Source organism: Ipomoea nil, unplaced genomic scaffold (assembly GCF_001879475.1).
Source record: "Ipomoea nil cultivar Tokyo-kokei standard unplaced genomic scaffold, Asagao_1.1 scaffold3195, whole genome shotgun sequence".
NCBI lineage: Eukaryota > Viridiplantae > Streptophyta > Magnoliopsida > Solanales > Convolvulaceae > Ipomoea > Ipomoea nil.
The window spans coordinates 244,758-310,530 of NW_017619623.1; the positions used below are offsets into that span (position 1 = coordinate 244,758).

Sequence of the window (65,773 nt, forward strand, 5' to 3'; positions counted from 1 at the left end):
CTGCCATTCCTGCACGTTTTAGAATGTCATGCATGTATCTCTGTTGCGAAAGCAAAATTTTATCCCTGCATTTAATTGCCTCAATTCCAAGAAAAAATTCTGGTTCACAAAGATCTCAAATTTTAAACACAGCAGAGAGTTTTGCAATTAGCTGAGTGATTAGGTTCTGATTATTTCCCATCAAAAGTATATCATCCACACAAACCAACAGATATACACAATCAGATCCTTGTCTTACATACTACTTTTTTCGTGTCTTATTCATTAAAAAACCTCAAAAAAAAAAAATTCCATTGCATTCTCGACAATATTCTTGAATCTTGATACATGTTCCTTAGTTTCTTGAAAACCAATCCTGAAAGAGTTTTCACTTTTTCCCGTCCTATATCAACGAGACCTCACACCCCCTAAGCACCATATTACCACAAATTCTTTAAAGAAAACAACCCCGTCTCACCCTTACGTATATCCAAAGCGCATTTATGCGAAATCACGACGCAATCATACCCTGTCCAGATTTCCCCGTTCTGTGACCAGTTTCAAAGAATGAACTATATCTCGAGATCCACTAGTCCGATTTATGTGAAATTTTGATATGTTGTAGATATCCTCTGGGGATTTCTTTTAATATATTATGCACTACCTAATTCCTTCTGGTCATTGAGATATTGATCTTCAAAGTCAGGGCATTGTTTCTGTTTTTCTGGGTGATTCTTGAAATTCTTGATTCTGTTTTGAAGTGCTTGTGTGGAACCACTTGGTCCGAATTTTTGGTGATATTTACAGTAATTATTTGGAGGTTATTTATCAAAAAAATCAAAAACAAATCAAGAAAGTTGAAAAAAAAAAAGAAAAGAAAAGAGAAAGCAATAAAGAAGAAGAATAAGGTTGGGGAAAGAATTTGGCTGATAGGAGAATTTTGGAGGGACAAGGAAGGGAAAAAGTATAAGGTTGGAAGAAGTTCTTGATAGATTCCTAATTGGTTGTGGTACACGTGAACCTCTTTTATATTCTATTTGTCTCTATCTTTTAATATTGGTCTTGCATATCTTTCTACCATACTTCATTCTTTGCCTCCCTTTTTCTTTCAAATCTTGGTTAGTTTCTTTGCTCGTATTGTCCTTTTTCTTTGCTTCTTGCTCTCAATTTTATTACCTATCTCGCGGTACACCCTTACTCTCAAAGGCTTGTGAAGTTTTCCAAGGTACGTTTTCTTGAACTTTGAGGTTGAATCCATATCAACTTGAGTACTGGACTAGAATTTTCCTTTTTGGAAAAAGGCTTGTGAGAGTATCTGCCACCTTGAGCGATACACGAGTGGAGTGTGTGTTTGTAAGAGTGTGTAGTACACCACCAAAGCCATATAATCCACCTCTTACCAGCGAGCTGAGAATAGTGATGGAGCGAGCCAACTTTTTGGTTTCACTAACGTGATTACGCACACATATTTTTGTTTTTTTTTAGATATTTTTTTTCCTATACAGATGGCTGATCAAGTTCTAAACCTTCCCCAGACATTAGAACAAAAGATAGACAGGTTACTCAAACGAATGAATATTTTGGAGCAACGCTCACAGCAAGTGCAACCACCACACAATGATGAGCGACACCTGCCACCAGCAGGAAGAGTGGATCCTAGATATCAAAGGATCCCCACAGCGTAATGCGGAGTTAGGAAACATTAAACATGAAATTCCTAACTTCACCAGTGAGAAAGGACCTACCGAATACATAGAATGGGAGAATGCTATTGAAACTCCTTTTTATTTAAAGCACTATTCCGATCTTACAAAAATTAGGCAAGTGGCTACATCTTTTAAGGGGTATGCATTATCTTGGTGGCGAAAAAGAAATAGAGAGAGAGTTGCTAATTTTATTCCCTATGAATCTTGGGTTCAAGTGATGGAAGATATGCGTCTAACCTTTCGTCCTAAATCTTTTTTCTATGATCTTGAAAGAAAATTGCAGGGAACCGTGCAAGGAACAATGTCAGTTGATGAGTACCACCAAACTATAAATATTTTGCTTGAACAGGGAAACGTACATGAGGAAGAGGCAAAATCTATTGCTCGTTTCGTACATGGATTGAACTTAGAAATTCGATATGGAATGAGTATTCAGAGATATGACACCCTTTATGATGCCTTGTATGTTGCACGTGAATCTGAGGCAAAAATCAAAGAGATGAAAATGTACAAGGCCAACAATGGTGCATCAAAATGGAACAACACTTGTTCCACCTCTCAAAGGCGTGATGAACGTCCTCTTCCAAGGGATTATTCATGAGACAAAGGTAAAGAAAAGGTAAGTGAGGCAGTGAAGCCTCAACGTGATAGAGAATTGATTTGTTATAGATGTAATGGGAGAGGCCACATAGCTCGTGATTGCCATAACAAGAGGGTAGTTAAGATAACAACACAATCTGAAAATTTTACTTCTTGTCTTGAATATAAATCTGAGATGAGGTTTGTGACCATTTTGAAACCCCCAATGAACATGTTGAGAGATAACCATTCATACCTTTAGATTCTCATTCTAAATATGTTGATAGTGAGTCTAGTCATACTGTTGTTATTAAGGAGGTTTTGAATGTTCACCCTTTAAAAGAAGATCAGTCTCAAAGAGAAAATATATTTTGTGCTAAAGTGTCAATTAGAGAGAATGTGTGTGTTATGGTAATAGATTCTAGAAGTTGCACAAATGTGACTAGTGCAACTATGGTTAATTTTCTTCAGTTACCTTTGCTTAATCATCCAAATCCTTATTGTTTGCAATGGTTAACTGATGCAGGAGAAGCTAGAGTAACCAAACAGGCTCTTATTCCTTTATCTATTAACAGTTACTCTGATGAAATCTTGTGTGATAATATCCCAATGCAGGCTGCTCATATCTTGTTAGGTAGACCATGGCAATTTGACAGAAAATAAGTTATGATGGAATGAAGAACACTTATGTGTTTCACATGAATGGAGTTACATATGTCTTGCCTCGTTTGTATCCTAAACAAGTAGAAGAAATTCAATTGACATTGATGCAAGCTCTCAAACCAGCATCAAAGGAAGAAATCAAAGAGAGAAAAGTGGAACCTCCATGTTTGAAATTGCAATCACCACTCCAATCTTCTAACTCAGTTTGTAGCCAAACAAAGGGACCACAATCAGTAATACAGTGGAAAGGACCAGCCCAAGGTGTCAAAGTGCAACTTCTCTTGGTAACTACAAAGGATATTAAGCAAGAGAAAAGAAGGAGAGTAACTATTTACTCACTTTTATTTCAAAAGCATGCATTAAAATTCTCTATATTTGTTTGCCATGTTTTTATTAATGACCTACTTGCCAGATGTATTAGAAATTTGTTTGCCTCCATACATCCAAGATTTCTTAATTTTGATTTTACTAAAACTTTATTTGATAGAGATAAGGAATCACTTGGAAGTTATAAGGCACATTTGAAAACTTCTTATGGCAAATACCACTTGCACAAGGGATTTTGGTTCAAAGTCAATGGGATTGACACTTTTTGCTTTGTTTTGGGCAATGATTTAATTGTTGATTCACTTATGGGACATTTTGATTTTCTAAAGAGTAATGATCTTTTGCATGAATATTTTCATTGGCCAAAGAAGAAAAAAGATGTAGAATCTTATGTTCAAAATTGTGCTACTTACCACCATAATACATCTAAATCATTACTTGATATTTCCATGAATTTTCTGTTTGTTTTTACCTTAAGCTCTAGGAGGAAAGATTTTGTGCTTTTTGACAATTCAAACAAGATGCATAAATTTAATGTCTCATTTTGTTGAATTATTACCATCCAGAATGTTTAAATTCCCTGATGTGTCATTAGACTTAATTGCCTTACTTGTTGATTGTAGGATGATGATTGGAGCGACTCGTGTCAAGAATCCCAAGAAAAAGTTCCATGAGCGTGATAAAACAGAAAGTGAGCTTGCTACTTTGTCTTTCACTGAAGATTTGGATTTGATGACGAATCCTTTTCAAGAATGGGAGAATAATAGGAACCAGTACACATGGAACCCAGTAAGGGTAAATAGTGGGCTCATCACAAAGCCCATAACTACGACCTTAAAACATCATTGGTGGAAGAAACAACAAAGACCAATAATAAGTCCATTCGATAGAGGAAAATATTATAGTAGCCAATTTCAAGTGATATCATGGATCGAAGACAATGCTTACAAGATTCGAGGTCGAATCATTTTCAAGAAGGGGAGGATGATGCGGCCCAACATATGAAGATCCATTAAGAGTACTAATTGGACCAATCACAAGACCCAAGTCCAAACAATTAAGGCAACCCTTCATTGGTGATGTTCACAGATTGTGGAAATCCAAGTCAAGCCCATTTGCAAAATATGAAGAACTCAAAGCTTTTTTTTTTTATAATTGTTTAAGTGCTGATTTTGGTGATTAAATTAGGCCCAAATCAGCCCTATTATTTTTTGTCATCATTAATTTAAATTTTTTGGCAAAAAAAGAGAAAACACTAATTTATATTTAGAAAGGATTCCTTAAATCCCTTTCTAAATAAAACTCTATTTACTTGTTTTCTAGATTAGGTTTAGGACTCTTTTCCCCATTATATTTAGAATTATATTACTGCCCCTATACCTATAAATAGGGCACATCCATATCAGTTTCGATGAGGCTTTAATTCAATAAAATTCTTAAGTTTTTCTTTACACTTGTGTAAGAAACCTTATGGCTAATTGTGGACTCAATTAGTGGCTAGTCGTGGACTCGACTAGCAAATTGATTCGTGGATTCGAATCAATCTTACTTTCTCCAACCTTAGATTTAGGTTCGTGGACTTGTTCTTGAATCGAAGGAAACTAGATCCGACTCTAGTTGATTGAAGATTGCAACATCAAGGTACTTGAAGCTACATGGGACTCTTCCAAGTCTTTGAGGATTCGAGACAAAGGGTTTCTCGTGAGGTTTAAGGTATTTTGATCCATCTCTATCTTTACTTTGAGAGCATTCTTGGGACAATATTCCATCTTTATGTGAACCTTGGAGTTCATATCAAGTGATAAAATAGAGACACATCCATTTTCGATGCTTGAAAACCAATAGATAATAGAAAAGTGTGCACATGATTTAACCAAGCCCTAGGGGCTTGTTTTAGGCCATAAAGAGATCTTTTCAGTAAGCAAACATAATTTGGATGATGATCATCAATATAACCAGGTGGTTGCTTCATGTACACAGTCTCAGATAAATTTCCATTTAAGAAGGCTTTTGAACATCAAGTTGTTTAATAAACCATCTAGACGATAGAGCTAGAGAAAAGAATAACCTGATTGTGGTTGGTTTAACCATTGCACTAAAAGTATCAAAGAAATCCTGACCTGGTACCTGGTTAAACCCCTTTGCTACAAGTCTTGCCTTATGCCTCTCAATAGAGCCATCTGCCTTTCGTTTTGTACGAAAGACACATTTGCACCCAATAATGTTCAAACCTGGCTGAGATGGCACAAGTTGCCATGTCTGATTTTGTAGAAGGGCATTAAATTCTTTGTCTATAACCTCACGCCATTCTTGAAACTTAACTGCATGTGCATAACAAGTAAGATCTGAAGGACACACCTGAACCGTTAGTCGTTGGAGGAGCTTGAGAGCGACTACGAGTGTTTATCTCGTGAGTTTGAATTGTGGATTTAACAGATTTGCCTCGACGACGACCGTGAGGCCGCTTGGCAGGTTGATTTGTTGGCTCAAGTGGTTCGGGCTCGGGCACGTCTAGCGGGTTAGAATTTGTGTGAGGCGGTGAGGGCGGTGTGTCGTCGCTGCTGTGCGGATCAAAAGGTGCCGCGGGTGGAATCGGGAAATTCCCGCGGGGAGGAGCAGCTGGTGGCATGTGATGAAGAACAGATTCAACATAGGGAATATTTTGCACGGGTTGAGAAGACTGCACAATAGTGTTAGTAGCAAAAGGATAAACTGTCTCATCAAACCTTACATGCCTACACACATAAATCTTGTTAGTCTGTAAGTCCATGCACCTATACCCCCGAAACGACTCAGGATAACGTAGGAAGACACATGGAGATGACCGGTATGAGAGTTTGTGACGATTATATGGCTTGAGATATGGATAACATAGACACTCAAAGACACGAAGAGAATATGAGGGATTGGAAGCATGAACTTTAAAGTGAGGACTCAGATTATTTAATATGACAGATGTCATTTTATTGAGTAAATAAACTGCAGTTTCAAAGTCATAATCCCAGAATTTATATGGAACAGAGGCACGGGCTAAAAGAGCCAGATTAGACCTGTTTCAACTGTGTCTACGTTTTCTTTCGACACGACCGGTTTGTTCATGGATGTAGGCACATGATTGTCTATGAACGATACCTAATTGAGTAAAGGAGTGATGCAATTTTTTGTATTCAGCTCATAAATCAAATTGAATGGCTTTAATCTTTCTATTAAAAAACTGTTCAACCATTGTACAAAATTTATCAAAGATGACATACAGATCAGATTCTAATTTCATGGGAAAATACCAAGTATAACGAGTATAACTATAACACCCCTAATTTTTAAAACATTTAAAGCTTATGAAATCAAGGCAAATCTATTATTAATCATCCAAACAGAGCGTAAACTAATCATAAGAGTCGGGGTGTTATGCCACACCTAGATTTGAGAACCTAGATGCACAGGCTACAACTAACTAATCTAAGCATAATCCACAAATAATATTCAAATACAATTCAAGGCACACATGCCATAACTATGACTAAAACTAACTAATGCTAAATATGCGGGTCCGTCTAGCGCACTCTGAAGCTACTGGTCAGTACCTGAAAAATATGCGGTATAACAACCGTCAGCTGTTAACCCACTCCCACGCGTCGAGTACCATATAGGTAGATATAAGCATATCATTTTGAAACCGGAATACATATATAACCTAAGCAACTCTAGCTTTTAAACCGAGATCATGACTCAAGACACAACAACAGACTTGACACTATAGAACAATAATAAAGACTAGCGTGCATCCTAAGAACACAAGGCAAGGCATAACAAACAAGTGAGCTCATAAAGAACAAATAGAGACAACAATGGAATTCAAAGACAATCAATTAGCAAGTAATCATCAAAGCACACAATCCATCTTCCAACCTTATACCAAGTTCCAACCTTTTTACTCCACTCCATCCTATATCAGTTCCAACATGTACCTCCAGGCCAACCTTATACCTCCTCCCTTATTCCTTCGGAGCAACTACATGCCCCACTCCGTAACCACCAACAAGTCCACCAACATGGTAGCACCGAAGTGTCATTCGCATGGTCCATGTGTAACACCCCCCAAAACATGCTAAATAAAAAGCCTTAACACATGCAGATAACACAACTAAACACTAGCACAGCGGAAGATTAAAAGATAACTGGATAAACGTAAATCTCAGTCATGGGGTGTTACGCCACGTTTACCAACAACGATAAACGCTACAGCAAAATCTGCATGGTTCACAACTATCCCAAAACTCACATGTCTATAACTAAATTGGCTCACAGGTCTAAGACAAACGAAAGGAGCTAAACTATCGGCACTAGACATCGCGCTCGTCTAGACATCACCTGAAAGAACACAACAAAAACATAGAACAACGCCCGATCAGCGAATAATGCTGGTAACACACCAATACCTGTTAAGTATCATACATAGATAGGATATATATACAAAATCATTTCAAAACGGAATACATATATATAAGTGTAAAACCAAGAGTAAAAATACCAACTCAAGACTCATCACTCTCAAAGATAACACGGGAACACATCCCAAGATCACAAAGGACAACAACAACTCAAGGATAAAGACACGACAAATGGCAATACATGCCTAGGCAACACATGCCTTTGTGACTACACATGTCACAAGAAGAGAACACACAACCACGGCTACACAAGCCCTCGTGACATCACACATCACGAGTTGATATGCCTTCCTTATGCCCTGTTCTAACTTTATGGCTACCCCCAACCTTATATCTAGTTCCAACCTTTACCTCCAGGACCACTGTATACCAAGTCCAACCTTATTCCCCCGGGAACCGTCGTTCCCCCTCCAACAGTCCTCCAACAAAACCACCGATTTCATAGTACACGAGGTACCGTACACACACATGGAAACACATGCCCTTGATAACACATGTTATCCCAGTAACAATCACGTGAACCTTACACAAAGGCCACAGCTCCATAATCACGTCACGGCCACCACGAGGACCGCTGCAATACCTTGGTTAATAGTGTCCCATACCACTAGGACCACTGCAATACCTTGGTTAATAGTGTCCCATACCACTAATCGTGCAATCCAGGTAAAGCCACACACGCGTCACCCCTCAACAAAAATCAATCAACAGATCACAACGAAGGTATGAAACATACTTACTCAAGGAATGGGTCACAGCCCAACAACAACAACGATGAATAACACGATCACTCGCCGGCGGCAAGCCTCCAAGCAGCCGGTGCCCGGAGGGTATTCGTCTGCCGCTGCCGGCGATGCCGATTTGGGCAGCGGGTAGGTGGCGAGTCCTCCTACCCCCACTGACTCTCTTTCAATATTTTGGTCCCGGGATCTCTTGTGGAGCCCGAAACCATGTTTAGATACTTTTAAACACAAATGACGACACCATGTAGTCAAATAATGGATCAAAACCAAGAATCATATTGAACATATGCTAACATGACTTCTAAACATAAATAACACCCGAACATGCGAAATTCCACCCAAATATACCAAGGATATCATAATACGAAATTCACAATCCATCCTAGGGCTCTAACCATATTCAAATCATGATTTTTATATTTAAAATCAAGAACATCAAGATTTATCAAGAACATCACACAATCATCAAGATTCTCTTATAATCATCAAGATTATCAAGATCAACACATAAAATCATCTCATCAATCATCAAGATCATATCATCATCATCATAAACGATTTATCAAGACACAAGCATAGAGAATGAGCCAAAAAAGGAGATTATAGCAAAGAAAATAGGTTTTGTTGAGACATGAGTTACCTCTTAGCCTTAATTAAATTCTTTGGCTATTAAGGGTCTTTCTCTAAGATCTCCTCTTCTTGATTTCTCCTATGTTGGTGATAAGAGAATTCTTGGGGATTCTTGTGTGGTGATATCTATTGTGATGTCAATTCTAGGTGCTTCCTATGTCCTTATTTATAAGCGTAAGTGTCCTAATTAGGGTCTGAATGATATGGGCCTACTAATTCTATTTTTTATAGGAGTATGGGTTTAGTTTAGGGATAAGGGTCCATGGTCTATGGTGGACCCTTCCAAGTTAATTGATGGAAATTAATTCTCTTTTTTGGGTACATAATTAAATAATTAGTTTGGATTAGAGGTCATAACACGGGGTGTTACACTCTCTTCGGTTTTTCGGGTCGGAGTGTGAGAGACCCTTAGGATTGGAGATTCAATCTTTTGGGAGAATTAAATCCTTCATTGTTTTAAGGAAAAGTATAAAGTAGGGAGTTTCTGAACTACTGTAAAAATATTGTTTCACTTCTTTTCTCTTTTACTCTTTTACTTTCATTGTCGATTCAACCAATTCTCACACACAATCTTCATACATTTTGCAAAACAATTAAACAAGCTACAAACAAACTTTTTCATCAAAAATTTTAAAAAATCTATTCGAACCCCCCTCCCCCTCATCACCCTTCTAAACTTTTACTTGTCAAGACCAACACAAGTGTTATTAAAGTGGTTGTTCAAACGACTAACTAACTGATCGACTAAATAGATCTGATCTCTGATCTCTTTTTCAAAAACAAATTATTTGGTTTGTAGCTTAGTTAAAATATTTCTCAAAATGTCAAACTTGATATTGATCCCTAAATATTTTCAAACTAAATTTAAATATTTAATCAATGACATACTCATGCAAACAAAGTGCAATTAATCCATTGAACACTTCAAATTTATGCAATTTCACCTGATAGCAGGTTACCATCAATTTTGTTAGGAACAAGTGTAATTAGATTTTGATGATACCAAACTTGCTAGGATTGTAGACCCCTATTTTCCTTTTGGTTTGGAACTTTCGCTTTAGACGAAAGATGTTGTAACTCAACGTATGATTCGCACTATGTAGTACACGAATCTTGTTTGAGGATAGCATGATAGGTCTACTTGAAGACATGAAGACAAAGAGAAAGACGAGAGATCAACTCAGACCGAAAGATGGAAGGGTCTAACTTCGGACAATCATCAAATGACAATCAGCCTAGACGAAAGGTGTCATAGGAATGATATTAACAAAAACCAAGGAGCATTAAATGAATGGTACCATCTTGTCAGTGAAAAGGACAAAAAACCATGGTGCTTTTTATCATTATCGACTAAATAGTACAGCCAAATTAAATGCCCCATGCCCACTGGTCATTACCCGCTGATTATTGATTCGAAATTTCATCTCCCTCCAACGGATGAATTTCTCTTCACCTATAAATACCTCTCTTCACAAATAAGACTATATTTATTAATTTGTGTAACTCCTGATGTTTATATGCCATCTCATCAACTATATTAGTATATTACTTTATTTCTTTCCTACCTCTTTAAGCACACATTCATTTCAAGTTTAGTATTGCCTACAAAGATATCAGCTTTTCAAGACTAAAGATGTAGTCACAAACTATAAAGGCACAAGTGTCAAATAGGCCCATTTACTACTGCAAAATGTTCAATTCCCACCCTGAACTAAATTAAGTGTCAAATAGATCTATTTACCAGCTAAATTTGTTCAATTGACCTTTTTTACAGGTTGCCTATTAATTATTAAAATAAATAATTAAAAAAAAATTAAACAAAAAAAAAAAAAAAAAGAACAGTCACTCGCCGGACAGCCGGTGGCTGCCATTTCAAAGACAACCGGACAGCCATGGCTGTCTAATATGAGGTCCAGATCTGGACCTCAAAGGCCGGGAACGAGGCCGCCCTCGTTCCATATGGCCATGGACGGCCATGGCCATCCCCGGACAGCCATGGCCGTATGGAACGAGGGCGGCCATGGTCGCCACCCTCGTTCCCGGCCTTTGAGGTCCAGATCTGGACCTCATATTAGACAGCCATGGCTGTCCGGCGAGGACAGCCGGTGGCTGTTCTCTTTTTTTTTTTTTTTTTTTTTAATTTTTTAATTTTTTTAATTTTTTTAATTATTTTTTGAAAAATTTTAATTATTTATTTTAATAATTAAATAGGCAACCTGTTGGTAACCTGTAAAAAAGGCCAATTGAATGAATTTAACTGGTAGATAGACTTATTTGACACTTAATTTAGTTCATGGTGAGAATTGAGCACTTCGTAGTAGTTGATGGGCCTATTTGACACTTGTGCCAACTATAAATCATTATGTCATGGTGCATGAATACAAATAAAAGTTCCTTTATTCTTGTTTGCTGTTAAGGATCCGGCAGAGGTTATATGCATGTGCACATGCAATATTCTATGCATGTCAGTTAGCCAAAGGTAGAGGCCAAATATGAGAGAAAGGACAGAAGTGAAGAATGCAACCTAATGGGAAGATGAGCATGAAGATGTTAAGTATTGTGACAAACCAGTGCACCAATCCATATTAATTTTATTACCTAACCGTGTACATCACCACATATAGTGAAATGCTTCCCCTCAGGAACATTGATGTCAATAAGTGAGGGCAATGCTCTTATCTGCAACACAAGTTGGTATGCATATCTACCAAATAAAATCCAAGATTTTAGATGGGAAAATATAGAATGATTTTAAATTTAAAGAACAGAGAACTATATAAAATAATAATAATAATAATAATAATAATAATAATAATAATAACAACACGATTAACACCTTCTATGTAAGTTCTTTTGGCTTTTGAATTCCTCCATCATTTTCTTCACAAAATCTAAAGTTACAACATCTCCCTCGATCCTGGCACCAGTGTACTGTGACTCCACTTCTACAAGTAAATAAGAAGCAAGAATCAGAAGAATGACTCTAGAAGCTGAGAAGTAATGTGAAAAAATGAAAAAATTTGGCCCTGAAGTAGAAATTCAAACTATCCCCCATATATAGAATGGTGACATAGGATCCATATACTATCCCCCAGCTAGATCAGGATTAAGGCTCAGTTCAAGTTGTAAAAACTATTTCCATTTCTATAAGCTGTTGGAATAGCACAATGAGTAAATGCATATAATTTCAAGCATATATCTAGGTTTGTGATCGCCCAGCCTCTTTTTCTGTATGCTTCACAAACTTCTTCACACAAATTACAACAATCATCATCAAACTGCAAAAAGAATACAAGTTGATAAAGAGTGATACCTTAAGAAAAATCATTTGTAGAATACACGAATTACCCTCCTTCATGCGCTACTTCATGCACAACATGAATAATCTAAAATCAAAACAAAATAAGTAATGATGAGAAACAGTAGATGCCATATTAAAGAGGCCTTCGCATCTATTTCCACCGGATAGAGAATTTATGACAAAATTTTCAATTGTCAACCATTTTGAAATCAACCTTTAAATATTAGTCCCTGACTCCCTGTAGATAAACTAAGAGCAATTTCTTTGCCAAAACAATGAAACAAGAATATACAAGAGCATGTGCTATGAAAAAAGCAGAGTGTAAGAATCCAAAAGAAATGTGCCCATCAAGCTTTATATAAAACATTCTAGAAGCACCATAACTGAAAGCAATACATAATATCCAATAATCCAGAATGGCAGAGCCATGTCCAAATTCAACACTGGATTCAAGTCTCAAAAATCAGCCACAAACTAGAACTTCTAAAGAAACAACTAGCAATAGGAATATTATCCCAAAATTCGAAAGGAGCTTAACGTAATGAGTTACGCAAGAATGTACAGTACTAACCAGAATGGCTAAAAGAACAAATCGGTTGATCTTTGAAGGAACCATGGGAAATTGCTGCACAAATATCTAATTTTACTCATTACAACCCACAACATCATCTCAGGTACGGACCTACGTACTTAGATCAGATCTGAGATTTATTTTAAGAAAAAAAAAAAAAACAAAACAAAAGCAAGGACAGATCTGAGATTTACCTTTGGTGCGGTGGTGCGGAAGGGGTGCGGCGGTGGGAAGGGGTGCGGTGGTGGCTGCGGTGTGCTGTGCAGTGGCTGTGCTGTGGTGAGAAGAAAAGGACGACGTTGGTGGGAGTGTGAATAGCTTTTGGCCGTGAGGAGATTAAATTAAAATTTATTTTTTTTTGAACAACCTACAACGTCGGCTAATAGAATAGCCGACGTTGTAGGCTTTTAAAAAATGAAAAATCGCACTTTTGGTCCTTCAATTGTTCTCAGATATGCAATGTAGTCTCTTATTGTCAATTTTGCAAAATTAGTCCCTCAAATATTTCAATTGTAGCCAATATAGTCCTGCGGTTAGATTTATCACTAACTAGTGTTAAAATCATGGACAATTTGGTAATTTCACAACACTAAGTTTTATCCCCAATTTCTTCCTTCATCCGGCATTGACTTTTCAAATTTGTCCTCACACCGGAATCCATGGTCACGGCAACGCCGACGATCGGCGGCGGTCCGGTAGCCAGAATCTGCAAATTCTAGAAATGTTCAAGAAATGAATACGGTGCAAAGGCAATAGAGGAGGACTGGAGACACTATGTTTTTGCTAACCCATAGAAAGATAACCTTTTTAGAATCGCCGGCGATTCTCAAGTCCATGGATAATTACACAGATTCTCTTTTTTAAAATCAACGGAATACACAGATTTGAGAATCGCCGGAAATGGACTTGAGAATCCCCTATTATCTTGTTCCCTAAATTTATCTCCCAACACAGATTGTTGTTTAGGAAGGACGGGGAGATGATGATTTCCCAAAATATGATACATAACGCACAAGGGGATTCCCAAAATATGATACATAATGGACAAGAGAATCGCACAGGAAATGTGAAATTGAGGCAATGAACTTTGCATCATGGTACATAATGCAGAAGGGGGCTTTTGAAGACTGCAGAGAGGAAAACCAAACAATTCAGTCTATATAGTCGAGAGCCTTTTTTCGTTTCCCTTTCCCGATCGGGAACTCAGTGTACGGCAAACGCAAATTACAGAATCGGTTCTCAACTAATTGCGTGTCAAATTAGGATAAGAGTTCGCCGCAGAGAGGTGAAACAACGTTTCTCAGCGGTGATCCTTCGCCGCGGAAGCAAGTCGATTTAGGCAGCCGAAGCTCCAAGAAACGCGACCGACAGAAGCTTCTGGAGCAGGCTCGGCAGGAGCGTAATCGCCGACAGTACTTACGTCAGCAGAACTCGGCTGCCATCAAAATTCAAAATCCTCACCATTACCACCCATTTTTACTCCAAAATTCAAACATGAAATTGGGGTAGGTCAAATCGGATGAGGGAAGAAATTGGAGGTAAAACTTAGTGTTGTGAAATTACTAAATTGGCCATGGTTTTAACACTAGTTAGTGATAAATCTGACCGCAGGACTATATTGGCTACAATTGAAACATTTGAGGGACTAATTTGACAAAATTGACAATGAGGGACTAAATTGCATATCTGAGAACAATTGAGGGACCAAAAGTGCAATTTTCCCTTTAAAAAAATATATTAAATTATACAACATCGGCCGTTTGCACAGCCGATGTTGTAGATTAATTATATAAATTAAAAATAAAAATTAATTACCTACGACGTTGTATGTTTACCATTTTTTTTATTTTTTTTTATTTTTACTTATAACATCGGCTATTATCTATTAGCCGACGTTAAATGTTTTTTAATTAATTTTATATATTTAATTAACTTTTAACATCGGTTATATAAATAACCGACGTTAAATGTGAATTCTGTAGTAGTGAAAGGCTAATCTTTTATATCATGCACTGCACCTTGCATTTTTTCAAAAGATTAGTTAAGTGTAAAAACTTATCCCTACAACAATACAGAACCAAGCATCACCTTTTCTTGGGATACAAATTTTAATTTAAACTTTTGATGCTTGCAATCACAAAATGAATTACTCATCTACTCATCTACATTGCACTCAAGGTCTAATGTAATAACTTAGACGTGAGTTGAGCTTTCCTTCACTTGCAATTAAATAATTAGGCTTTCCATATCCATTCCGATGTACCATGTCCCTTGCAAGGACTCTTGCAAACGGATCCGTTAAATTAAACCAGGACCGTACAAAGTCCTGTGCTACAACACCATAACTTAGGAGCTCCCGTACATAGCTATATCTCATGCATATGTGTCTTAACTTGTCATTATAACTTATTGTTATATGCTTTGGCCAGTGTAGTAGCGCTGTCACAATTTACTAAAACTGGTGACATCGGTTTTGGCCAAACCGGAATCTAAATAATCAAATTCCTTAGCCAATCAACTTCTTGCATGTCAAAGCCAACGTAAGAAATTCAGATGCCGTAGTTGAAAAGGTAACTTTGCCTTTAGAAATCATAAAACAACACCTCCTCAAAGCAGAAATATCCATCTACTAATTGAGGAACAAGTTTCATGATTAGACATTCAACTGGCATTAGAAAATCTTTTCAGGATGGAAATTTCTATTAAACATAGTAAACCATAATTAATGATTTTATTCAAGTATATCAAAATTCCTTTTAATCTCATCCACTTAGCCAACAGAACATGATGATAGATAGAATTTTAATATTCTATCAACGAACCTGTGAAATAAAATATTTGATTGATTATACCGGAACTCACTTTATAGGTTCTTAGTCAATAAATATTTATTTCCTGTAAATTTCATGACCAAGAATTTCAATCACCATGTTGAACTCATTAACAGTGAGTGATTCCTTAAATAAAAAATTAAACCTCCTCCATTTGGAATACCGTCTACTTTCGAGAAATCATATACTGATAAACCTCCTCCATTCAAGAATATCCATTCACTTTGGAGAAGAAACCATTTTTTATTTAAAGCTTTTAACTTTTTATGTTTCTTCTAAATTGAAGAATCATACCAACTTAAATCATAATCCATGATTTAAATTTGAAATTCTTTTCACTGTCAATTTCCATACTAGATAAACTAGTAAACTTTTTGGCTTTCAAAATTTTAACACATTCTCAAAATGAGAAACTTTGTGTTAAATACATTCATAAATTTTATGAATTTCATTATGCATACCTCATGCATAAAACTTTCTACATCATATCCGTTCATCAGAAATATACCAGTATATTTTCAAGGCTTTCTCCCTTTATCAGAAAATTCACAGAATATTTCCAAAGGCTTTCTCCCTTAAATAGAAATATATATAACATATTTCAGACTTTCACAAGGATAAAATTACCTGTGTGCTAAAATAATCAATAATTTCATGCATGACATTGAAATTATTTCCAACTTACAATCATTAAACATTGTAACCATGCATAAGAAAACAACAAATTGATAACACCAAATTAATTCAAATTTTGGCAGATTTACAGCACCTCAAGCTCCAACATATTATATATGTATCTTTGTATACTATGCATGCAACCGAGACAAAGTCTCAATATTAAAATATTTATACACATGCATAACCATATCCTTGTATTTAACAAGCTTTGCAAAACTCAACAGATTTTGCAAATCTTCTAGACATAATCCAGAACTTAGCTAATAAATAAATAAAACTTACAATATTCACGCCGAGGCCGAAACAAATAAAAATTATTGTACCGATTTCATCCTGTAACTTGTATTTGCTTTAATGATCATCACTTCCGGCCTTAGATACACTGAAACCGCACACCCACTCTAGGGAAGTATACATCTTCTCATGCCAATTAAATCATTGCTAATAAATGATTTATTTATATAAAATCATTTTCACATCTCACTAATCATTTTCGCATAACTTGATACCCCATGATTTTTGTGAAGATGAAAACAGACTGCATAACATGGACCAAATCCATATGTATGGCATGCACACGACCTACCATGAACACCATGCAAACATCTACACAGAAATCTTCTTGTACATAAACAAAGACAAAGACAAAAGTGATTTATGTCATCCTCCCATCACCATATTCGAAATCTCATTCCGAAAATATTACCGTAATGGGAAACTGTTCTTTCACACCTGACATCTTGCCTTCAAAACTTTCAAGGCAAGACCAATGATCACAGATTTATAATTTCAAGCTTATAGATTGTTGGATAATGGGCTTATAATCTGTAATACATTTGAGATACAACAATAATAAAGAATACAACAGGGAACAAAAAGTGGATCATTTGATATCTTCAGGCGTGTAATCACTTTCCTATAAGCTTTAAATCTCCCTCTATAAAAGCAACAAGGTTCAAGATTTAATCTTATGAGATACAAGAAGATGAATGAAATTCTCAAGTTGCTTTGTTTGAGAATTTCCTGTTGAAATGAAATACTGTGAAATTTCTCAGTTTTATGCAAGTTTATTGCATGTGTGTTTTTCAGATGATTCTCCAGATTTTATAGATGTAAAAATCAGTTTGGAGAAGTTTACATGGAAGTTAATTATTTAAATTTAAAACTTAACTTCCAATAGATATATCTTATCTAATATATATATATATCACACATGTGAAAAGATAATTACGTATAATATATACGTAACTAACAAAGTATGAACTTTCATATGCATACAATATAATTAAATAAATAATATCAATACATATATATATATATATATATATATATATATATATATATATATAGAGAGAGAGAGAGAGAGAGAGAGAGAGAGAGAGAGAGAGAGAGAGAGAGAGAAAGAGGGAATAAAGTTCAAATGCGGCGGGGTCTTCCCGTGCGACGGTGCGGCGGAATTCCAGAATACACCAACAGTGTTAACAATATGCACCAACAGTGTTAGAAAAACACACCACAATGAAATGCAATAAAACATCACAGAATACACAACAGACTAAAAAAAATACACCATATAACTCACCACCCCCAATGGTGTATTTCTGAACCGTGTATGGTGTTTTTACTCACACCTAATGGTGTGTGTTTGGTGATGCAGGGCTCTGTTTACTCTGTTTTTTGTGGTGTATTTCCTAACGTTGATGGTGCATATTTGTTGAACTATTGGTGTTGCCGCACCGTAAGAAATCGCCGCACCGTAAGACACTGCCGCACCGTAAGTTTAATTTTGTTAAACCTCATTGCTGTATAAAAATGACACCAATAGTACCATCAGACTCTTTCAAATACAATGAAAAATGCCATTTTGTCTACAATTATGACCCGGATTTGATTATTTTTATGAAGCAAACTTTGAATGAATAGCACTTGGTTCAATAAAAAATAAAGACCACATGTGCGTACAATGTAGAATACATAACTGCGCACACAGTACCAGTTATGTGTGCACACGGTTCCATATATGTGCATACAATCACAGTACAATAAACATGTTCACATCAAAGACTCCAAGCCTCCATAACAAAATGCGTGCGCACACAGTAGTAACAACGTTACAACCAAACTGTCAGCGCAAGGAATATTAAATAATTTAGACCATGACACAAAATAAGCAACATCACAACTATGCGCACACACGACAATGTATATGTGCACACATGCTGGAGATTAGAATACAACGGAACGCACAACACAATTTAGTTATTAGAATTGAGAATAATCAAACCCGAGCAAATCGCATGCGCACACAGTACCATATGAATATCCACACATGGGCGGAGATAGAGCAACGAAATCATTAAAAGCAAAGCATGAGTAAATTGCATGTACACACAGTAAGATATGAATGTGCACACATGGGTGCAGATAGAACCATCCCATTCAGTATAAGCACACCCTGAGTAAATACCCTGCGCACACATTACGATATTAATGTGCAAACATGCAGAATGAATCAAATTAAGTAGAAACAATAAGTAACAACGATACAAATACCACACAAAGCGAACCAAACATTCATAGGCAAAAAATGCGTGTTTGCATAATTTAAAGAAGGCATGTGGCCAGTTCTACGAACAACTAAACATAATATGGGTAGAAGGTCGTGCGCACACATTGCAGACTTGTAGAGTAGGCATGTGCGCAATTGAAGTAGCAATAATAACTAATGTGAGCACAGTATTAAGTAGATGTGTGCGCATTACATGCAGCGTCCAAAATAGACCTAACTAGATAAAAAAACATGACTAAGTGGAAGGAAGAGGAGTAGATATTGACTGGTAAGCCCGAGACCGGTTGTCTAGCCGGTTGGTGCGCACACGTATACATACATTCCAACAAAGTCCAGAAATTGTTTAGAATTGTGTTGCATATTTTGTGACATGCATGACCGTGCAAACACTATTAATCTAAATAGTTATTAGGGTATTTGCACCATAATTCTGTGTGCGTGTGTTTGCATAATCGAAGGATTGCCATCCCTTAACACTTTCTCATTCTGAATATCATACTTAGGTTTTCCAATCACTGTTATCTTCCTACTTGTGCACTAATTTGTTTGTATCCAATTGACATGATTTCTTCTTTTTTTTTTTGAAAATACATGATTTCTATTTAATCATTCATATATAATGATGCACAGACCGTCAATCAATAACACACTGCCTACGAACTGGATCTAGAACAAATTAACAATGGATTCTGGGTGTTTACCTAGTACTTTAGGCGGCACATACTCCGTATTCGTGTCCATGAGTGCTCACCATTTGCTTCGCCCGAATTTCGTTCTTGTAATTTGTTTGGCGTAAGTTGTATTGCCGTTCGTGGGTGGTGGCGGCATATATTATGTGGTTTAATCCTTCCATAATTATTATTCTTTAATTTAGGATCCATATCAAATGCTAATTCTTAACCGTAATTAGGATTAGGGTATATTGTCTTAACTGCCCCTCTTCTCATTAATTAGGATTCTCAAATATTTTTATTCCCTTAAATCTAATCCGTTAATCTACTCAAATCTTATGGCTTCTATTTGTCCATATACCTATGGTTGGTTTACTTGAGTGCATGTGACCATGCAAAGAGTAAAAAATGATACACATATACATTCCATGCATACTGCATGCACAACCACACCAAATCAACAAAGCAGATGCCCGTCGATTTGATGGACACCGAAAGCATTGATTCGTTTAAAACTAACGATTCGTTAACACCAACGAATCATTAAACTTCGGTTCCAAAACATTTTTCCCAACTTACTTTCTACCAAACTAAAATAATATTTATAACTCCACAACTCCAAATATTATTTAAGCTTTCATGGTAGTCCATCTGAAACATTAATCGCCATTACTATATAAATTTTCAACAAATTTTCCAGTACTTTGCTTCGACTTAAGCGGACACAGATGGAGCTAGAAAAATGCTTCGACTTAAAGCATGACTATTTGACATTTCTTTAATTTCCCAGGTGGACAATATAGAATCTCAGTGGAATGTTTTGCAGTCTCATTCAGAATTCCCATGATTTCACAGAACTTGTGGGCTTCCATCAAGAGTAAGGAAAGAGGAAAGCTTAAGTTTATGGGGCAAATTTAATATGCTTATAATGTGTTTCATACTAAAACCCACTTACACAAATAGTTTTACGTGTTTGATGTAGTGAATTCTGATTTTAGTTTAATGCTCACCGCATCCACTATATGAACATGATTGACTTGTAGGTACTTGGCTCCATTAATTTCACAATCTTTCTTGGATATTGGTTCTGTCTCGAGGATTCTGGATGGCATAATGAAACATTGTTTGCAATTTTGCTGGAAGATGTAGAATCAAGAGGACAGTGGAAATACTGATGAGCTACAGCATATCGCCCAGGTATGACTTGGCTCAAATAACATGATTGTGAAACATGTACTTGCACATTCTTTATCAATGGTCATGTATCACATTTTCATGTAATTATTATACCATGCGCCTAGTTTTTTTTTTTTTTTTTTTTTTTTTCTGACACCACACATTTCTTGCTGAAATTCATCAGCAATTTAACAAAAAATCAAACTCCTTATACACTATACTGCGAAGTAGTAGGCTTGCCGGGAGCCAAAGAACGCCATTCCTGAGGCGTTTTCTTTTGCGCCTCAACTTCAATTCTTTCTTCGAGGTAAATATCCCATGCAGAGCCGTTTCTATCACTTAGAGTTTCATCTTCTTCAACAAAATCTGAACTTTGTTTGTTGTGCGATCTCAACAGGTGACTGCAAGAGGCGTATTGAACGTTGTCAGGCCTCACCCACACCTGCGATGACTGCGGTTTTCCACCGCTCTATAATTTGCATGAATTATATTGAAGAACCAAAAGCCCCATCATTTCAATGGAAAATGCATGTAAGCCATTTAACATTCTGTGACTTAACATGTATATAGCTTTGATAGAAAATATGAGTCATACCAGATTTTTCTGTCCACAAAAAATGAAAAAAAAAAAAAAAAAAAGAAGAAGAAGAAGAAAGAACACAACACATTATGTGATGTGTGTCCTAATTTATACTATGTGGGATCATGTTATGCCTGATCCTTTGCTTGCTTGCTAGCTGGTTAGAATGATTGATTTCGTATGTAATCTGGTCTCTTCTTGCCGAATATCATCGCAATAAATATAAAATAAAAAAAAATTATAATACGCATTCAAAGTTCAAGAACTTTGGACGCGTATTTTTTTTAAAAAATAAAAGTCCAAAGTTCAAAGTTGTTTTTTTACTAAAAAAAATACAATACGCGTCTAATGTTCCTCAACTTTGGACGCATATTGTAGTTTTGCGCGTCCAAAGTTACTTTGAACGCTGATTGTTCATACAATCAGCGTCTCCCACATACGCGTCCAAGCAACTTTGGACGCGTATTAGCTTTAACTTTGGACGCGAATGACTGTTTCTGTACTAGTGCCAATTACATCATGAATGACATAAATCAAAGATCATTCTTATAAGGGGGGGTATACCACTCCTTAAATAACACAGAATTGCACAAAGCTATATTCGGAGAAGAATTCGTCACTTTGACATCTTAAATTTAGTCAAAAGAGGATTATCATGATTTGTTGATAATTTCAATCCTTCTGAGATTGATATAGGATTTATGGAACAAATAATAATTCAATTTTGAATTAGCAACTAGTCAATTGTATACGAGAGTCATGTTGCATGCATGAGAAAAATTTCCATAAATAAACATGCAAACTGAGAGAAGTAACTCCAAGAAGTAAACTTCCTTTGGAAAATAAAGTCCGGGAAGTAAACTTCATTCGAAAAGTAAAATTTCAAGAAGTAAGATTAGAAAGTTAAGCTTAGACGGGTAAGCTTAGAGAAGTAAACTTTCCGAATAGTCACTTCGAGTAGTAAAATTAGCAAGGAAATTTAGAAAAGTAAAATCACTTTGCATTCATAACAATTTGGGTCCTAAAATAACTTGCGCTCACAAACACTTTTAGAGTATATATACTTCTCGGGCATGAAATAAATATTACTGATAAGTGTTAAATTGTGTCATTTTTATAGGGTAATTAGGAGCTATATTTTGATAAATCAAAGCCCTTTGAGTATATTGTGTGCTTAAAATAGTTTGTTTTGATTAAAATGAGATATAAGGAATAATTGGGTTTGCATTTGTGAAAACAGCAAAGTATTGACAAAATCGGGACATTTCGGCTGCATTTTAGAGTCGGGAACATATCTAAGGCTAGGGGTGTCCGATCAAGGCGATTCAAGCGACATAAGAAAGGCAATTTGAAAAGCTACAATATTGGTGAAGACCATGGAAGCTAACATGGATTTCGAAGCAGTCAAATCTGGCGAACAAACGCAACAACAGCTGCTATTATGAGCCCGTCATGGCGTGACGGGTTGCGTAACCAACCTCACGCCCCAATGGCCAGCGTAAGGTCCCCCACCCCATCCTCACGATGTAAGGAGTGGCGTGACTAGGCAGCTCGGGAAGAGTGCGCGCGGGATTAGTTATTCTCTATTTACGCCCGCGTCACACCGTGAGCGCAGCGTAAATGGGATGCCGAACTACCCTTAGGGGTTATAGGCGAGACTTCTCTCCATCGTTCCACATTATACACTTGACAATTTCTAATTTTAGAGAGAGAAATATTTTAAGAGCTTAGAGTTTTAGATCTATTGGAGATTTGTGAAGATTTTCACGCCAAATTGAAGGAAATAGATGCAACTAGAGATTACTTGTTGGTAACAATCCTTTCTCCCATATTTAATTTCTAGAATTGTGTTTCAATTTCATGGATTGTGCTAGCTTAATTTCTTCTATTGTATCTCTTGGATCTATGATGTGTGGCTAAATCTTGTGAGGTTGGAAGTGTATTTTGCATGCATGTATTAGGATCTTAAATTGCTCGGAATTTGAGTTGTGATTTGTGCATATGCTTTTGTTATGGATGATATTGTTGTTGCTCCTCACTCCTTGGTGGCCACATTGAGTGAGGGTGTTTGAGAGAGATCAGTTGATGAGAGATCATAACTAATCGTAGTCTTTGTCATCCGCATTCCCCGCCCTTTGATTCGAGAGGGCAAGCCCCGGGAAGGAACGTATGGAATGTGTTTGATTAAATGCCGAGGCCAAAATGGTTTTGAGTTAGAGGCTTAGACATATGCCTAATATTACCATCGAACCTCAAGAGCCACACAAATCACTTCCACTTTAATCCAATTATTGAAAGCCACTACATGTGCGCAAAATACACCACCCAACCTCCCATCTCCCTATTGTCAATTTACGAATTACTTTGCACTTGTTTGCTAAGTCACTCGCATGACCACCTCCCTTTCTTTTGAATAATAACCATCATTTGTTTAAGATATTCTTGGGTAAACGCCGACACCTTACAATCTCCAAATTTATCATCCACGCGAACGATACTCGTGGTGGTTCTCATCCCCGTTTTATACCATTACCCGTTACCTACACGACCATTGCACACCTATTTTTTTGACGACGCATTAAAGAGAGAACCGTAATCAAAAAGCATCCCATCAAAATGGCACTGTTGCCGGGGATGGCAATCGGTGTTGTGTAAAGTGCCTCTTGTGTTGACTTAAGAAGTGTCTTTGCAAAAGATTTAGTTTTCTCTTATCTTGTTTTTCGCATTGAGTTTGTTTTCTTTATTTGTCTTTACTTGTTTTTTGATTAGTGAAGTATAATTGTTCCTGTTACTAAGTGTTTTATTCTTCGTAAATTAGTTTAGTTAATTTCTGGAAAAGTACCAAAAAAAAAAAAAAACAAAGAAGATGTATTTCCATTGTGACACCCCGTAAATCCAATTTCTATTTAGGGATTAATTAAGTAATTAATCCTAATCTAATTGGTAATTTATTCTTTAAATTCCTGAAAATTCAATAGTCGAGGACTAGTAATTGACTAGTCAACCCAAGTCAATGAGTTGTACTCTAAGCTTTGTGAATAGTTCCCTTGTCCCCTTACACTTTTCCATCTTAGTAAGGGTAATGAAGACATTTCACCTCATGATTGTATCCCAAGCTAACCTAGGGCTATCTTTCATTCTTTCCCTAACACTCTCAAAACAAAAGCTCATCCTTCTCTCTAGAATTTAGCTAGCTTCTTCTTCAAGCCAAGTTTGGGCATTCCAAGATCTTCAAAGTTGGTCTCCAAGATTCCACCTTTCCTACTCTTGAGCATCTAGGAGGGTAAGATCTTTGGTCCTTTAGTGTTTTAGTGCTTTTAAATGTATCTTTTTCTAAAGATGAAATCTTTATGGTCTTGTGGTGTGTTCTTGAAGTTGGTGTTGAAGGAGAGCCTTGTTAGAAGCTTGTTAAAGTGTAAAAAGTGAAGGTTTAAGCTACAAGAGGTAACCCATGCTTTACAAAATCTATTTTCTTACCTATATGATGATTTCTTGACTTCTACATGTGATTTTTGCTATGAAATGTGAGATTTGATGCATTGCCTTGTGGGAATGCATATCTAGAGCTTGTTATTAGGATTCTTGTATGCAATTGCTTGGCTATTCCTTTGATTCAAGTCATATTGTTGTATTTTGTGAGATTTTGGGTGTTTTGGACTTGAATTTGAGCTTGGTGTTGAAAATCCCCGAAGGGATATTTTGGTACAGGGTAGTGTACCCGCGGGCGGAACGGTGGGTAGAGCTCCACCCGCCGCCCCACCCGCGGGGTACATGGCTCGTGGAACTTGGTTCCCGCGGGCGGAACCACGGGTGGGGGTCCACCTGTGGCTCCACCCGCAGGGTACAATGGTGGTTTGTGTGGAGATTTGTTCCCCGTGACTCTTTTGACTCGGTAGTTGATGTTTTAACTTCCCGATGTTCTTTTGTTGGGATTTTGAGTGTCTTCTTGATGTTTCGTATGTCTAGAACTATGTGGTAGGAATCCATGTAGGATTTGGTGTCTTGAATCGTGCTAAGTGTTCAACCTTGTGATTCGTTGAACCATGATGAGTCTTATGTGTTCTTTGGAACTATGTTGTGTTTACCCGTTTTATAAGCATGCTAGTTCGGTGTTGAAATGCTAGTGTGTGTGGTTTGTTCTTTCCTATTGTGGATGATAACTTGTGTTGATCATCGTTGTTGTCGGATTGTGATCCTTTCCTTATTGAGTATGGTTACATATCTTTGTTGTGATCCATTGTTTGATTCCTATGATGGTGTGGTGTGTGTGGCTGTACCTGGATTGCATGATTAATGGTATGGGACATTAGTCACCAAGGTACGGCAGTGGTCCTCATGGTGGCCATGATGTGATTATGGAGTTTGTGACCTGTGTGTAACGTTCACGTGTTCTTGGGTGGCTTCGGCCGTGTGTGTGAACGGTACCCTCGTGCACTATGAAATCGGTGGTTCTGTTGGAGATTGTCGGAGTGGGGACGACGGTCCTCGGAGGCATAAGATTAGACTTTGGAGTACAGGGGTCCTGGAGGTAAAGGTTGGAACTGGTTATAAGGTTGGGGGTAGCCATAAGGTTGGAACCGGGCATAAGGAAGGATTATTGAATTCGTGATGTGTGATGTAACGAAGGCATGTGTTACCAATGTGTGTTTCTCTATTCGTGATGTGTGATGTCACGAAGGCATGTGTTGCCGAGGTGTGTTTCTTTATCCTCATTTGTTGAGCATGTCGGGTGATAGTATTCCGTTTTGAAAATGATTTTGTATATACTATCTATGTATGATACTTAACGCGTATTGATGGGTTTCTAGGATTATTCGCTGACCGGGCGTCGTCCCATTTATTTATGTGCTTTTCAGGTCCTGAGTAGTCGGCGAGCGCGTTAGAGATGGCTAGTTTAGTTTCCCAGACAGTTTTTAGTTGTGTTTTGGGCCTGTCTGCCCCTTATGTTGAACAATACGTTAGATTGTTATTGATGGTTTTTGCCTGTGCGTTCACAATGGTGTGAGCGTGGCATAGCACTCCCTTTTTATGGCTTTATATATATACACTTCCGCTGTGTTTTACTTATGTTTGTGGTTAGATAATCTTGCATATTTAAGTTTAAAATGGCATGAAAATCAGAGGTGTTACATCCATAACCCCATAGGTATGATGAGCTTCATGAGTACCCGCTCTATCAGGAAGATTCTTGGTCATCTTCCTTACCTCACAATGATGAAACGGTACCCCTCACCTTCTTACAACTATCCACCCCTGCACGATCAATTAGAAAGGGTACACGTTAATGATGCACACCTATTCCAGCCTGCATACCCAATGGAGAATTCATTCCATCTAGACGCCTCTTGGCAATATGAGGATCACACCATTGACCCCCCAAGTAATTATACTTGTTGGAATGAACCATGCTACGCTGTTCAATCTTTGTCACTGCCCATAGAAGAATATGATTGCCTCGATAGGAAAGTTAACGAATTTAAGCCAGAGAAGACATGGCGGACCTAAGAACTGCAATTAAAAAGGAAGTAAAAGACGAAACTGTTGCCTATCGAGAAGAAACTCTAGAACCGATGAAGAAAATAGAAGCTACATTAGCTTGGATGATCGAGGATGTCAATAAGAGGAATCAGATGGAAGTTCATGTTGTCACACTAAGGAGTGGAAAGCCACTCCATGAGACAAAGACCAAACACATTGACCCCCTAAGGGATGACGTCCCTTGCACATCTAAGGATGTTCCACCTTCCGATGGAGAAGAATCAAAGGACGAGGGCGAAGAAGAAGAGCCTATACCCTTGCAAGTAGACCAACCTTCCAAGAAGGGAAAAGAGATAGCAACTGAAGCTCCCGCTACCCAGAAACCTAAGGTCCCATTTCCTCAGAGGTTTCAAAGCGACATTGATAATGCCAAGTATGGGAAGTTCCTCGAGATGCTACAACAATTGTATATTGAAATACCATTTGTAGATGCACTTGGAGAAATGGCTCGGTATGCGAAGTTTCTTAAGGAATTGTTGTGTAACAAAAAAGGTTAGAAGAAACAGCTACCATAGTTGTAACACCCCGTGTTACGACCTTTAATCCTGGATTAATTATTTAATTAATTCCGTTAATGATAATTAAAAAGGATTTAATTTGGGTAGGATTCCCTTTAATTAATTAATGTGGTCCACTATGGATCGTGAACCCTTGCCGAAACTAGAGTCTTAAGCCTATTAGGAATAAAGAGAGTAGACCTTTTACTAGTCAGATTCTAATTAGGAATCATAGACCTATATATCTGTTAGGAATAAAGAAAGTAGGCCTTTACTACTCAGATTCTGATTAGGATTCCTGACTCTATAAATGGGGCATTAGAAGGCAATTAGAACCCTCACCACCCATAGTTATATTACATGAAATTATTCCCAAGAGATTCCCCACCACCAAGCCTAGGGAGATCAATCGGATAGAAATCTTAGGGAAGAACCTTAATAGCCAAGGGAGGATTAATTAAGGCTAAGAGGTAACCCATGTCTCAACAAAACCTATTTTCCTCACTATATCTTATTCATTGGCTCCTTTGATATAGGATTATGTGCTTGAGTCTTGATAGAGCTTTGCCTAGGATTTATATTGTGTTTATGTGATAATCTTGATGCTTATGTGATGATCTTGATGTTCTTGATACTATAATAAATTATATGAATGATCTTGTATTTTGATTGTGTCTAGAGCCCTAGGGTAATAACGTGGATTTCGTATCATGTCATTCTTGGTTTGTTTGGGTGGGATTTTGCATGATCGGGTGTTGAGTCTTGGCATGTTTAGGGATCGTGTTAGGATGTATTTAGTGTGATTCTTGGTTTAATTCCGTTAATTAAATATGTGGTGTTGTCATTATGTGTTTGAATGTGTTTGGACATGGTGTCGGGTTTCACGAGGGATCCTGGGACCATAAAGTTGCCTGTGTATCAGTGGGGGGTAGGGGGGACTGACCTCCCGCCACCTACCCGCTGCCCGCCTTTACTGTTCCTGCGGGTAGCTGACGGGCGGTGGGCTGCCCGCCGGCCACCCGCTGGAATAGTACCCGCCGCCGACGCGTGTTTGGCGGGTGGTCCTCCACCCGCCACCTACCCGCTGGAATCCCAGCGTGGTTCGTGGTGTTTTTACCCGTTTGATGTTTTACCGTGTCTCGTTGTACCCCGTTTGTCGTGTGTGAGTCTAGTTTGACGTATCGGGTACCGTTCTTATGATAAAAGAGTCTTGTGTATTGCATGCTAGTTGAATTGGTATCCCGTTGGCCTAGGAGGAAGATGTATGATCCCGTAGGAGTGCCATGGGTGGGTTAAGGTAGTTTGTTACGTATGAGTTATGTTGGGTTAAGTGTTCCCCGATGATTCCCCCTCATTATGTGTTAATGTGGGTTGCATGTGTTTGGCGTCTATGTTGTTGTGCATGATAACCCAATTGGTTGCGATCAATTGGCTATAATGTGTAACACCCCATGTTACGGCCCCTAACCCGGACTAATTATTTAATTGTTTACCATAAATAATAATTAAAAAACGGATCTGATTGGGTTAGGATCTCCTTAATAAATTAAGGGGGCCCCACCATGGATCATTGACCCTTATCCTTAAACTAAACCATTAGTCCTATAAGGAATAGAATAAGTGAATCCTTACTATTCAGGCCCTAGTTAGGACACCTAAATATATATATAAGGACTTAGGAGGCACCTAGAAATCCCACCACAATTGATTCTACCACACAAGAATCCCCAGGAACTCCCCTGTCACCAAGCGTAGGAGAACCCACGAGGAGGAGATCTTAGAAAAAGAACCTTAGTAGCCAAGGATTCTAATTAAGGCAAAGAGGTAACCCATGTCTCAACAAAACCTATTTTCCTCGCTATATCTTCTTCATTCGCTCCTTTGATATATGATTCTGTGCTCGAGTCTTGATAAAGCTTTGCCTAAGGTTTATATGGTGTTTATGAGATAATCTTGATATCTATGTGTTATTCTTGATACTTATGTGATAATCTTGATGTTCTTGATTCTATGATAAATTATATAAACGGTCTTGTGTTTCAATTATGTCTAGAGCCCTAGGGTAATACCGTGGATTTTGTATTATGTTATTCTTGGTATGTTGTGGGAGTTTGCATGTTTGGGTGTTGAGTCGTGGCATGTTTAGGAGTCGTGTTAGGATGTATATGGTGTGGTTCTTGGTTTAAATCCGTTACTTGAATACGTGGTGTCGTCGTTTGTGTTTGAATATGTCTGGACATGGTTTCGAGTTTCACGAAGGATCTTGGGACCAAAATATTACATATGAGTCAGTGGGGGGTAGGTGGGGGTAGGGGTGCCCGCCACCTACCCGCTACCCCTTGCCCAGTTCCCAGCGGGCAGCCGACGGGCAAGCGACTGCCCGCCGAGTACCCGCTGGTTTGTAGCCCGCCGGGCACCCGCTGGAGTCTTGGTGCAGGTCGCGATGTTTTCCCGTGTCCCGTTGTGTCCCGTTGTACCCTGTTTGTCGTGTGTGAGTCCAGTTTGATGTATCGGGTACCATTCTTAGGATAAAAGAGTCTCGTGTATTGCATGCTAGTCGAATTAGTATCCCATTGGCCTAGGAGGAAGGTTCATGAACCCTTAGGAGTGTCACGAGTGGTTTAATGTGGTTTGCTACATATGAGTTATATTAGGATATGTGTTCCCCGAGGATTCTCCCTCGTTATGTGTTAATGTGGGTTACATGTTGTTTGGCTTCTGTGTTATTTGTGCATGATACCCCATTTGGTTGCGATTAATTGGCTGTAATGACTATCTGATGGGTTGAGAACCATCATGTATTAACCCGACCGGTTGCGATTGGTCGGCTATACAGGAAGTTGGATTGGTTGAGAACAATTGGCTGTTATATATATATATATATATATATATATATATATATATATATATATATATATATATATATATATAGGGTTGCGGTCCATAATCTGGTTGCAATCAATCATATTTGATAATAGGGCTGCGGTCCATAGTTTGGTTGTGATCAAACTCTTATGATACAAATGAACTGCGGTTCATTGATTGGTTGCGATCAATCTCCTTGTGCTGTGGTACAAGTTAAAGTGCTGTAGGGCCATGTCAGGGCTATATGCACTGACCCCTTGGCAATGGAACTCAAGGTTCGGGTCATGTGAATGGTCCTGTGGCACCACCATATGTGTGTACACCAATACGTGTCTTATTGTTGATTGTTTGACTGTGATGATAACTGGATATTGATATGGTTGGTATTGTGTAGTCTTGTGACCTTATGATGCATGCTAGAATCATTATGTTAACTGTATTGAATATATCTGCTATTGCTTGATTGAGTCTATTCTCGGAATTAAATTAGAGTTTCGTAAGTATATATGTATTCTAGTTTCAAAATGAGTTTCTTATATCTACCTATATTGTACTTAACGTGTTGGAGTGGGTTACCATCATTATTTGCTGAACAAATCTTATTTGGCTTTCAGGTACAGATGAATAGCTTCGGAGCGCGCTAGTTGGTATCGTGGACTTAGTTAGATAGCGCTAGTTTTAGTGAAGTGGTCTGTGTGCCTTGAGTTGTATTTGAGATATTAATTACAAGTTTATGTTGTGATATATAGTTTAGCCTGTGCATCTGAGTTCTCCATCTCAGATGTGGCATAGCACCCCGACTACTATGACTAGTTTATGCTCTGTTTGGGAATTACTAAGATATTAACCTTTATTTTATAGGTTTTAAATATCTTGAAATTTGGGGGTGTTACAATAGTACTTTGGGAGGAATGTTCTGCTTTAGTACATAAAGAGATGCCTCAAAAGCTCAAGGACCCTGACAGTTTCACAATTCCGTGCAATATCGGAGGGTCCAAATTCAATAAAGCCTTGGCCGATCTAGGAGCCAGTATTAACCTAATGCTCTATGGTCTTTACAAAAAATTGTATTTAGGAACTCTTAAGCTTACCCGGATTTGCATCCAGCTCGCCGACCGATCCGCTCAGTATCCTAGGGGCATTGTGGAAGATGTGCTGGTGAGGGTCGATAAATTCATATTTCCAATTGATTTTCTTATCTTGGACATAGACCCTGACGCCAAAGTACCCTTTATACTTGGGAGACCATTCATAGATACGAGTAGAGCCTTGATAGATGTAGGAAGTGGGAAAGTTATAATCCGAGTTGGGGATGAATCTGCAAGTTTTGATGTCACGAAATTGAAAAGATATCCTCTAGAGGGAGACGATGTGTGTTTTTACATTGATGATCTGGATGGAGACCAGGACTATTTACATGATCTCACCGTTGATAATGACCCGAGCACAAACCTTGAATGGCCGATCAGCGAACACCGATACAAAAGATGATGAACATGTCGTGAACGAGATGCATATTAGTATGAACCTGGTCAATCATGGCATCAAGGCTTGCGATGAGTTGCACAGCAACGAATCTCGTGATGATAGGAGATCTCTTGGTAAGGGTCTGGAAAATGCCGTTGACAACAACTAAACCGTGTTCCATGATAGTGACGAGGATAAGAAAGATAGAACAGATGATGACAATGAATGTTTAGGTAGTAGCGGAATAGAACAAAACGAAAAAGTAGAAAGTGAGCTTAAGCCGTTACCTAGTCATCTTGAATATACCTATGTAACAACTCAAAATTTCATTTTATAAATCCGGTATTAAGAAATCCCAAAATAACCTTTTTCACTCCATTAAATTTTTTTGCGATCAATTGGTGTTTGAATAAAATATTTTCGGCACATTTTAAATTAATTCGACACCAAAATTTGATTCTATTCGAAAATTCCTAAGTTTTCGGGTACTTCGCGTACCAAGATTTAAATCGAGAAATTTATCTGAGTGATATCTGGAGAATTCAAAAAGATTTTAAACAAGTGTTCATCCAAATAGCATTTTGAGAAAATTCATTTTCAACCCCAAAGTATTTAAAGTTAGCATTTCTAGCCTTGGTCCATGATACAAGGTGAACCATTTCATTCCAAAAGACTTTGCTGAGAAACACTTTATATGCAAGCTTTTACCATTTTGCCCTCAACCAATCATTGGTCTTCTACCTATGGTTTTGGACCCTATATAAACCCCACTATTCCATCTTGATTCCCTGATCTCTTTCTTTGCCTCTCAACACACTTTGTCTGCCAAGAGAAAGGGAGAAAACAACATCACAGCGGTGAAGGAGGCTCAAGCTAGATAGAGAGGAAGAAGAGATTCAAGCTAGAAGAAAGACTACAAGAGGTATAACCCCATGGATTCCTCTTTAAAATTTGGCTCTGTGAAGCCTTAGTATTGAGTTGAAATGAGTAGAAACAATGAAATTTTGTTGTGTTTATGCTTAGAAGTGATCTAATATTTGTTTGTGAGTTGTTAAGCTTTTTTTGGACTTGTTTGGTTGAGTTTTGCAGATGAAAAAGCCTTTTAGTGCACAGACAGTATGCATCAGACCAGACTAGCGGCCCTAGCCGCGGCCCATCAGGAGGGCCGCCAGCTAGAGCCGTAGTGGCACGGGACTAGGGCACGGCCCTAGAGGAGGGCCGCCGCCTAGTCCCGATGAAGTGACGGGGTATAAGGGGCGGACCATGAAGAGTCCCGCCCCAGGCCCCTGACTTTGATTCTGAGAAGAATCTGTGCAGTGGCCGGGCCCTTGTGGCTCAGCTACGTGTCGTTTCGGGCTGAGTGTTACGGGCCCTTGTGGCTCGGCTCTTCAGGACCGTCTCGACGCACGTTTTGGCTTTGATTTCGTTGGATTTGGATTAAAAAGGAGTATGTTATGAAGGAATTTGTGAAGAATTGTTATACAGAGTATATATTTTCTAAGTTACTGTGTATGAAGAATTATCTGACTATGTGATCTGATGATGTTTTTATTGAGCAAAGAAGCATGATCATTTGAGAATATGATTTATTATGAAAGCATGACTAGATTGAGATATTTGATCAATGAGAAGTGAAGCATATTTTGTTGATAGAATGTATAGAATTTTCTATGTTGCAAACCGAGCATGACATTTTATTCTTAAGTATTTCATGTTATTTTATACTTGGTTTAAAAGCATGTTATAGGGCATTTTGACAATTCACATGTGTCATATTTCAAAAATGCATAAGGAGCCAACGTGAGCCCAAGAATACTTTCAAAAACCATAAGCATGTGGTATATCATTCTTTGATGCATTGAGAAGTAGTAGAATTGTTGCATGCATGAGATTGATGCATGAGAGATATATTTATGTATTATCTATATCGGTGAGGTTTTGGAGGATACCGTTTGGACTATGTCCTTTCGTGAGATATTTATGGACATTGCGGTCCCAGTATATGTAACACGGCGTATTCCCACGTTACGAGGTTGGAAACTTCCCGCCAGGCTTGGAATCCTGGTTAGGGGTTGTGCACACTAAAAGTTCGATACCTGATTCCACTGAGTTTGAACCACGAGATTGGTTCCGTACACGGTAGGAGATATTGGGTCGGATTTATGCCGTTCCCGATGGGGTAATTCACGCTTCGGTGAAACCCTAAGTCGTCTAGTAAAGAGAAAGAAGAGAGTCAATAGAGACTCAAGAAATATAGTCAAAAGAGACTCAAGATAAAGAAAGGGAGTCAACAGAGACTCAAGAGAAAGAAAGGGAGTCAAAAGAGACTCAAGAGAAAGAAAGAGAGTCAAGAGAGACTCAAGAAAGTAACAAAGGACCTCCACAGAAAGTACTCTATTTCATAAAAGAGTGTATGAGTATTTATATATCTATAGTTGCACGAGATTGCATATGAGTATGAGTATATTATTGCACTAGATTGCATAAGAGTATGATTACATAGTTACACGAGATTGCATATGAGCATGAGTATATTATTGCACGAGATTGCATATGAGCATGAATATATTATTGCACGAGATTGCATATAAGTATGAGTATATAGTTGCACGAGAATGCATATAAGTATTAGTATATAGTTGCACGAGAATGCATATGAGTATGAGTATAGTATTGCACGAGATTGCATAAGAGTATGACTATAGTATTGCACGAGATTGCATATGAGTATGTATATAGTATTGCATGAGATTGCATAAGAGTATGATTATTGTATTACACGAGATTTCATATGAGAAAGATTATTTAATTGCACAAGATTACCTATTTGAATGAAGTATAATATTGCACGAGATTGCATATGAGTATGACGCATATTATTGCACAAGATTGCATAAGAGTATGATTATTGTATCGTATGAGATTGCATATGAATATGTTTACAGCTTTGCACAAGTTTGTATGTTAGAGTGATATATACTATTACACGAGATTGCATGTGAGTAAAGTATCATATAACATTTCATAACGAGAAAGTTGACTTAAGATTTTCCATCGAGTATGATTGTCTTGTTGTACTAGAAGCTCTATTTATCAAGTTATGTGATGAGAATGTGAAAGTATGAGAATACCTGTTATATGGTCTATTAGCATGATCCTATCTGTAAGCATGAATTGCTTGTTAAGTTATTTGAGAAGTTTGTATGTTGATGAATCTATGTGATCAGTCTTATACATATATGAGAATGCTAGCGGATATTATAGGGTGCAAGCATCTAGAAAGAGTGATAAATCTAAAGATGATTTGAGATGAGCTTTTTGTTATAAAGAAATCAAATGTTTTCTAAGTAAATGCTAGAATGCTTTACAGGGTTGAGTGCGGTTATACATAGCTTTGTGCTAACGGGTGTTTTCCTATTTGTCTATGTGTTCCTTGCAAAACCCCTTTCAGGTGGGCCCAACAGTGTGAAGAAGTCGAGTTAGATTAGTCTCGTAGATAGTGATATGTAAACTCTAGTATCAATGATGTTTACGAGTATGGATTTTAGACCTTTTGACTTTATGGTTTGAGGATGATGTAGACTATTTGTGGTGATGTATTTCCCCCTTATGTTTTCAGTTTTTATGATGGATGCCAGACTTTTACTCTATTTCTATTTTTACCCCTTAGCCTGTGCAATCACCACGGAGTGGTGGTTGTGGCGGTGCCACTCCCACTATTTATTTTTTGGTTATTTCCGCTGCTTAGTGATGTTAATGCCTATTTAAAGTTGTAATTAAGAGTTAGAAAAGTGGGGTGTTACAAATTGGTATCAGAGCGGTACGAACCGCGGGAGACTTAGGAAGTTTTGAGCTTTAAGGTTGAGTATAGAAACTCTAAGTAAAAGTCCTAGGAAGGACAAGATAAGGAAAGACCTCTAAGTTGAAGTCTTAATAAAGACTAGATAAGAAGAGAACATTAAGTGGAAATTCTAAGAATGATAAGATTAGAGAAGAGCCCTAAGTTATGAAGATTGAGATAAGAAAGACTCTAAGTTTAGTGATTGAGTATGAGAATCAGAGTTAAGAGAAACTCTAAGTATCGGTTTGGAACGCGGTGAGGTCGTGAGTTCCTTTGTGTTTGCTTATATGTTTTATGCTTTATCAATGTGTTTAAAGCGCTTTTATCTATCTTTTGAAAGTAAAGCCGAGAAGTTTTCAGTGAGAAGATAAAGTGAAAGTTGGAAATTGAAATTTTGAAAGTTAAAGTTTGAAAGTGGAAGTTTTGTAAAAGTGCTAATGTTAAAAGTATAAGAGTTTATACATGTGCCTTGTTTATATGATTTACCAATGTGCTTGTTATGCCTATCTATCTGTTTCGAGTAAAGTAGAGAAGTAAGGAGAGAAGTTGAAAGAGAAAAACCAAGAGCTTGAAAGATTAAGCTTAGAAGAGAAGTTGTTCTTGATAAGTGGTTAAAATAGATGAGAAGAGATGCCTTTGTTGCCGCGTGTGATCTGCTTGTTGCAAGTTTGTCTTAAGAATAGAGAAGTTAGAACCAGCTAACTTATTAGACGTGCTAACAAGAATGATCTGTTCTGGTCATGTTCAAAGGGTTCCACGATGCCGCCGCGAAGAGTTAGAGAGGAATCTCCTCGTTCCTCAGGGCCTGGAGCGTCGTCATCCACAGATTTGACTAAGAGTCTGCGCCAGCTCACCCAGTTGACCCAGACCATAGGAGCTGCCGTACTCAATGGGAATAACGGTGGCGGTGATGTGTCCAGAAAGATCACGGGACGCAATCCACCGTTTTTCTTGGGTCAGGAGGATTCGGAAGTTCTTGAGAGTTGGATCCGCACGTTCGACAAGTTGTTTGACGTGGTAGGATGCCCAGAGGACCAGCGAGTAGAGGCTACTGTGTACTACCTACAGGGAGAGGCTGACCACTGGTGGGTCATGGAAGGACCAGCTGTTCAGGCAAGAGAAGGGTTTGACCGGGGGATGTTCAAGATGGTGTTGAGAGAGAGATTTTACCCAGAGCATGTCAAGGCTGCCAAGTATGAGGAATTCTTGCATCTCGAGCAAGGGAGATTGACCGTTCAGGAGTATCATGCCCGCTTTGTGGCACTGTCTCGATTTGCTCCCACCTTGGTACCTGATAAGGCGAGTAGGGCTCGCAAGTTCATCCGAGGATTGTACTATGATGCTCAAAAATCCTTCTCTGCGGCGAGATTTGCTACATTGAATGAAGCTTATGAGGCGGCTACTGGGTACTCCAGGATTCAATAGTTGCACCGAGATTCCATGCAAGGGATGAAGAAAAAGAATGAAGGGATGGAAGCACAGTCGAGTAAGGGACACAGGTTCAATCCGACGAGCAGGCTTGACCATAGAGGTGGGGAAAAGAGGAACATGACTATGAGACAGGGAGCTGGACCTGGAGGACCACCGAGAGAGGGGACTTCGATATGCCCGAGATGTGGTAAGGATCATCCTAAGACCACTTGTGGAGGATTGCCTATAGTTTGCTTCCGATGTGGGAAGCCGGGTCATAGAGCTGTTATTTGTCGTTCCCCGAGGACGGAGGGATCCCATGGTGCGATCCCAAGCCAGCCACCCAGAGGTCCGATCAACCTGACACCGAATCAAGTTATGGGATGTGGCTATCCACCGAGAGGAAGTCCGCACAAGAATGGGAATCATGGACGAGGTGGAGCGCAGCAAGGATGTACCAGAGGAGCTGGACCAGGGAGGATCATGGTCATGGAACAGACTCAGGCCGGAGATCGCAATCTCGAGAGAGGTAACACTCTAATTTGGAATGAGTGTGTTAGTTTTGCTTGGATGCTAAATTAGATGAGCATGCTTGAGAAATTGTTACAAGTTGTTGCAAGATGTTAAGAGATGTGCTAATCTAAGAGTTTTGGGAATTTGAAAGTTAAATGAGTTTGTTTTAGAGAAACGCTTAGATTTGAATGCTACGAATTATTGAACAAGAGAATTAGAAGAATGAAAGAAGATTTGAGTAAGAATGAAAAATGGTTAGGGAACGATTGAGATTTAAATAAGAGAGATGTCTACCGAAATAGAAGTGAAAACAAGAAAAGAAGGAAACGACGAGTAAAGAAATTGGGTAAGAATTGACAACGAAGTTGGGATTTATTAAAGTCAAGGACTATGTTCAATTTTGACCTGATTTGAAGATTTGACAAAGTCGGAGGACTGATTTCAATTTAGGGTGGAACCGGATCCGACCCGGTGGCGGGTCTAGGCCACGGGCGGGAACGGGACCCTTCCGTGTGCAAGAAGCCCAAGAATCTGTCATAAGGGGACAACGTGAGCCCAAGAATACTTTCAAAAACCATAAGTATGTGGTATATCATTTTGATGCATTGAGAAGTAGTAGAATTGTTGCATGCATGAGAGATATATTTATGTATTATCTATATCGGTGAGGTTTTGGAGGATACCGTTTGGACTATGTCTTCTTGTGAGATATTTATGGAAATTGCGGTCCCAGTATATGTAACGCGGCGTATTCCCCCGTTACGAGGTTGGAAACTTCCCGCCAGGCTTGTAATCTTGATTAGGGGGTGTGCACACTAATAGATCGATACCTAATTTTACAGAGTTTGAACCACGAGATTGGTTCTGTAGACGGTAGGAGATATTGGGTCGGATTTATGCCGTTCCCGATGGGGTAATTCACGCTTCGGTGAAACCCTAAGCCGTCTACGAGTAAAGAGAAAGAAGAGAGTCAATAGGGACACAAGAAATAGAGTCAAAAGAGACTCAAGATAAAGAAAGAGAGTTAACAGAGACTCAAGAGAAAGAAAGAGAGTCAAAAGAGACTCAAGAGAAAGAAAGAGAGTCAAGAGAGACTCAAGAAAGTAACAAAGAGACCTCTATAGAAAGTACTCTATTTTATAAAAGAGTGTATGAGTATTTATATATCTATAGTTGCACGAGATTGCATATGAGTATGAGTATATTAGTGCACTAGATTGCATAAGAGTATGATTATATAGTTGCACGAGATTGCATATAAGCATGAGTATATTATTGCACGAGATTGCATATGAGCATGAGTATATTATTGCACGAGATTGCATATAAGTATGAGTATATAGTTGCACGAGAATGCATAAGAGTATGACTATAGTATTGCACGAGATTGCATAAGAGTATGACTATAGTATTGCACGAGATTGCATATGAGTATGTATATAGTATTGCATGAGATTGCATAAGAGTATGATTCTATCTTACAGGAGATTGCATATGAGAAAGATTATTAAATTGCACAAGATTGCCTATTTGAATGAAGTATAATATTGCACGAGATTGCATATGTGTATGACGCATATTATTGCACGAGATTGCATAAGAGTATGATTATAGTATCGCATGAGATTGCATATGAATATGTTTTCAACTTTGCACAAGTTTGTATATGAGAGTGATGTATACTATTACACGAGTTTGTGTGTGAGTAAAGTATCGTATAAGATTTCATAACGAGAAAGTTGACTTAAGATTTTCCATCGAGTATGATTGTCTTGTTGTACTAGAAGCTCTATTTATCAAGTTATGTGATGAAAATTTGAAAGTATGAGAATACCTGTTATATGGTCTATTAGCATGATCCTATCTGTAAGCATGAATTGCATGTTAAGTTATTTGAGAAGTTTGTATGTTGATGAATCTATGTAATCAGTCTTATACATATATGAGAATGCCAGCGGATATTATAGGGTTCAAGCATCTAGAAAGAATCTGATAAATCTAAAGATGATTTGAGATGAGCTTTTTGTTATAAAGAAATCAAATGTTTTCTAAGTAAATGCTAGAATGCTTTACAGGGTTGAGTGTGGTTATACTTAGCTTTGTGCTAACGGGTGTGTTCCTATTTGTCTATGTGTTGCTTGTAAAACCCCTTTCAGGTGGGCCCAACAGTGTTAAGAAGTCGAGTTAGATTAGTCTCGTAGATAGTGATATGTAAACTCTAGTATCATTGATGTTTACGATTATGGATTTTAAACCTTTTGACTTTATGGTTTGAGGATGATGTAGACTATTTGGGGTAATGTATTTCCCCCTTATGTTTTCAGTTTTTATGATGGATGCAAGACTTTGACTTTATTTCTAGTTTTACCCCTTAGCCTGTGCAATCACCACGGAGTGGTGGTTGTGGCGGTGACACTCCCACTATTTATTTTTTGGTTATTTCCGCTGCTGTTAGTGATGTTAATGCCTGTTTAGAGTTGTAATTTAGAGTTAGAAAAGTGGGGTGTTACAACCTACTTGGGAGAAAATGACACAAAACCCATAGTGATAGCGTCTGATTTGAACAAAGACCAGAAAACGGAATTGGTAAGAGTACTAAAAGAGAACGCAGAAGCAATCAGATGGAAGTTAACGGGCTTGAAAGGAATCAGTCCGGCTATATGCACCTATAAGATACTTCAAGAAGATAGTGCAAAACCCATGGCACAACCTCAGCGAAGATTGAACCCTAATACCTACAAAGTAGTGAAAAACGAAGTCATCAAACTTCTGGATGTAGGCATGATATACCCGATTTCAGATAACGCATGGGTAAGCCCGACACATGTAGTGCCCAAAAAGAGAGGCATCACTGTGATCACAAATGACAAGAACGAATTGATCCCAACTATGAAAGTTACTGGTTCCAGGGTCTTCATAGACTACCGAAAACTGAATGACGCGACCCGAAAAGACCATTTTCTGTTGCCATTAATTGATCAAATGATTGAAAGGGTGAATGGATATGGTTACTACTATTTCCTAGATGGGATGAGTGGATATTTTCATATTCCAGTAGCATTGGAAGATCATGAGAAAACTACGTTCACTTGCCCCTTTGGAACATTTGCTTCTAGAAAGATGCCTTTTGCACAATGTTGTGACACCCCGTAAATCCAAACTCTAATTAAAGATTAATTAGAAGATTAATCCTAGTCTTATTGTTAATTTATTCCTAAAATCCTGAAAATTCAATAGTCGGAGGACTAATAATAGGAACTAGCTCACACGGAATCCAATAAGGGAACATAGTAGGCTCATTAAAAAGTCCATAACTACATCTTCAAAGCACCATTGGTGGAAGAATCAAGGAAGCCTAATAATAATTCCATTCGATAGAGGAAAGTATTATAGTGGCCCGTTTCAAGTGATGCCACAGATCGAAGACAATGTTTAGAAGATTCGAGGTCGAATCATTTTTCAAGAAGAGGCTTTAATTGAATAAAATTCTTAAGTTTTTCTTTACACTTGTGTAAGAAACCTTATGGCTAATTGTGGACTCAATTAGTGGCTAGTCGTGGACTCGACTAGCAAATTGATTCGTGGACTCGAATCAATCTTACTTTCTTCAACCTTAGATTTAGGTTCGTGGACTCGTTCTTGAATCGAAGGAAACTAGATCCGACTCTAGTTGATTGAAGATTGCAACATCGAGGTACTTGAAGCTACATGGGATTCTTCCAAGTCTTTGAGGATTCGAGACAAAGGGTTTCTCGTGAGGTTTAAGGTATTTTGATCCATCACTATTTTTGCATTGGGAGTAATCTTGGGACAATACACCATCTTATTTGAATCTTCGATTAGATTCATATCAATTTGGTATCAGAGCCAGGTCACACGGGATCCAATAAGGGAACATAGTAGGTTCATTAAAAAGTCCATAACTACATCTTCAAAGCACCATTGGTGGAGGAATCAAGGAAGCCCAATAATAATTCCATTCGATAGAGGAAAGTATTATAGTGGCCTGTTTCAAGTGATGCCACAGATCGAAGACAATGTTTAGAAGATTCGAGGTCGAATCATTTTTCAAGAAGATGCTTTAATTCAATAAAATTCTTAAGTTTTTCTTTACACTTGTGTAAGAAACCTTATGGCTAATTGTGGACTCAATTAGTGGCTAGTCGTGGACTCGACTAGCAATTTGATTCGTGGACTCGAATCAATCTTACTTTCTTCAACCTTAGATTTAGGTTCGTGGACTCGTTCTTGAATCGAAGGAAACTAGATCCGACTCTAGTTGATTGAAGATTGCAACATCGAGGTACTTGAAGCTACATGGGATTCTTCCAAGTCTTTGAGGATTCGAGACAAAGGGTTTCTCGTGAGGTTTAAGGTATTTTGATCCATCACAATTTTTTCATTGAGAGTAATCTTGGGACAATACTCCATCTTATTTGAATCTTCGATTAGATTCATATCAATTTGGTATTCAGAGCCTAGGTTTATCTCATTATCATTAGAAATTTGGTTTCTTTGGTTCCCTAGGTTTATCTCGTTCTTATCTTACATACTACTTTTATTCGTGTCTTATTCATTAAAAACCCCCAAAAAAAGTTTCTTTACATTCTTGATTGTGTTCTTAAATTTTGATACATGTTCTCCAGTTTCTTGAAAAACAATCTCGAAAGAGTTTTCCCTTTTCCCATCGAATATCAACGAGACCTCACACCTCCTAAGCACCATATTACCACACATTCTGTTAAGAAAACAACCCCATCTCACCCTTACCTCTATCCAAAGCGCATTTACGCGCAATTACGTCGCAATCACACCCTGTCCAGATTTCCGCGTTCTGTGACCAGTTTCAAAGAATGACCTATATCTCGAGATCCACTGGTTAGTTTTATCTGAAATTTTGATATGTTTTATATTTCTTCTGGGGCGTTCTATTGTTATATTATACACTTGCCAATTCCTTACGGTCATTAGGATATTGATCTTCGAATTAAGGGCATCGTTTCTGTTTTTCTGGGTGATTCTAGAAATTCTTAATTCTGTTTTGAAGGGGTTGTGTGGATCCTCTTGGTACAAAATTTTTGGTTGATATTTACAGTAGTTATTAGGAGGTTACTTATCAAAAAAATCAAAAAAAAAATCAAGAAAGTTGAAAAAAAAAAACAAAAAAGAGAAAGCAATAAAGAATAAGAATAAGTTTGGGGAAAGAATTTGGCTGGTAGGAGAATTTCGGAGGGACAAGGAAGGGGAAAAGTATAAGGTTGGAAGGAGTTCTTGATAGATTCCTAATTGGTTGTGGTACACGTGAACCCCTTATATATTCTATTTGTCTCTATCTTTTGATATTGGTCTTGCATATATTTCTGCCATACTTCCTTCTTTGGTTTCCTTTTTCTTTCAAATCTTATTTAGTTTCTTTGCTTGTATTGTCCCTTTTCTTTGCTTCTTACTCTCAATTTTATTACCTACCTCGCGATACACCTTACTCTCAAAGGCTTGAGAAGGTTTCCAAGGTACGTTTTCTTGAACTTTGAGGTTGAATCCATATCAACTTGAGTTCCGGACTAGAATTTTCCTTTTCGGAAAAAGGCTTGTGAGAGTATCTGCCACCTTGAGCGATACACGAGTGGAGTGTGTGTTTGTAAGAGTGTGTAGTGCACCCCCAGAGCCATATAATCCACCTCTTACATGTGAGCTGAGAATTGAAAGGGAGCGAGCCAAATTTTTGGCTTCACTAACATGAATACTCACATATCTTCTTGTTTTTAGATTTTGTTTCTCATCTACAGATGGCTGAAGAGGTTCCAAACACACGTAAGAGATTAGAGCAGAAAATAGATGCTTTAGCCTTTGCCATGAAAGGTTTAAGCACTCGAATGACTAATCTAGAGCAACACCCTAAGCAAGTGCAACCGCCACTCTATACTAGGGGAAACATTCATGGAAAGGGATGCATTATCGTTATCAATTCGGATCGATGTATGAATTTAGCTAGTACAGCCATGGTGGACTACCTTAAGTTACCTCTTATCAATCACCCCCAACCGTATAATCTTATTGATTCAGGGGATGTGAGAGTGACTAAACAAGCTTTTATTCATTTTTGTATTGGCAAGTATTATGATGAGGTTCTATGTGATACTGTGCCAATGAGTACTGCACATGTTTCACTTGGAAGGTCATGGCAACATGATAGACATTTTTATTATAATGCACTCAACAACACATGCAATGTCACCAATAATAGATTTATACATGTGCTTAAGCCTCTACTTCCAAAACAAGTAGAAGAAATTCAACTGAGATCGAAGCAAGCTCTCAAACCAGCCTTGAAGAAAGAAGAAATCAATGAGAGCAAACTGGAACCTCCACGTTTAGAATTGGAGTCACCACTCCAGTCCTCTAACTTAGTTTGTAGCCAAACAAAGGAACCGCTATCAGTGGTACAGTGGAAAGAACCAGCCAGAGCTATCAAAGTGCAGCCTCGCTTGGTAACAAAAAAGGATAGTAAGCGAGAAAAAAGAAGGGGAGTAACTATTTACTCACTTTTATTTCAAAAGCATGCATTAAAATTCTCTAGATTTGTTTGCCATGTTTCTATTAATGACCTACTTGCTAGATGTGTTAGAAATTTGTTTGCCTCCATACATCCAGGATTCTTTAATTTTGATTTTACTAAAACTTTATTTGATAGAGATAAGGAATCACTTGGAAGTTATAAGGCACATTTGAAAACTTCTTATGGCAAATACTACTTGCACAAGGGGTTTTGGTTCAAAGCCAATGGGATTGGCACTTTTTGCTTTGATTTGACCAATGGTTTAATTGTTGAGTCACATAAGGGACAATTTGGTTTTCCAAAGAGTGATGATGTTTTGCATGGATATTTTCATTGGCCAAAGAAGAAAAAAGATATAGAATCTTATGTTCATAATTGTGCTACTTACCACCACAATGCATCTAAATCATTACTTGATATTTCCATGGATTTTGTGTTTGGTTTAGCCTTAAGCTCTAGAAGGAAATTTGTTGTGCTTGTTGACAATTCAAACAAGATGTCTAAATTTAATATGTCTCATTTTGCTGAACTATTACCATTCAGAATGTTTAAAGTCCATGCTGTGTTGTTAGACTTAATTCCCTTACTTGTTGATTGTAGGATGATGATTGGAGCTACTCGTGTCAAGCATCCCATGAAAAAGTTCCATGAGCGTGATAAAACACAAAGTGAGCTTGCTAATTTGTCTTTCATTGAAGATTTGGATTCGAGGACGAATCCTTTTCAAGAAGGGGAGAATAATAGGAACCAGCTCACACGGAATCCAATAAGGGAACATAGTAGGCTCATTAAAAAGTCCATAACTACATCTTCAAAGCACCATTGGTGGAAGAATCAAGGAAGCCCAATAATAATTCCATTCGATAGAGGAAAGTATTATAGTGGCCCGTTTCAAGTGATGCCACAGATCGAAGACAATGTTTAGAAGATTCGAGGTCGAATCATTTTTCAAGAAGAGGCTTTAATTCAATAAAATTCTTAAGTTTTTCTTTACACTTGTGTAAGAAACCTTATGGCTAATTGTGGACTCAATTAGTGGCTAGTCGTGGACTCGACTAGCAAATTGATTCGTGGACTCGAATCAATCTTACTTTCTTCAACCTTAGATTTAGGTTCGTGGACTCGTTCTTGAATCGAAGGAAACTAGATCCAACTCTAGTTGATTGAAGATTGCAACATCGAGGTACTTGAAGCTACATGGGATTCTTCCAAGTCTTTGAGGATTCGAGACAAAGGGTTTCTCGTGAGGTTTAAGGTATTTTGATCCATCACTATTTTTGCATTGAGAGTAATCTTGGGACAATACTCCATCTTATTTGAATCTTCGATTAGATTCATATCAACTAGAATTTAACTAGTCAACCAAGGTCAAAGAGTTGTACCTTATGCCTAGTGATTGTTCCCTTGTCTTCTTATTCTTCCAACTTTAGTAAGGGCAAAGGTGTCTTCCTACCTAAAGTTTGTACTCCATGTTAACCTAGCATCATCTTTTCTTTTCATCCACCAACACTCTAAACTCAAAACCTCTACCTTCTCTCTAGGAATTTGGTAGCTTCTTCTCCAAGCCAAAATTTGGGCATCCTAAATCCTACAAGTTGTCTTCCAAGATTCATACTTTCCTAATCTTGAGCATAGGGGAGGGTAAGATCCTTGATCTCTTGGTGTTTTTAGCATCCTTTTAGTTGTCTTTTTCTAAAAATAGAATCTTTGTTGTCTTTTGGTATGTTTATGAAGTTGGTGTGGAAGAAGAACTTTAGGAGAAGCTTTTTAAGGGTGAGAAAGTGAAGTTCTAGGCTACAAAGGTAACCCATGCTTTACAAAACCTATTTTATTACTTATATGATGATTTCTTGGCTTCTACTTGTGATTCTTGTGTTGATTTGTGAGATTTGATGCATTGTCTTGTGGTGATGCATGTTTAGAGCTTGTTCTTAGGGTTCTTGTATGCCATTGCTTGGCTATTTCATTGGGTTCAAGTCATATTGTTGTATTGTGTGAGATTTTGGGTGTTTTGGACTTGAATTTGGACTTGTTGTTGAAAATCCCCGAAGGGATTATTTGGTGTGCAGGTCGGTGCGGGCGGAACGGCGGGCAGAGCTCCACCCGCCGCCCCACCCGCGGGGTACATGAGTGGCGGGCATTGGTACCCGCGGGCGGAACCACGGGTGGAGGTCCACCTGTGGCCCCAACCGCGGGGAACGTGTATATTGGTTGACGGGGATTTGTTCCCCGTGATTATTTTAACTCGGTATTGATGTTTTGACCTCCCGATGTTGTTTAATTGGGTGATTTGAGTGTCTTCTTGATGTTTCGTATGTTTAGAACGGTATGTTAGGAATCCATGTAGGATTTGGTGTCTTGAATCGTGCTTGTGGTCCAACTTTGTGATTCGTTGGATTGATGTTGAGTCTTGTATGTTCTAAGGAACTACTTTGGGTTTTCCCGTTTGATAAGCATTCTAGTTTGATGTTGAAATGCTAGTGTGTGCGGTTTGTTCTTTCCTGTTGAGATTGGCAACTTGTGTTGACCATCGTTTGGTGTCGGATTGTGATCCTTCGTTGTTGAGTATGGTTTCATATCTTTATTGTGATCCATTGATTGATTCCTATAATGTGAATGTGTGTAATCGTTGTACCTTGATGCATGATTAAGTCTTATGGGGCCTTAGTTTTCTTGGTACTGATGCGGTCCTCGCGTGGCCATGATTGAGATTAGTGGTTTGTTATTTGAGCTTTGCTCATGAGATTGGCAGTTTTGTGTTATGATATTGAATGGTACCCTCGTGTACTGAGAGATCGGTGGAAATGTTGGCGGTGTCGGCGGGGGGACGACGGTCCTCGGAGGAAAAAGGTTGGATTCAGAAGTACAGGGTGGCACTAGGAGGTAATGGTTGGAACTGTAATAAGGCTGGGGGTAGCCATAAGGTTGGAACTATGATTTTTGTGACATGTAGTTGTCACTATGGCATGTAGTTGTCAATGTATGAATGTGTTTCTTTGCTAATGAGCATGTCTTGATGTATTCTACTTTGTGATCAGTAGAATACATCTCGAGTTGTATTGTTTACTATTGGTATTCTTGTTGTGTTGTTGTCGGGGGATGTTGATTTCCCCTTTTCCTTTGAGAGTGTGAAAGAGTCTTTGAAGTTGACTTCTCTCTATGGCTTTTGAAATGATATATACTGTATTCCGTTTTAAAAATGGTTTTGACTTATACTATCTATATATGCTATTTAACGTGTATTGATGGGTTACCAGCAATGTTCGCTGACCGGGTGTCATCCCCTATCTTTATGTTGCTTTACAGGTTTTGCGTAGCATGTCAAAGAGCGCGCTAGTAGTTCGTTAGTTGTGTAGCTCCTTATGAATGTTTTGTTAGACTTTTGGCATGTGAGCCATGGATTTTTATGAGTATGACTTATACGTTTGTTTAGACTTAGCTTGTGCACCTATAGATGTATAGGTGTGGCATAACATCTCCCGTATTTGTCTTTTAGCTTCCGCTTTACGTTAATCTTGATGAGTAGACTTTATCTCTTTACTAAGCTTTAATTGGTTTTTAAAAATCGTGAAAATCGGGGGTGTTACAGTTGGTATTAGAGCCTAGGTTTGAGACCATAAGTTGACCTTTAAGTATCTATGAGTTTAGGACTTAGGATTTCTAGGACGCGTGGTGAGCTGTGTGTTGTTTACCGTTTGTCCTGTTTGCTTTGTTGTTTCTTCTTAGATTAGCGTTCTTTTAGTTAGCGCCAAGGGTGTGTTGTTGTTTGTCTCTACCATAACTGTGTTGTTGTTGTAGAAGTATCGCTATGGCTCCACCTCGTCAACGCGCTCGTACACCCGAGACACCAACCAACGAGCAGCTGGCTCAGAACTTGCAACATCTGACGCAAACCATGCAGACCTTGAGTGAAGCTCTTCTGCACAACAACCATCCTACTCCGCCACCGCAGCCTGCCGGACAGGGTTTAACTATGAGGCCCGGAAGGCGTTAACCGTGAGCAAGCCGAGGACCTTGAAGGAGGCTTATCTGAGCGCTGCCAATCTTTACCGGGTTCAACAGTTGCAGCGAGGCCGGTTTGAGCTCGCTAAGAAGAGGAATGAAGGCGGTGGGACCCCACAGTTTCAAGAAACCGAGACAAGACTTCTAATCCAGGAACGCACCTCCCCCACCTCAAGGATCAACTCGAGTAGAGTCTGGAGATCAAGCTAAGACCTTTGCATGCAGGAAATGTGGAAAGGAGCATGTGGGAAAGGATTGCCAGGGGAATGCTTTGCTGTGTTACAAGTGCGGGGAAAGAGGACACAAAGCCTTCGAGTGCCTGCCCCAATCTAATCAGAGAGCTTTGCCACCTAGCTCGAGATCTGGTGGAACCTCGGGAGGGAGTTCGAGCCGAGGAGCCGTTGGAGCGAGGCCTTCGGGGGACTAGATTTTACCTAGTCTTATTGTTAATTTATGCCTAAAATCCTGAAAATTCAATAGTCAGGGGACTAGATTTTGACTAGTCAACCAAGGTCAAAGAGTTGTACCTTATGCCTATTGAGTTGTTCCCTTGTCTTCTTATTCTTCCAACTTTTGTAAGGGCAAAGGTGTCTTTCTACCGAAAGTTTGTACTCCAAGCTAACCTAGCATCATCTTTTCATTTCATCCACCAACACTCTAAACACAAAACCTCTACATTCTCTTTAGGAATTTGGTAGCTTCTTCTCCAAGCCAAAATTTGGGCATCCTAAATCCTACAAGTTGTGTTCCAAGATTCATACTTTCCTAATCTTGAGCATAGGGGAGGGTAAGATCCTTGACCTCTTGGTGTTTTTAGCATCCTCTTAGTTGTCTTTTTCTAAAAATAGAATCTTTGTTGTCTTTTGGTATGTTCATGAAGTTGGTGTGGAAGAAGAGCTTTAGGAGAAGCTTTTTAAGGGTGAGAAAGTGAAGTTCTAGGCTACAAAGGTAACCCATGCTTTACAAAACCTATTTTATTACTTATATGATGATTTCTTGGCTTCTACTTGTGATTCTTGTGTTGATTTGTGAGATTTGATGCATTGTCTTGTGGTGATGCATGTTTAGAGCTTGTTCTTAGGGTTCTTGTATGCCATTGGCTATTTCTTGGGTTCAAGTCATATTGTTGTATTGTGTGAGATTTTGGGTGATTGAAAGCTTGCCACCCCGAAGGAATCGAGATAGATAGAGCGAAAACCATTGTGATTGAAAGCTAGCCACCCCTGCACTCACTAACCACTCTCCGAAGTTTCTTAGGGCATATAGGATTTTACAGACGCTTCATCAAGGACTTTTCAAAAGTTGCAAGACCTTTCACAAAATTACTCGAGAAAGACACAAAATTCAAAATGACCAGTGAATGTGTAGATGCTTTTGATAACCTTAAGAAGAGGTTAATTAGTGCTCCGATCCTGGTAGGACCAAATTAGAATCACCCTTTTGAACTTATGTGTGATGCTAGCAACTTTGCAGTAGGTGCAATGCTAGGACAAAGGAAGGAAAAGGCTTTTCAACCGATAGCATATGTAAGCCGGACACTGAATAAGGCTCAGCAAGCATATACGACAACTGAGAAAGAACTTTTGATGCGTAGTATATTTGCAAACAAATAATACTCGGAGTACGAGTTATCGATCCACAGGGAAGTGGTTGTATCAAGCACTAGTTACTAATTTATTCATTAGAGCTAATCCTAACAATTTTTTAGATGATTGATTTGCATAGAATAAATAAAATAAAACAGAGATTCAGGATTTTGAAAACAATTAGAAAGAATATGGGATTCCTGGAATTCAAGTATTTAATCACCTAGTGCCAAATCTTAAGGACAATATTAAAATCTGGGTTTAACAAGTGTGAAGATGTAAGGTGGTATAGAGCTACTCTCGTAATCACTAACATTAGTGAATTTTCACTCTCGTGGTTTAAACACCCCAATAAAACAAGATCCGGCTTCATTAATTCCTAACTGCTACCATCTCTCGATGCGCAATAATCAAGAATTATATCCCCCTAATAAATTATCCTTTCTCAAGGTGCAACAATTAGGTGCAATTGTGTGTGCCCTAAGTTATGCCCAACTCTCGCTATGACACAAACAAAGCTATGAAGCAAGTAATTCGGGCCCTAAACTACTAGCAACAAGAATATAAAACACAATTGCAACACAAGCTAACCCAAATAATAATATATTAAAGAAACTGAGAGCTTAGACACATATGTTCATAAACACTTTTACCCAAGAATCTCTAAAGAATTTAGCCAAGCATGGCTAAATTATACATAGAATATAATAATAAAGAATTACAAATCATCAAAAGAGTACAAGAATTAACCAGACGATTTTCTCAAATCTCCCTAGTCTTCTTCTTGATCCCCAAGACAACTTGTGGCTCTTGATTTCTCCCTATTTGTCTCCAAAAATCTCTGAATGAATATTAGGGTTGAGGAAGGTGGGATTTTATAGTACGATCCTAGAACCAATCTGGATGGAAATAGGAATTCTGTGCAAAATTGGACTGAAATTGTATTTGGACCGAAATTGGAATTCTTTTAATTATTATAAAAGTATTCCCTTGAATTCAGCGCCATTATGATTAGTGTTATAAATATATATACTTAGTGGACATTGTTATGTAACGGACATATTTATGTCCTCATTATGTTTACCGTTACGATTATCTTATATATTCCCATGTACAATGTAAGTGAGGATGATGAATGAAATGATCATCTTTTCACTTTTGTCTATCTCTTCATTCCTGCAAAGTTCATCGGTCAGAGCTAATGGCCAATGGACACAAACAAACAACATTACAACACGTTATCAGCACGCTCGATACATCCTGGTGAACGGTAATTTTATAAAAATTTTTATGCCTAAAATCGCACATATGTTTTATGCATCTGTTAATATGTGGATTTTGACATATGATTATCTTACTGGTAGTATACATATATGCATCAATAGTATGTTTTGACACTGTGAACTTATTACATTTTTGGTAATATATATATGCATTTCTTGTGAATAATATTGATGAAATTCATAGATCCACTATTTTCGACATATACACATAGTGTTCATGGATCTTTTACAAAACTGGAAACAATAGATAGACTCAAACAAATTTCCTTCGAACAAATTTTTTTTCTTTCAGATTATATACAATTTTATGAAACATTTATCCTTTTTTTTCCGAAAATTTATTTATTCCGAAAGAAATCTCAGCCGGCAAATAGAGACGGAGAATTTTTATGAAAAAAATCAAAACCTACTTGATGTTAGATTTTTCTTCTATCTGTTTCCTGATCTCTGTCACCCACTCCGTTCGGCCAACTCACTTCCGGCGATCTTCCTCTCCATCTGGTTGCGCGGTTCCTCGCTGATTCATGGCGTCGGCAATGGCGAGAAAGAAAATGATCGCTGCAGACCTATTTGCTCCATCAGATCGCGACATGTCTTTCCCTCTTCGCGGCGGCGGCAGTAATCGCGTTAGTTGTTGCCGGCGGAGGACAACAGGCGCGGCGGCGGCAGTAAGTCGTCGATTGCGCTGCGCCATCTGATCTTCCTTTTGCAGAAAATACCTAGAAGGTTTTACTCTCTGTTATTGTTGTTGGGCTGCGGTAATAATGTACCTGTTGGGATTTCATAGCAATGGACTATTTTTTTAAATTGGGCCATCAAAGTCTGCCAACCAAATGCGAGACAATGGTCTAGTTTGAACATCCAGAATGTAATATACTTCGTATGAGCCCAACATCCTTTACATGGTGGAGAATTGACAAATATAATTTTTTTTGGTATATCTATGATATTTGGGCCTGATATATTCTGATATACATATATATATAAAATGTTTTGGGCCAGCAATTTGATTTTTTTTTACAGAATTGAGATCTATATTGCTTTCAAATTGACAATCAACTTATTATTGAATATACATCAAATTGTGATTATGTTATACAATTTATTTGGATATGAGCTGATTGTACTCTATGCTTTACTAGCATAACACCCTGGGGATGAACCTAGATAAGGTTTTCTTTTGAAGATAACATATGCATTATTTTACTATGGCAATTTGTTTAAGAAACTATATTGCGAAATTGGAGTCATGTACGTTCATAAAGACTCCAAGATTAATAATTGGCACATTTCATTTTGATTGCAATGTTTATCGTAATAACAATCTATGATAGTTTGATTATCCTTATCAAACATGTAAGGCAATTACCAACATTAGAAGAGATCATGCGATGGCCATACAATTGTCAAACAGTATTCTAAAACAAACCAGATAAGTGTTTTTTTCTCAAAAGACAATATTTTATAATTCTCTTATATTGACAATTGTATGCATGTGTATGTCACTGTGATGTTTTACTATGGCAAATTGTCAAAAAGAATATTTGTCATGAATCCAAATTGATAGAAAACATGATCCATAGACGAAATTATGATATGTTATCTTGATTAGTTCACTCCATACTACATAGTATGTTGAGTACTCCACTTGTTTCTCTAATTTTCATGAAACAAATATTTAAGATAGACAATATCATTTTTTAAAACCAAAGTTCAAAATCTTAATACAACTTTGTCCGGAAAGCAAATTAAGCAATTTTGGAGGAAATATTTTGTTGGGGTCCTTCAAAATTAAAAAACCAATATCCTGATCCACTACATATCACATACGCTAATACATGATGCATTTCCCTATCTGCGTTCAATTGTTTTTAGTATGCAACCCTTCTAGCTATATCTCATCATGAGAAATCAACAATAGTGTTGGTTGCATTATAAGATCTTTTCTCGGCATTAGGGGGAGATTTGAAATTTATAATTAATTAAATGCCGAGAAATTGATACAAATCTTCAAACCCATGTACTAGCCTTATAGAACCAGAAGTTCAGTCATGGAACAAATTATCTGCTAGAAATCTCAATGAGTGACTAAGTCCATAGAAAATATTTTAAGAGTTGAAATCCCCAACTAGGACTAAAAATCTCTACCATTATGCCAGAAGCATATATTGATTTAAGAATTTACAAAACTAGATCTAGTATAGAAATTTCGTCACTCCAGAAATATAGAAATTTTATCCTGAAGATATTCGTCTAAAAGGCGAAAACCCCCAGTAAAATTGTAGGTGCACCAAATAACTAAAATACTGGGGAAGCGGAACAACCAAATCCAAATACTTTTGGGAAATGCCATATATTTGGTTGATACAAAATTGCCATGTGTATAAAAGATATCTACAAAGCTGTTACAGTTGTCGACAACATATTTGCCTCTATTGCTCATAAATACTTAAGTCTGGATCCAGAAATGAAAATAGTAGTATAACGCCTGCAGCGTGCTAATTTTCATAGAAAATAGCAATTAAGGCATACAAATCAGAATTCGCTAATAAAAGGCGAGTGGAGGGTTTTCGCCGAGACCCAATATTAGTCATGGCTTTATATTCCGCTATTCAATAAAACTAGCAGTAAATAAATTAGATATGTAACTAATAGTTATAGTTATCACATATTTATATGGGTAACTTGTTACTTATATTTAAAATCCTTGATGAATTTTCTCAAAGTGTGATGAATGAAAATCACAAAATAAGAAGTATAAAAGTTAGTTAGTTACTAACTATGATCTTTCTTATAGTCAATAATTTGACTAAAGGTATTTTCTCCCCCATAACAAAGTATGAAAATATATTATCATAAACATGCCTAGTAATGTTATATGTGATTGGGAAACTCAAATATTGTTTCCTCTTGAAAATATCCTAAATATATCCTCTAGTTTATCTTGAAAATCCCTATTGGATTTATAATTCCCGAAATGAGGATTTATTTAAGTGCCATTATATACTTTTTAGAGAGTTGCGAATGGGGTTATTATCCTCATATAGAATGAATAATATGTACCATTATGTGCTCAATAAAGAGTTGATAATGGACTTATTTATTATATCAGTCAATATTTATGGTGTAAACATCAATGAAATATATAAAGAGTTTGATGATGTTAAGTTATGAGATAAGATAACGAATAGCAAAATCAAGGTAAAAATACTCGTATTGATTCTTTTTGGCATGAAGTCATCATACTTGTTACAGATAAAAATGTATATAGTTTTTTCATGATATAAAATACCTTGATCCACATGAACTCCAGAAGAGTGATAAAATATTTGTTCAGAAGGTTTGCTCCAGTGACAAGTTAGCAAATATATACCTACAAAATATCCATAAGATTGATATGTGTAGATAAAGAAAAATTATTATATTTAGGGGGAGCAACAAAATATAAACAATAAATAATATAATTTTATCGGTCCAGATGATCATGAGAAAATATGATAAATTCTAAAGACAATCCTGAAGATTGTACCATATCCCCCTCTCTACACCCTTTAGAAACAATGATTTTATAGGCAATGTAGAATTTGAATATTGTTATCTTCAGGGGGAGACAAGAAGTACATTCATTCGAGTCAATCCCGTAGATTGGGTCTAAAATTGACTAATAGTTATACTTTTTGTCAATCCTGTAGATTGAGTATTAAAATGACTAATAGTTATACTTTTTGCAGCATACCATATGGTTTTTAACGAGGTATGAGTATGATATATTAATGGGGGAGTTGTATATAAATACTTAAGTAAACAAACCCCAAATATCCTGAAGATTATGCCTTGAAGGCTTATAATTGTGCTCTTTTTCCCCTTAACTAAGTTTTTCCCACGAGGTTTTCTTAAGTTAAGGTTTTTAACGAGGCAATCAGTACAATATATGAGTTTACAAATATCATGTACTCTTTTCTTCAAACTAGGTTTTTCCCACGTGGTTTTCCTAGTGAAGTTTTTAATGAGGCATGAATATATTTTCTATTGTACTCTTTTCTTGTCTAGGTTTTTTCCCACCGGGTTTTCCTAACAAGTTTTTAACGAGGCAAGGTCGTGGCCAAATAATGTCCAAGGGGGAGTGTTATAAATATATATACTTAGTGGACATTATTATGTAACGGACATATTTATGTCCTCATTATGTTTACCGTTACGATTATCTTATATATTCCCATGTACAATGTAAGTGAGGATGATGAATGAAATGATCACCTTTTCACTTTTGTCTATCTCTTTCTTCCTGCAAAGTTCATCGGTCAGAGCTAATGGCCAACGGACACAAACAAACAACATTACAAGGAAATTATTCCCTCTTTGACTTGGATTTATTTGCCCCCATTTGATATTGTAATCCAGCGCCTTTAATTTGGATTTGGAAATAATTTGCGCTACTGCGTCATTCCTGACGGCGATTGCTTGGGTAAATTTTCGACGTGTCGAGTCCTCTGGACCCCGAACTTGTCCAAAATTACTCCAAACTCATCCTTGAACTCCCCTTGCTCATAACTTTGACCTACAATGGTTCAAAAACACTAACAAACACCGTAAAACATTCAAAACGAGTGTGAACCACAACTAAATAATAAAATAAAGCATTATGCAATTAAATTATCACAATCATGACCCTAAGCCTAACAATTATAGATAAATCAATACTAAAAATGTGCACAATTAGGTGTACATCAGAACTGACGGACATGGTGTTTGCTTTTGATAAATTTCGTTCATATTTATTGATGTCCAAAAGCACGATTCACACGGACTATGTGGCTATTCGGTACTTGATGACAAAACAAGAAGCTAAACCGAGATTAATCAAATGGGTTCTGTTACTTCAAGAGTTTGATGTCACAATAGTGGACAGAAAGGGAGAGGAAAACGAAGCCGCTAACCATTTATCTAGGCTTGAGAATAATGAGGTCGTAGAAACTGAAAGTGAAATTGAAGAATGTTTCCCAGAAGAGAAATTGTTAGGAGTATCTCTGGTACCATGGTATGTAGACATAGCGAATTTGTTGGTAGGATGATCTGTACCGTCTCACTCAAGCATAGATGAGAAGTGGAAGCTCAAAGCGGAAGCTAAGTATTATTTTTGGGATGAACCTCACCTATTCCGATTATGTGCAGATCAAGTCATCCGAAGATGTGTTCCTGAACAAGAGGGACTACAAATCCTAGGAGAATGCCATAAAGGGAATTACGGAGGACATCATTCTGCAAATCGCACCGCACAGAAAGTTTTAGAAGCAGGATTTTGTTGGCCAAACATCTTTCAAGATGCACAAATTTGTGTAAGAGATTGCGAGCGCTGTCAGCGAGTAGGGAATGTGACACAAAGAGATGAAATGCCCCAGACATATATTCTAGCCTATGAAGTTTTCGATAGATGGGGACTAGACTTCATTGGGCTGTTTCCAGAGCCAAAAGGGCATAAATATATCTTAGTAGCAGTTGATTACGTGTCCAAATGGGTAGAAGCTGAGGCACTACGAGCTAATGACGCAAGAAGAGTAATCAAATTTTTGAAAAAGCTCTTTGCCAGATTCGGAGTACCAAGGGCTATTATAAGCAATAGGGGTACCCACTTTCGGAATGTGCCAATGACTAAGATTCTTCGCTGACATGGAATGCAGCATCGAGGCGGTGTACCCTATCACCCTCAGACTAGTGGACAAGTGGAAAATGCCAACAGAGATATTAAGTCCATATTAGAAAAGATAGTCTCAAGGCATAGGCGAGATTGGGCCGACAGGCTTGACAACGCATTGTGTGTAACACCCCACTTTCCTAACTCTTAATTACATCTCTAAACAGTCATTAACATAAACTAAGCAGCGGAATCTAGATGATAAGTAGTGGGAGTGTCACCGCCACAACCACCACTCTTGGTGATTGCACAAGCTAAAGGGGTAAAACTACAAATAAGATTAAGTCTGAGTACTAGAAATAAATACTAGAAAGATAAGGGGAAAACGTCACCCCAAAACAGTCTACATCAATCCTCTAACACAAGTCATAAGTCTAAATCCATAATGTGATCATAAATAAAAGTAGAATTTAGACATCTCAAACTAAGAGACTAATCTAACTCGATCTCTTCTCACTGCAGGGCCCACTTGAAATGGGGTTTTACAAGCAACACATAGACAAACAGGAAAACACCCGTTAGCACGAAGCTAAGTATAACCACACTCAACCATGTATAGCATACTAACATATACTTTGAAAACATTTGATATCTTAATAGCAATAAGCTAATCTCAAAACATCTTTGGATTAACATATTCCTTCTAAATGCTTGCACCATATATTATCGGCTGGCATGCTTATATATGTATAAGACTGATCACGTATATTCATCAACATATAGACTTCTCAAATAACTTATCAAGCAATTCATGCTTACAGATAAGATCATGCTAAAAGACCATATAACAGGTGTTCACATGCTTCCATCTTATCACATAACTCATTTAGTAGAACATCTACTACATTACAACAATCATGCTCAAAGGAATACCTTAAGTTAAGCTTCTCCTTCAAATAATTCTCTTGCGATGCTTCATTCGCATACAATCATGTATAACATTAAGGTCATACTTCTTGTGCAATCTAGTGCCACCATGTAATCATACTTTTATGCAATCTTATGCAACAATATAATCATACTCTTATGCAATCTAGTACATCAAATTAATCATACTCTCATGTAATCTAGTGCAACAATATACTCATACTCTCATGCAATCTTGTGCCACTATATACTCATACTCTTATGCAATCTCGTGCAACAACATAATCATACTCATATGCAATCTAGTGCAACAATATATTCATATTCATATGCATTCTAGTGCAATAATATAATCATACTCATATGCAATCTAGTGCAACAATATACGTATTTTCTTATGCAATGTCGTGCAACAATATATTCATATTCATATGCATTATAGTGCAATAATATAATCATACTCATATGCAATCTAGTGCAAGAAACGCATTAAAGAAGTAAGTATTAAATCATCGCGGAAGATTCCCTCAAGATAGAAAAGAAGGATGAAACTTAAGCTTGGGAAGCAAGGATCGACAAGGATCTTAAAGAAAAGCAAGTATAAACACCAAAGGGGAAGGATCATCAGTTCATCAATACCTCGTGATCAAAGCATCAAACCAGAATAGTCACTGGGATCGAGAACCCTTAACCCATCCTAGCCGAATCCCTTTCCCTCCGTTGGACAACCGAGCCCCTCCTTATTGCAAAACCCTTTCTACCCTTCAAACCCCATTCTTGATTCCCTATTTTAACGATTCCATACAAGGTAGCAACCTCACCTACTAAAGTTGCAAACCTTGAAAACTTCGATCCTCATTCCTAAATTCACTTTGTTCTCAAAGTTTGAAACCCACTCTCTTAATCCATTTAACCCAATCGTTCCCAAAAACCCAGTACACATAGATATACAATTATATATTCTCCCCATAGAATACATTCTCCCTATATGACCACCGTACTACTTTTGACTCGTTATCCCTGTAATGATTTCTAAGCTTCGGGGAGGAAGCTTCTCGTAAGGGGGGAGAGTGTAACACCCCGTGTTACGACATTCAATCCCGGATTAATTATTTAATTAATCCCGTTAATAATAATTAAATATGATTTAATTTGGTTCGGTTTCCCTTTAAATAATTAATAAGGTCCGTCATGAATCGTGGACCCTTGCCTAAACTAGAGTTTTAAGCCTATTATGAATAAAGAAAGTAAACCTTTTACTAGTCAGATTCTAATTAGGAATCCTAGACCTATTTATATATTAGGAATAAAGGAAGTAGGCCTTTTACTATTCAGATTATGATTAGGATTCTCTTTAATTAATTAATATGGTTCACTATGGACCATGGACCCTTATCCCTAAAACAAGTCCTTAGTCCTATAAGGAATAGGATTAGTAAACCCATACCATTCAGACCCTAATTAGGACTCTTAAATATATATATATATATATATATATATATATATATATATATATATATATATATATATATATATATATATATATATATATATATATATATATATATATATATATATAAGGACATAGGAGGCACCTAGAAGTCACACCACAATAATCTCTCACCACACAAGAAGTTCCAAGAATTCCCTTAGGAGAAATCAAGAAAGAAGGAATCTTAAAGAAAGACCCTTCATAGCCAAGGAAATTAATTAAGGCTAAGAGGTAACCCCTGTCTTAACAAAACCTATTTTCTTTGCTATAATTATCTTCTTTGGCTTCTTCTCTACGCTTGTGTCGTGATGAATCGTTTATAATATTGATGATATGATCTTGATAATTGATGGGATAATTTTATGTGGGATCTTGATGATCTTGATGATGATAAGAGGTTCTTGATGATTATGTGATGTTCTTGATAAATCTTGATGTTTCTTGATGTTAAAAGATGAACTACGATCTTGTTGATTTAAATATGATTAGAGCCCTAGGATGAATCGTGAAACTCATATTGTGTTATTCTTGATAAATTTGGGTGGGAATTCGCATGTTCGGGTGTTGATTATGCTTAGAAGTTATGATAGGATATGTGCTATATGATTCTTGCTTTTGATCCGTTAATTGTCTACATGGTGTCATCAATTGCGTTTAAAAGTGTCTAAGCATGGTTTCGGGTTCCACAACGGATCCCGGGACGTTTATTTTGATAAAGAGTCAGTGGGGGTAGGGGGACCCGCCACCTACCCGCTGCCTGAGAAGGACGTTGCCGGCAGCGGGCAGACGACTGCCCGCCGGGCACCCGCTGCCCGGAGGTTTGTCGCCGGCGGGTGGTCCTCCACCCACCGGCTACCCGGTGGAATTTTCCCACCTCGGGACTTCGGCTTCCCCGTTTGATGTTTCCCCGACCCTGGTCGTGTCCCAACGAACTCCGTTTATCGTGCCTAAGTCTAGTTTGATGTTTCGGGTACCGTTCGTAAGATAAATGAGTCTTATATATCACATGCTAGTTGAATTGGCATCCCGTTGGCCTAGGTGAAAGAAGTATGAACCCCTTAGGATTATTCTTAGTATGTGAATGACCACGCATAGGTTTCATTATACGTTTTCTCCCCTTTCCCAATGTGTTAATGTGGGTTGCATGTGACTGCTATGAGTTATGTGTGCATGATACCCCAATTTGGTTGCGATCAAATTGGTTGTTCCTGAGCTGTGGTTCAGAAGCTGGCTACAGTCAGAATTACCCTCTCGGGCTGCAGTCCACCGTTTGGTTGCGATCAAACGTTTTACATGAGCTGCGGTTCATATTCCTGGCTGCGGTCAGATGATCACTTTTGGGCTGCGGTCCACCGTTTGGTTGCGATCAAACATTTTACATGAGCTGCGGTTCATATTCCTGGCTGCGGTCAGATGATCACTCTTGTGCTGCGGTCCACTATTTGGTTGCGATTAAACATTATGATGAGCTGCGGTTCATCGGTCGGTTGCGATCGACCCCTTCGTGTTGCGATACGAGGCAGGGTGTTGCAGGGCCGTGTCAGAGCTATATGCGCTGACCCTCATGTATGGGCATGCGATTGGTCCTGTGGCGCCAACAAAGTTTGCTTGTGTGATGAGTTAAATGATGATATAAATGAGATGAAGTGAATCCGTGACCATAGGATATATGCTAGTATCTTTACATGCTTGGTTACAACTGTTGAATGTGCTTATCCCATAGGATATATGCTAGTATCTTTATATGCTTGGTTATAACTGTTGAATGTGTTTATCCCTATCTATCGAGTCTATTCCAGTTTTGAAACTAGAGTTTCCTAGGATATACCTTCCTGCTTCAAAATGACTTTTCTTTTATATATATATATATATATATATATATATATATATATATATATATATATATATATATATATATATATATATATATATATATATACTTATACGGTATTTCAACGCGTTAGAGTGGGTTACCAGCATTATTCGCTGAACAGATATATTTGGCTTTCAGGCACAGACGATTAGCTCCGGAGCGCGCTAGAGGACCCAAGGCTTAGATAGGTAGTTCTTGTTCGGCCTGCGTGCCATGATGATGTAATGATATTGTTTAAGAAGGATTAGATAGTTAGCCTGTGCATCTGAGCTCTCCTGTTCAGATGTGGCATAACACCCTGTATTCTTATGTTCAGTACTGCTCTGCTTGGGATTTAATGAGAATTTACCTTTATTATATAAGTTTTAAAAGTCATGAAAATCTGGGGTGTTACAAGAAATGTCAAAATGCTCGATTACATGCTTCTATGTCATCTATACACTAACATGAAGTATTCAAAAATATATCAACATGCTGGGTTTGCAAAATTGCAATTTCTATACATTTCACTCAACAAGTATGCTTCTTTTCTCATTGATCAAATAATACAATTTAATCATGCTTTCATAATAAATAATATTCTCAAAGGATCATGCTTATATACTCAATAAAACATTATCTGATCACAAAAATCAACAATTTCTCAAACACAGAGAATTTAGCAAAATATACACTGTGTAACATTTCTTCACAAAATCCTTCTTAACATACTTGTTTTTAATCCGAATTCCATGAAATCAAAACCAAAACGTGCGTCGATACGAGTCTGAAGAACCGAGCCACAAGGGCCCGTAACACTCGGTCAAAAACGACACATAGCTGAGCCACAAGGGCCCGGCCACTGCACAAAACTCTCATCAAAATAGTACTTAGGGACCTGGGGCAGGACTCTGCATAGTCCGCCCCTGGAGCCCCGTTGATGTGCCCGGGACTAGGCTACGACCCTCTCCTACGTCGTGTCCTCATCACCCGTGGTGGCACGGCTCTAGCCGACGGCCCTTCTGGTTGGCCGCGGCTAGGGCCGCCACTCTGATTTCGTGCACACTGTGTTGTGCACCAGATGGGATTTTACCTGCAAAAACTCATCCAAACATTTCCAAAACAAATCTCAACAACTCACAAACACATACTAGATCACTTCCAAGCATAAAACACATCAAAAACTCATAGTTTCTAATCATTTCTACTCAAAACTATGTTTCACAGACCCAAATCAAAAGAGGAAACCATGGGGTTATACCTCTTGTAGTCTAGACTTCTTGCTTGAAACTCTTCTTCCTCTTGGCCTAGCTTGAGCCTCCTTCATCACCTACACTTCTCAACACACCTTCTATCCTTAGCCTAGAACCTCAAAGACTAAAGAAACTAGAAGAGAAAAGATGCTAGAATGAAGGATGAGCAAGCTTACTAGGTTGATGTTTCTCTCCTTTGATGTTTGCAGACAAAAATGTGAGGAAGAGGCAAAGAGTGAGATCAGGAAAATGAGATGGAATGAAGGGTTTATATAGGGTTCAAAACCCTAGGATGATTCACAATGATTGGTTGAGGTCAAAGGGGTAATTTCCCCAAGCTAAAAAATGATTTTATAAGGGATTTTTGGATGTCTTGTGGTCCACCATGTATCATGAATCATAGGCTAGAAATGATATTTCTTTATTACTTTGGGGTGGAAAGTGAATTTTCCCAAAAGCTATATGGATGAACACTTTTTCAAAATTCCCTTTTGAATTCTTCCGGTCTCACTCGGTTAAAATTCTCGATTTAAATCTTGGTACGCGAAGTACCCGAAAAATTTGAAATTTTCAAATGAAATTCACTTCTTCGGTGTCAAATTAATTTTAAAATGGAACAAAATTATTTTATTCTAACACCGATTGATCGCAAAAAATTTTAATGGGGTGAAAAAGCTACTTTGGAATTTCTTAATATTGGATTTATAAAATGAAATTTTGGGTTGTTACACTCTATCCCCCTTAAAAGAAGTTTCGTCCTGAAACTTAGAAGAAACGGGTGGATGATGTTCTCGAAGAGAAAAGGTAATATAACCGAAAAGGTTAGAATTTTCTACTGGAAGGCTTGGGAATGATTTAAGAATCTCTGAGTTCTTATCTATCTCATCTAGAATCTAACAACTGCACCAGCTAATCTATAACTGAACTTAAGAGCTTAACTAGTTACCTTGATTAAAGCCTCTCGAGGAGTCGCCTGGTGGCATGTAGCTTGGATCCCAACCATAGGGAGTCCATCTCTGTACATTCTCAATCTCCATCCTTTGCTCCATGACTGCAACCCTTTGATCAAAGTTGGCAAACCCATAGCTCATTTGAGCACTCAGATTGTCAAAACGGTTGTTGATCATAGCGTAAAGGTCCTCATAAGTAGGTCCTTAAGGCCCACTCATGTACTCCTGTGGTGCTCCCTGCTGGGTAGCTGTATATGGTGCTCCCTCCTGGCTCATGCCAATTCCCGTATCGGTTCCCATTGCAACCCCTTCTCCACTAGCCTCAGCTATGTATCCTGATTCGATCCCCACACTCGACCACTTTCTTTGTGGTACATTCAAACTAACCACAAGGGTCATTTTCTCGTCCAAGGGCTTCTTAGCAATAATATCAGCTAGGGTCAAATACTTGTTCTCCTCAACTTGGTACAACTCGTAATACCTCAGATTGACGGCATTCAGAGCTGACCTAATAGTCCTTTGGATCCTCTCTCCCATCTCAGATAAATTCATCTTCTTGAATACCCAACTCAACATCATGCCATAGGGCAGATTCTTCCTGTTCTTTGCCTTAAAGTAAGCCATGTGCTTAGGAATCAAAACTGGAAAGTTTATAGCACGACCAAATCTCAACATAAAGGCCATTGTACATGTCCAACTACCAATCTCTGTAGAGTTGTTCCTACACGGGAATAAGCACTCTTCTATCAGCAAAACTAGCAACTTCTTTTCTCCAGTAAAAGTAGGTTTCTCGGGACGATATTCCTTAGGGAAGTCTTCCCTACTCCCGGTCATGTATCTCAAATACTCTTGATGTGTCAACCCTGCGTGGGCAACCCAATCATCCCTGTTAAACATATCCAATCCATCCAACGGCAAGTCAAACCAATTTGACAATTTCTGCGGTGTCAATTCTACTTTCGTGCCTCTCACGTTAGAGACAACCGAAGTCACTCCCCTCTTATGTTTTGTCGATAAGTTCTCATAGAATTCAATCACTAAATCAGGGTAAATTTCCTCTTGGATTCTCAAAAATTTTCTCAACAATCCTCGATTCTCCAAAATACTTTTAAAATCTTCGGAAAAGAACTCGGGGAAATAGGTTTTACCTCCTATTACTGAGTAGGTAGGTGCTTCTTGACTAGTTCCCTCGACTTGTTGTTTCCCTTTCACCATTGTGGTCTAAGTTTGGTGGTCTTGATCTTGTTGAAATTGCAAGGAATGCTCCAACTTGTATTTTTCTAGTACTTGGTATGACTTGGGGAATACTCTCTTGATGTTTCCTTGTTGAAAGATGTTGTTTTGGAGAAGATATGCTTTTGGTTGAGGTTGAGGCAGTGTGTATTGAAGAAGAAAAGAAGAAGATGATGGTGTGACTTAATCTCTCGGCTTTGGAAAAAACAACACAAGGGTTTAGGGGTGTGGGGCTTGGCAGCGGCCCCTCATAAGCCCCGGCCACAAGGCCCGTGTCAGGCCTCCTCGGAACGGCATCAGGTCATGGACCATTACGTGGTCCGTGACCACGTTCCGTTTCATGGAACGGGGTCTGTCTAGACCCGTGACCTAGACCCACTACTAGGTCGGGTTAACCGGGTTGGATCCGGTTTGATCCTAAACCAAAATCGGTCCTCCGACTTTGTCAAATCTTCAAATCAGGTCAAAATTTGAGTGTAGTCTTTCACTTTAAAACATCTCACTCCCTTTAGTCAATTCTTTGACTTCCCAATTGTTCGAAAAAAAAACTCGGTACGAATCCTCATCTAATTCTTCCTTAACAAATATGGATTCTTTCTATTCCCACTTTACTTGGGTAAAACGCTAATTCCGAAATTACTTCTTTTAACATGAACTCTAATCTTTCCCTAACGATTTTTCATTCTTACTCATATCTTCTTCTTTCTTCTAATTCTCTTGCTCACTAATTCGTAGAATTCAAAGCTAAGCCTTTCTCTAAAGAAAACTCAATTTACTTTTAACTTTCCAAAACTCATAGATTAACACATCCTTTAGCACCGTGCAACAACTTATAACAGTTTCTCAAATATGCACATCTATCTGAGCACCCAAGCAAAAGTAACGCACTCATACCAAGTCAGAGTGTTACCTTTCTCGAGCTTGAGATCTCCAGCCTGAGTCTTTCCCATGACCATGATCCTTCCTGGTCCAGCTTCTCCGACGCGTCCTTGCTGTGTTTCGCCTCGTCCCTGACTCCCATTTCTGTGTGGACCTCCTCTCGGTGGGTAGCCACGTCCCATAGCTTGACTTGGCGCTGGGTTGATCGGACCTCTAGGCGGCTGGCTCCAGTTCGTACCATGGGGTCCCTCCGTTCTCGGGGTACGACAAATAGTAGCTCTATGACCAAGCTTTCAACTCCGGAAGTAGACTATAGGTAATCCTCCACAAGTGGTCTTATGATGATCCTTGCCACATCAAGGGCATACTGATGTTCCCTCTCTCGGTGGTCTTCCAGCTCCAGCTCCCTGTCTCATCGTAATGCTTCTCCTTTCTCCACCTCTATGGTCAAACCTACTCGTCGGATTGAAACTGTGTCCCTTGCTTGATTTAATCATGGATATCACTCCCTTGTCTGATGGTTCCGGGTCACCCCTAAATGA

At 38.0% G+C, this 65,773-nt stretch overlaps 2 protein-coding genes and 2 long non-coding RNA genes across 5 annotated transcripts in view; 3 read left to right on the plus strand and 1 right to left on the minus strand.

Moving 5' to 3' along the window:
• The window catches only part of LOC109168270, a 14,614-nt gene extending 1,335 nt beyond the window's left edge, over positions 1-13,279 (minus strand). Inside the window, exons 1-6 of one of the 2 annotated variants that reach the window (XR_002052056.1) lie at positions 13,145-13,279; positions 12,951-13,004; positions 12,392-12,464; positions 11,915-12,023; positions 11,677-11,782; positions 6,517-6,838 (exon numbers count right to left, since the gene is read on the minus strand). This is a non-coding gene — a long non-coding RNA (uncharacterized LOC109168270). Of the gene's footprint in view, positions 1-6,516; positions 6,839-11,676; positions 11,783-11,914; positions 12,024-12,391; positions 12,465-12,950; positions 13,005-13,144 lie in introns of those variants that run through there. The other variant, XR_002052057.1, reaches the window with a different exon arrangement.
• A 7,272-nt stretch (positions 13,280-20,551) lies between these two features.
• On the plus strand, positions 20,552-21,364 carry LOC109168271. The gene is made up of 4 exons (XR_002052059.1): positions 20,552-20,576; positions 20,743-20,896; positions 21,060-21,182; positions 21,273-21,364. It is a non-coding gene; the product is annotated as an uncharacterized LOC109168271 (long non-coding RNA).
• Positions 21,365-31,291: 9,927 nt separating this feature from the next.
• Positions 31,292-31,846, plus strand: LOC109168221. The gene has a single exon (XM_019317261.1). The coding sequence runs from the start codon at positions 31,292-31,294 to the stop codon at positions 31,844-31,846; it is 555 nt and encodes a 184-aa protein (XP_019172806.1).
• Positions 31,847-36,422: 4,576 nt separating this feature from the next.
• LOC109168222 lies at positions 36,423-37,088 on the plus strand. Its single transcript, XM_019317262.1, has one exon. The coding sequence runs from the start codon at positions 36,423-36,425 to the stop codon at positions 37,086-37,088; it is 666 nt and encodes a 221-aa protein (XP_019172807.1).
• The last annotated feature ends 28,685 nt before the right edge of the window (positions 37,089-65,773 follow it).

Coding starts and splice junctions, on each gene's coding strand:
- LOC109168221 (XM_019317261.1), top strand. CDS start 31,292: ATGCCTCAAAAGCTCAAGGACCCTGACAGTTTCACAATTCCGTGCAAT.
- LOC109168222 (XM_019317262.1), top strand. CDS start 36,423: ATGCCGCCGCGAAGAGTTAGAGAGGAATCTCCTCGTTCCTCAGGGCCT.